This window comes from Quercus lobata, chromosome 10, assembly GCF_001633185.2.
Source record: "Quercus lobata isolate SW786 chromosome 10, ValleyOak3.0 Primary Assembly, whole genome shotgun sequence".
In the NCBI taxonomy this organism is placed as follows: domain Eukaryota; kingdom Viridiplantae; phylum Streptophyta; class Magnoliopsida; order Fagales; family Fagaceae; genus Quercus; species Quercus lobata.
Genome location: NC_044913.1, coordinates 36,744,561 through 36,816,649, shown reverse-complemented (window position 1 = coordinate 36,816,649; position 72,089 = coordinate 36,744,561). Strand labels below are relative to the sequence as shown.

Here is a 72,089-nt window from a genome sequence, read left to right as displayed (position 1 = left end):
GGTTGATAGTGGTGTACAAAGGCTGGTTTATTATGTGAGCAAGTCACTACAAAAGGTCAAGGTCTATTACTTACCACTGTAGATGGCCATTCTAGCAGTGGTACATGCTACACGTAAGTTGCCCCACTATTTCCAATCACACAAAGTTGTTGTCCTGATCTAACTCCCACTCAAATCTCTACTTCGAAGTGCTGATTACATAGGGAAAATTGCAAAGTGGAGCATAATTCTAGGGGCTTTTGATATCAAGTACATGCCTCGTACCTCTGTTAAATGTCAGGTCCTAGCCAACCTGGTAGTTGAATTTACCGAAACCCCGTTAGAAGAGAGGGTAAAGGAGTAGAACATGAATGGAAAATCGGTTGGAGCAATCTCCGTACAAGAGCCTTTGTCTTGGAGGATTTATGTTGATGGTGCAGCGAACCACAAGGGATCTAGAGTGGGGCTAATCTTGATATCTCCAGAGAAGATCACGATTGAGAAATCCTTAAGATTGGGCTTCTCAGCCACAAACAATAAAGCTAAATACGAAGCTCTACTAGTAGGGATGATCATGGTTTAGAAAATGGGTGGAAAAGCTGTGGAAGTATTCTCTGGTTCAAGACTGGTGGTGGGCCAAGTCCAAAGAGAGTTGGAGGTCAAAGATCCCAGAATGCAAGAATACTTGAGCCAGGTTAGACATCTACAGTCTGGTTTTGAGTCTTTTAATTTATCACAAGTTCTTAGAAATAGAATTACCCATGCAGACTCTCTTACCACACTGGCAACATTCTCGGCACAAGGTTTACCTCAGGTGATCCTGGTAGAGGACTTATGTAAACCCACTAAGTTAAGAGGAAATGTGACTCATGTTCATCAAATAAGAGTGGGCCCTAACTGGATGGACTCTATTGTACTATAACTTAAGGAAGATGTCTTACCCGAGAATAAGTCCAAGGTTGACAAGGTATGAAGAAAGGCTCCTCAGTTTTGGCTGTTCAAGGACCAAAAGTTGTACAAGAGGTCTTTTTCCGGCCCCTATCTGCTATGCATACACCCTGAAGCAGTTGAGCTACTTCTAGAAGAATTACATGAAGGAATTTGTGGAAGCCACACTGGGGGCAGATCTTTGTCTCACAGAGCCTTCACACAAGGCTATTGTTGGCCAAATATGCAGAAAGAAGCACAAGACTATGTGAAGAAATGTGACCAATGCCAAATATTTGCACCAAACATTCATTAACCAGGAGGATTCCTCAATCCTCTATCCAGCCCTTGGCCTTTTGCTCAATGGGGGTTGGATATTATAGGCCCTTTCCCTAAGGCAACAGGGAATAAGAGGTATTTGTTGGTTGGCACAGACTACTTCACCAAATGAGTTGAAGCTAAACCACTAGAAAATATCAAGGACGTGGATGCCAAAAGATTTGTCTGGAAAAATATTTTCACACGATTTGGAATCCCCCATACCCGCATCTCAGATAATGGACTTCAATTTGATAGTAAAGCCTTCAGGAGATACTGTTGCGATCTAGGAAAAAAGAATAAGTATTCTACTCCAGCTTATCCACAAGGGAATGGATAGACCAAGGCTGTCAATAAGGTCATAGTGAGTGGACTTAAAAAGAGATTGGACGACGCAAAGGGAAAGTGGGTGGAAGAATTGCCACATGTCCTTTGGACATACCGGACTACTCCTCATAGATCCACTAGGGAGACGCCTTTTTCAATGACTTATGGAGCTGAGGCCGTTATTCCTCTAGAAACTAGATTCCCCACACTAAGAACAAGTTCTTTCACGCCAAACAGCAATGATGTGCTATTGGAGAAGAGCTTGGACTTAATTGAAGAACGAAGGGAAATTGCCATGATCCAATTGGCCTACTATCAGCACAAGCTCAAGCAGGGGTATGATGCCAATGTAAAGCTAAGGCCACTGACGGTTGGAGACTTGGTCTTAAGACTTAGTAGGTTTAGTAGCAAATGTGGTGGCAGGTGCAGTGGGTTGAGGCATGGCTACCTGAATAGGAGGGTAAGCTAGAGTTTGAGCTTTGACATGAGCAATAGTGTTAACAGTGTTTTGAGTAGCAGCAGGTAATTCCTGGGTAACATTATCAATAGCATCTTGGGTGTAGGAGAACTTGTCTCACCATTTAACAAACCATTGCCAAGTAAGAACATCGTCTTCCTTGACATACTGTCATTTCAAGATCCAGGGGACCTTGTATTTTTTATCAAAGTGTAGGGTCGTAGGAAACTTAGCACCATGTGCATCTGTCTTATAAACACTTGTAAAATACTTGAAGGAGTCAGTCGGAAGTCCTGGAAAAATATCAATAACAGGGCCAAATTGCGTCCTCCAACGGATGAACCAAAGAGGGAGTTGAGAACTAAATTTTTTATCAAAATTAACAAACCAGGAATGGGTCATAGTTGCATCTTGGTGTAGCATGAACTTGAACCAAGCATGGATGTAATGATGGTAAAAATAAGGAATAGTTAAACCAGGTAAAGGCTTAGTAGAAGCAGGATGAAGTCCCCATTTTTCTTTAGTAACAATGTTGAGGATGAAAACACTATGATAAACAATTTTGAATTTATCAATCTTATCAGGTATGGGTTTTGATAAAGATTGATTTTTCATGAAATAGGATAGTAGAATAATATTTTAAATCTTTACCATTGTGTTCAGGTATCCGGTGGAAAGTCAGGGGAAAATATTTTGTAGCAAGTTTAAGGGGGTCTTTGATCATAGTCCTGTTGGGCTTGATAGAAAACAAGTTTTGGCACTATTGTTTTTTAACATGACTATCAGCATTGGGATTTCTAGGAAAAATGGTTTGAACAGGATGGTTAGCAATGACAATGGCATATGGATCATAGGAGGATGCTAGGACAGTGGAATAATTAGGTTTAGGAATGGTACCGAGGGTAGTTTAGCAATTAGCAATTTTAGCTGGTGAAGCAGGTTCATGTTCAACCAGCTGTTCTAGTGTCTACAGCAGGCTGTTTATCTTTTGATCTCATGCTTGCCATTATGGCACTGTAGAAATTCACAGGTGAGAAAGTTAGGGATAGAATTATGGGAACCTTTAATTTATTCAATATCAAAATAAAAAAACACTTAAAATAGCTTGCCATCTGGCAAAAATATGTTTTGAAGCAATGTTTTCAACATCTTTTTCTATAACACACTTAGCACTTTTGCAATCAATACATAGTAAAAACTTTTGATTTAGTAAATCACTTTGAAATTTAGAAATACATAATACTACAGATAAAATTTCTTTTTTAATAGTACTATAATTAATTTGTGTAGAGTTCTAGACTCTAGAATGGAAGCAAACTATTTGTTTAGATGAGTCTGGGGAAACAAGTTGTTTCAGAATTCCTTCATAACCAATGTCAGAGGCATCAGTTTCAACAATTTTAAAGGCATTAATAGTAGGAATACCAAGACAAGGAAAAGTTTTAACATGAGACTTGATTTTTTTAACAAGAGAAGTATGAATATTAGACCAAGGAGGAGGATTATTCTATAACCGATCAAAGAGTGGTTTACATTGTTCCCTCAAATCCTTATAAAACTCAACAATGTAGTTCAGAGACCCAAAGAATCTTTGTAACTGTGTTTTATCAGTAATGACAACAGGGAATTTGTTAGCAAATTGAATGGCTTTGTCAATGGGACAAATTTGTCCTTCAGAAATGTCATAGCCAAGGAAATGAACCTTTGCTTGAAATAGTTTGATTTTCTTAGTAGAGACAACAAGACCATTACGTTTGATGATATCAAGAAATGAATACAAATGTTTCCTATGTTCATCAATGAATTTGGAATAAACAAGGACATCATCAATATAAACAATGGTGAAATGACTAAAGGAATTGAAGATATGTTCTGGAATTCACTAGGGGCATTCTTAAGACCAAAGGGCATAACATTCCACTCATAATGTCTGAAGGGAATGGTGAAAGTAGTCTTGTACTTATCGGTTTCACTGATTTGGACTTGCCAAAACCCAAATTTCATATATAATTTAGAAAATACGATAGCATCACTTAACCTATGTACTAGGTCATTCTTATTAGGGATAGGATACCTAATCCATTCTAATACTTTATTCAAAGGTTTGTAATTAATAACTAAGCAAGGAGTCCCTCTTTCAATTTCAGCATTTTTTTTAACATAGAAAGCAGCACATGACCAAGGAGACTTACTTTTCCTAATCAGCTTCTTATTAAGCAAATCATGAATTTCTTTTTTGCAGAATTCAACAGTTTCACTATTCATTTGAATAGGACGAGCCTTAATAGGAATGTTCTTTCATTAAAATCCTTAACATAGGGTAGTTGAACAATATGCTTTTTTCTATGCCAAAAAGCCTTGGGAAGATCTAAACAAACATTGTTATTCATTTTTTTATAATAATTACCAATTTTTTATAGTGACAATTTATCAGAAAGTTGTTCAACAATTCTTTTATATTTGACTTCTTGTTTAAATAATTTAAAAGTTTATTCTTTTCATGAATCAAGTTTAAATAGTCATCAATGTCAATTTTGAATCTGGAAGCAAACTTAAATTTTACCTTCTATCCAAAGGGGTCAGTAATGATACCATCATGTTCAAAAAAGAAAGGATATAAAGAATATATGAAAGGGATTCCAAGAATCACTTTATCAATCATGTTTTTAACAAGAACAGAAGGGACTTTGAAACATACATTATCATGGTAGACATGAGCATTATTCAATTCATATTTAATCTTCATTTGAGTTCCATTAGCATAAAACAGTTTCTTAGTGGAGTTTTCATAGTATTTACTACGGATTATTCCTTCTTGAATGCAATTCATAATAGCTTCTGAGTCAATCATGGCAATAACATTGAATTCGTACTCATGGTTGTAGACACTCAATTTTGTACCCATAATTTAACATTGGTAGGTGACCAAAATAATCATTCTAAGTACCTAAAAATCATGATTGCATTTCATGCATTAAATTATTCATCACATAACATAAAAATGATCTTGAGATTCTAACAATTACGACAATATGTCCGATTTCCAAATTGGACCATCAGATTGAAAGATATCACAAGATCAAGTTTTCATGGTCTATATACATCCATTTAGGTGGAACTGAACAGATGTGATTAATTGAAATTAATTTTAATTATTGAATAATTAAAATTAATTAAATAAATTTTTGTGATTGGTTGTTGATTTGATGAAAAATAAGTTTGCTTGTAGGAGAATAAAATGAATATTTTGATAATGTTGAAATAGGATTGATAATTAAGTTTTTAAGATAATTATCTCTGAGATAATTATTTTTAAAGATTGAATTATCAAGTTAATGTGGCTTTTATTGTGAATACAAGTCCAAAATACGTCCAAATACAATTCCCAATTCAAAAAAATGCCCAAAAAAGAGTCTAAAATGTGCAAGAAGATGAAACTAGGCAAAGCACTGAATAGTGTCAATCGACACTCCAATAATGCCAATTGGCACTTATGGAGTGTCAATCGGCACTTCCACAGTGCCGATTGGCATAAATTTCAAATTGGGACTAGATATGTTTGGTTCAGGTCTAGATCTATCAGATTCAATTTTTTAGGGATAAAACCTGACCCAACTCGTGTCTGCTGATTTTCTAAGCAACCCTATCTTAATTTTTAAGCACACCTCTATAAATAGAGGAGAAAACCCAAAATTCAGCACCCCTCTCTCCCCTTACGTTAAAGAAATTCTGGAAGCTCAACTTTAGGAATTTATTTTCTGTTAAGTGACCTTATTATAGATCTCTAAGAGATTCATTCTCTTTGATTTCTAAAATAATCCCCTCTTGTATAATTTATTCATGCAGGTATGTTCTTACTTTACTTTCCATAAACATGATTTTGTTATTACTTTACTTCCCATAAACATGCTTTTGTTTATGCTTTATCTTCTGTGAATATGTCTTGGTTTCTTTTATTGTTTACATAGCCATGTTTTTAATACGTTATTGCATGCTCTCTCTCAACTTTTGAAAAATTTACATGTTTAGTTTAGCTTTTAATGTGTTGATTGATTAACACCATAGATCTAGGGTTAAATTTCCTTTTAAGATTTTAGATCTACAAAAAACCGTCATGAAAGTTTCATTCTTTTCTACCTACAAAACCAGATCTGTATTTTTCATTAAAATTAGATCTATATTTTTTTTTTTTCTTAACAAAACCAGATCTGTATTTTTCATTAAAATTAGATCTGTATTTTTTTATTAAAATTACATTTGTATTTTTTCTAACAACACCAAATCTGTATTTTTCATTAAAATCTGATATGTATTTTTTTTCTAACAAAACCAAATTTGAATTTTTCATAAAAATCTTATCTATATTTTTCTTAACAAAATCAAATCTGTATTTTTCATAAAAAATTTACACTTTCATAAAAAAAACTGTTTTCTCTTACATTTATAAAAATAAAACTAGATTTGAATTTTTATTAAAAGTTCATTCTTTTTCATCATGGAAACTCAGATCTAAACTTTTCATCAAGCAATCTCATCAAACTTTTTTCATACAAAATAAGATTGCAGATCTAGGATTCTTAAACAGTATTTTAACCCTAGATCTAGAAGTTGACATGGCATTTGTTGCATATCATTTAACATTTTGAATATGGGTACTTAATGATCATTTAGGGTCTAGAAGACGGGACTCTGTCCAGGTAGAATGGGTGCCTAACACCTTCCCATTCTATAACCTAGCTCCCAAACCATAGATCTTAGGTTCATAGAGATAGTGCATTATTTTCTTTTGATAGATTGTAACTAAAAAATAAAGCTTCGGAACCTTTTTTTTCCTACTAGATTACAACTAGGAAACAAAGCTATGTATAGTTCTTTTTATCAAGTTGTATTTATTCAAATTAATGAGAATGTGTACTATTTAGATATTTTGTATTCTTTTATATAGTTTTCTTATTTTTCTTCTAAAATAAGTGGCAACTCCACAAAACCCCAACAAAGAGGTGTCGATACCTATCTCTTTTTGAGAGCTGGTCTCTCTCATAATGGCAAACAACAATTTTAACTTTTGAAAACCATTTTGGAGGAATAAGCCTGTTAATCAGACTAAGTCTATTAGCATCAGTAGGAATAGTATAAGAAAGAGTAGGTTATTGATTGTGGTTGTTTTCATCCTTATGCACATTGTAAGGGCATGTTTAGCTTCCCAAGCCCAAAGATGAAAAGGACAAAAGCCGAAAGAGCCCAATACAATGAATTTGTAGAGAGTGAGCTAAAAACTGGACTTCAATGAGTTAGACAATAATCACAGTAGGTTAAATGATGCTTGAAGATAAGAATAAACTGTTTTAGGCAAGGAAAATCCTCTTCGGCAAAGTCCAAGGAAAGTAGTTCTTATATATTTCCCTTGGATTTAAGGACAATTACAGTTCTTGAGTGTATAGTGTTTTCTCTTTTCTTTTTTTTCTTTTTTTCTTTTTTTTTTTTCTTCAGATTCTCCGATCCCCTTGTAATGTGGTTTTTTTTTCTTTATATTTCCCTTCTTTCCTTCATCTCAGCTCTCCACGTGTAAATCAAATTGCTGGTTTTGATCCTTATCCCATCAGCCCCTTCCTGAAGTCTTTGTGGGTAGCTGTAAGGCTGAATGTTACTGTTTAGGTATCACCTCTACATTAATGCGGCCAGAGAGTTAGCTATAGAGCATTCAATGCGGTGGTAGCAGCTTTCTCCTAAATATCTCCCAGCTTTCCTTTATCTTATTCCCTTCTGATGTTTATCCTTATCGATATGATCGTCTGGTGCGTTGTTCTTGATGAAAGGTCGGACCCTTGACCTCTGCTCTGCCTAGTCGATGAGGTATTTCTCCTCGGATTATAATCCCAAACCCTCATCACCAGACCCTTTCCATGGAACATTGACTTGTACACCCCCACTAGCGCTCACCTGTCCTCAGATGTTTTAATGTCCTCGAACACGGCCCATGGCCCAATACCCATTTTTGGGCCCCTTATCCCTACACTCATCATCATGCTCACTATTAGAATGTTCATTATCAAGATGTTTATCGATTTTTAAAAGTAGAACTTCTTGTTTAAAATCAAGGTTATCATTTTTTATATTTTTCAAGTCATTTTTTAGTTCGATGATTTCTTTCTTAATATTAGCAATTTCATGTTGTAAATCAGTAATAGTTATTTCCTTGGATTTCTTTTCATTAAATCTTTCCAAAGTTTCATCAAGGCTTATCTTTGTTTTTATTATTTTATCATTTTATTCTTTAACCAAGGTCTTCTTTTAGCTTTTTAAGATACTCTTCTTTTAGTTCAAGGTTATCAATTTGGCTTATCAAATTTGTTAGCAAGTTTTCTTATTCTTCTCCTTTGGTTAAAACAATTATTGTTTTGCGATCTTTTGTTAAAACATTTATCATTTTACAACAAGAACCTTGACAACCAATTTTAATATTAGGAGAATCAGAAGATTATCTATCATAATGATAGTTAGAATCAGTTGAGGTTAAAACATCATTATCAGATGAATTAGAAGATCGTGATTCAAGGATTCGAATCAAATCTTCTTTATCACTGTCATCAATTTTTGAAATATTAAGTTTATTTTTCAATTTACCTTGTTTTTGTTTGAATTTTTTTACTAAAGTGACCATATTTTCCACAATTGAAGTATTTTCCAGATTTTTGTTTATCATGTTTTTTGTAAACATTTTTCTTCTTAGCATAAAAATCATCAGGTTTAGTGTACCTTTGTTTTTTTTGTTTGTTTTTTTTTTTTTTTTTAAATATCTTTTGTATTTGTAGTCTTTATAGATTTTATCATGTTTCTTTTTCCCTTTTTGCCTAGAAGGGGCAATAGGGAGTAAACCGAATTGTTCACAAAAATTACCATTTAGTTTTTTTTTTTTTTTTTTTTTTTTTTACTATTTTTTAATTGTTGTCTTAACATCTTTTGATCATTACATATGTTAATACCAAGTTTTTTAATAGTGCTAAAAATATCTCCATAGATTAAGTTATCATAATTAATTGTACCAGATTTATCAGTTAATTCTTCTTTTACCTTATGAGCAAAAGGATGAGGTAGACTAGTAGTAAACTTCTCTTTCCAATAAGGTTTTAGACAGTCTTTACAAAGCATTACCCTAGAAACAAAAATATATTGGTACCATCTATAATTAGACATAGTAGGGTATCATAAATTATTCAAATAATCACTAATACGAGAAGTAATGTTGGAAGGGGTACCAATAAGATGTTTAATAATAGTATAAATCAAAGTATTAACTCCATCAAGAATGCCTCGGCCAATTCTTTCATAAAAAATAGGCATTCCATCATCATCCTTTTTTACAGAATTTTTGATAGATTCTCTAGAATCTTCAATCAAGTATTTATCCCACCAATGACGAAGAGTTCCAGAAAAACCAATAGTGAGAATATCAACAATTTCACCATGATCAAGGTTATGATTGGTAACATAAGCATTAGCAACCATAGACATATGATTCATTTTGTTAAGAACTTCTTGTTTAGATAAACCATCAATATTCCACTCATAGAATTTATCAGCAAAAACAGAAAATTGGGTTTGAAAAAATCTTTCTTCAAATTGCATATTAGGAGGAGTAGTTTTTGAATACCAATTTTTTGTAAAGGTTATGGGATTAGGTTTACCAACAAACCTTTTTACTTCAGGCATGTCAAGAAAAAGTTAGCTAACACTTTTAGATTTTTCAAAATCAATGAGATATATATATATATCCCACTGAAGCATTGCATTTATTACGTTCCTGTAGAGCCATGATAGTGGCCACATCATCCGCTTATTTTCTACCTCTTCTTTTCTCACTTTTATTCTCCCTATTCTAAAAATTAAAAATAAATAAAAACTCTTCTTCTCCCTATCCGTCCACATTTATTGTTACTCTTCCTCCAACATTTTCCCTTCCTTACTCCTTCATCATTTTCTCTTTCTTATATGATTCTTCTTCTCCCCATTTTATTTTCTATAAATTCGATACCATTTCTCCCATTTTATTTTCTTCTTCTCCCCATCTATGATTCCTATCCGTCCATATTCTCTCTCTCTCTCTCTCTCTCGATAGATTTCTGTTTTTTCTTATAACTAATTAAGGGTGATGGTTTTTTTTTTTTTTTAAATAGTATTTGTTTGATATTGTGTTTTTTAAATTTCCCATCACAAAGTCTTCTCTTTCTCTTTTATTGCTTTGGATAAATTTTGGTTTGAATTAATACTTTGTTTTTTTTTTAAATAGGAATTTGAGTTTATATCAAAACACAATCTACATGGCTATGAATTTGAATATGCCTACCAATTGTTTGTTTAATAAATTATTATAAAGTCTATATTTTATTCCTTTGGTTTTATTTTAATTTTGGTTAAGATGACATTGTAATTTTGTGATGATTTTTTATTATTACGATAATCTCATTTTTCCTTAAGAAGTGAGAAATTTGAATAATAAATTTGAAACTTATAAATTTTAGTTGTATATTAGACAAATATAACACACTACAACAAAAGTTAGAAGAATATGGTTCACCTTAAAAAAATATTAATCAAATAATATGATATATTTATAGAGATAAAAGATAAAAAATACTTATAGAAATCTTTTTTTTTTTTGAATAGATAATAGTCGAAGTAATTGTTACTTTTTATATACTACACCCCATTACATAATATTTATATATTTTCATGCATCACGTGAGTCTACGTCTAGTAAATTATAATTATTGGTTACTAAAAACACAAAAATCCAACAGCTAAATTATCCATTATTGTCCAACCTCTATTTTTCTCATAATTGCTCAATGGTTATTTTATCCTTTATTGCCCAATATAAATTCCCAAGGTTAGAAAATAAAGATAATAAAAGTATTTGAAACACACCCCAGAACAAGAGATAGAGAACTTGAAGAAAAAGGCTTTAAGGCTTCTTTTTGTTGTTAAAATGCTGTTTTTTACTTCCACTGCAACCATGCAGACTTCCCAAAATTGTAATAAAGAATCTAAGGCCTTGTTTGGATGCTTTTTTTTATCACTCAATTTCCATCACTCATCACTTAAAATACCCTACCTGTTTGGCACCATCACTCACTTGTCATCACTCAATATTTTTCACACTATTTGTGGGCCCCATACCTGTCACTCAGTGCGTTTTTTTTTTCAGTACCCAAACTCAATGAACCTAGTGAAAAAAAAAAAAAAAAAATGCACGCAATGAAGGAAAAAGAAGAAGCCACCTAGTGTGAAAGGGAAAAAAAAAAAAAAATGAAGAAACGCATGCACCGAATCCAATGAAAAAAAAAAAGAGAAATGGTCAAAAGTTGCGACTGAGTCTGACAATGGCTCCCTCCATGTAGTGTTATTTACGGAAATGCCATTGAAAACAGAGTTATGGAAACTGAAAACAGCTAAAATGTGTTTTTAGTTTCCATAACTCATAACTCAAAAATCAAAGAATTGAGTGATGGAAACAAAGTTATGGTGGTGCCAAACGAACTTCTAGCTATAGGTCCCACCATTTTTGAGTTATGAGTTATGGAAACAGAGATATGAGTTATGGAAATTGATGAACCAAACAGCCTCTAAGTGTTTAAATTTTAAAAAAAAAAAAAAAAAAAAAAAAAATTGCAAGTATAGAATCATGGAAGATTGCAAAAGAAAAGAAAGTCAATAAGAGTTATCACAAAAATCATTGCTGGCATATCTCAGCTTAAACCGAAATATTGTAATCAAACTACATGTTCCATTAGTTCCAAAACTTAGAAATTAACCTTGTAGCAAAGGTAAAATTACCACTCTCTTGATGGGATAGGAGGGAGTCCTAGAACACTCCTAGAAACAAATAATCCACATCACGAAACAAATAAACAAATGAAATAATTCAAAGAACAATTAGAATCCACAAAATAAAAATAAAATCATAAACAAAACCCCCATTCAACCAAGAAACTAAAATAGTAGAAGACCTTTGGCATGATTTTTCAACTGGCAGTATATGCTTGATTGGGAAAAGAAAAAATTACAAACATATTACTTGACATATATGTAATGTATTTCATGATATTGCAGTTTGCATTCATCAGTTATCATTCTGATACAATTGCAATATGCATACTATGCTAATTATCCACATCTTAAATTCTTAACCAAACGTACATCTTTAAAAAGCATAGGCATGTCCTTACTAGTAGGAGAGAAGCGAATGATATTTACAGCAAAACCTTGGTAAGAAAGGCTATTTTGAGAAAGGCTACTTTGATGGAAGCTGCTAGGCCTTCCTTCTGTGAGTGGGAGAAACCGAAGAGGAAGGCGTAGGGAGTTGGAACAATTTGCAACACTGGTAAATGGTAACCACCATGTGAGTTTGTAATTCAAATAGCGATACTAATGTTTAGCAACTTCCTCTAATATCTACATACAAGTTAGACAGTAATTTGAGTTCAAGTAGAACAGTCTTATTTGAATTTTAAACAAAACAAAAAGAAATGTGAGGGAGTTTTTTTTTTTTTTAATAGCCTGGAGATAGATCTTATTTTGTAGGCAATGTTTTACTAGGAACTATAAATGCATTTTTACCGGATTGTCTTGTTTTGAGTATTTTTGAACCACCAAAATGTCCATCACAAATAGAGGAAGCATCTTAAATAGTACTTTAGATATAGATATATAAATATAAATATAGATAGATAAATTATCTATTTCAATAACAATTAGATTCAATAGAATTTTATTTGAATTTAATTCAAGAACCTAATGTATTGTACCATAAAATTGCACCTAATTTTGACCCGTTCCACAAATGAGTTCTACCTGTTTGAATTTTGTCCGACTCAAATGTTCACCTCACTACAAAAACACAAATTGGCATACTTCAAAAGCGATTTTCGCCAAGATCTGCATTGTGAGTATCAAGTTGCCCTTTGCTTAGCCATTTGGGAGCTCAGCTCTATAAAATGGAGTGTGAAATTTTGCATGTGACTGTACACTGTTTATTCCTTGTGTATACACTATCTTCTAGAAAACAGAGTGTTAATTCATCTAGCAATTTTGCGATTGTACTGCCTTTGTTTCTTGATTCTTCCCTCCCCTTGTGCTCGTAGGTCAAAGATGTAGCTAAAAAGGGGCCAAGGAGATTGAGTCCCAATCTTTCTAAGAAGAGGTATGAGGTCCTATGATCCTTTGAAATGTGGCCTTTGGTCAACGGAGGGGCAGAGTTGCTATGGTTGTTCTTGCCCTGGAAGTGGAGCTGGGAACTTTTATTTACATCCCTAGCAGTAGCAGAGTAAGGAGTAGGACAATAATGCTCATTCTTCTTACTTGGTAGAAAGAGAGATGTTCATCGTATTACTCTCCTTAAAGATCAGGGGCACCCAGTCCAAGACAGATTTCATATTTTTAAGGTATACTCCGACCACACAATGATTAGGAGACTTTTAAACCTTTGGCTCCCTTAAATGTCCTAAGGGTACTGCCTATCTCAACCTTCAGAGATTCCTGAGGATTGAGATATCATGGTGGTTGTAGCATTCATCCTTTCCCTTTTGGGCACCACTCTCTGTTACTACACTCAGATGATGTATATTCTTTGGCTAGCATTTCTTGAGGATTGGGCTGAGCTGCATTGGAGGTGCCATACGAGAACAAGGATGCGTTTGTATTGTAACATGTAGCATTCCATATACTACTGACAACTTCTCGCTTGGTTTGTAAGACAATATGGCAAAAACAATACAAACATTAAATAAGAGTTACTTTTATCATCATCTTAATACAACTTTATTGGTTCTAGTCTTTCTACTTTACCCTCCCCTAAGGGCCTCCAGAGAGGCCTGAGAGGGTATTCTCATGATACACCCATTCTCCCACACCTGTGAGACCTACATTTGTTGTTAGAGAAAGATCTCATGAGACCATCTCATAAGATTCATTTTTCTGCTCATAGACTTCTATGGCCCCATTTTAAGGAGAGGTCGCATTTGCTACCCAACAAGACATACCCAAAAATATGTACCTAGCCACTAGCAAATTCCAATAATATATGTTTTTTATTAAAAATAAAATAAAAATCAGCCGTTACAAGTAGCGGAGAGAGGTTCAAATTCTGGTTCTCCTCATAAAGGAGATCAAGTAATGCTATTGAGATACAAGGCACTTGGCAAATTCCAACAATAATATATGTAAATGGTTGGTATTAATGGACAAGTTCATGAGCAAAATTCAGACAATTCATTCTCTTCCGTTTAACAATTGTGAAAGATAAAACCAACTGCCACAAAGCAACAGAATCAGATGCCTGTTGTTGGATGATTACATGCACTTTTTCAAATGCAATTGATCTAGTACTATCCAACACAAGCAGCTAGGATTACCATGTTACATCAACTTAAAGGTGGCTGAGAAATACAGACCATAAATGGCTTGTCGTTTGCTGATAATAGATGAACATTTATGCACATCCTGATTATTTCCTGTACTCAGCTATTTTTCTTGATCAGCGTCTATTAAATGGAAGCTTAATGAAGTTCCCATTTATTATTTAAAAAGATATTAAAAGAAAGTGAATGAAAAGAAAAGAAGGAAAAAAAATTAATTAGATTATTTCAAAATAGTGAATTTATTTGTTTATTTGGTAAAAGATAAGACAAAAAGTGAATTTATGCAAAAAGCTAGAGACAAAAAGAGACTGCCAAAAGGACCTAAAATGGTTATGCAACAATACAAGAAACTTTGTTTTGGTATATAGTGCAGGTCTCAATGATCTATAAGATTGAAGGTCATTTTTTGAGAGGAATAACTCTGAACGTATATTCATATTTCACGTCAAAGATCTATTCCTTACAAAGTAAAGCCATATATGCTTATGTAATATTTCTCTACTATATTCCTATTTTATTCTGCATTACAATAGGACCTAATCAGTAGTTGAAACATCTGCAGGATCCATATACAACAATCCTAGTCCTGCAAGCAAGAATCATAGATGGAACTTCTATATTCAAGGGATGTTAGAAACTAATTTCCATCAAAGCAACAAATACCTGATACCTGACATTCATCCATTGAACAATGGTATTTGCTGCCAATTCCATAAGTTACAAGGAGCAGTCTCTCCTTGATCTGGTTATTTCATGGTCCTCGCATCTTCTCAACAATGTGCCTGCCCTTTTCTTCAATGTGACGCCTCTTTTCCTCAAATTTCTCACCCACCTTCTTCCCTAAATCAAACATCCTTGCTCTTCTCCCCATTCTCCTTGGCTTCAAATCATCATCATCAGTAGTACTGTCCTGTTTCTCAAATAAAATCATAGAGCTAGATGGCGATTCCTCTGCCTGCTTGCAACTTTCTTGTGGTTCATCATTCCCCAGCAAAGGGGTGCTCAATTCTTGAAGGGTTCTGCTATGTGATAACAAATTAGTGGAACTTGTCGAAATTGCTAATCCATCAGAGGATTCACTGGTGGATGTAGGACTCTTGGGTTTTTGATGCTTACTTTCGGGATCACTAGAGGTTCCCTTGCTAGCTTCAGTCTTGGTTTTTCCTTCACTGGGGTGGGAGCTGATTGATTCACGCACGGTGGTGGGGCCATTATTCACTTCTTGGTTAAGCCATAAGAATGGAGCAACCTTCCTTGGTACCCAGTCATCCTTTTCTGATATCATCCAGGGCATGCATACACTTTCACTGTTTGGAAGCACTAGGCTTTCCTTAATTGCTGCCTGCATGAGAAGCAAATTAGCATTATTCGTTCATTCTGCCTGATTTTGTTATTTCAGCAAAACTAAACTTTAATCAAAAGTGAAGGGGCTTTATGCATTTTTCCTAATTGCTTTTTGGCTTCCACCCTAAACTCTTTGAACTTTCAAAGCCTTCAGACTTCCAATGCATTAGGTATACATAATCAAATATATCATATGTGAAGGTGATGAAATACTCATAACCTCCTCTTGCTTGGACGATCACAGGACCACATACATTTGTGTACTAGTTCTAGCAATTTCATCAAGTCCAAGTTAGTCTTTTTTTAGATTTTTAGTTTACTAGTCAAACTAGCAGTCCTAATTCTACTAGTACAAGAAATAGTCTTTATATATACTAGCCAATGTCCCCCATGATGTGCAGTAGTACAATTTGAAATACTTTATAAATAATTACTTTTTAAGGATTTAATTCCAAGTGTCAGCAGATCTGGAAAGGCATGATTGTCACATGGCATAAAGATCATTCTTTCATTAATCTAGTTAGCACCAAGGGGCTTCTATTACTGTGTAAGTTGCCATTAAGGTCCATACACAGTTATGGTTTCCCCTGTGAACTCATCCATTTTTTCCATAATAACTCCAAGCCACTATCCTCATGTCATTCCCTTTGTAAGCCAAACCTAACCATAGGGAAGAGGTGTCTTGATTCTTGTTCAAGGTCAGGCTAGCATGCATATCTTTGCTAGGATCTGGTCCCCTGCCATCCAGTGTGCAGGAAATGGGACTCAGTGATCATTGTAAGCTCATTCATAGAAGAACCAAGCATGTTCTTGATGATGTTGGACTCTGCATTCCGTCATATACCGCTCAGGGTCATTCGTTTGGATGTGGCCATTATACTTTATGCTGAATGTATGCCCATTATAATTTATGCTGAATGTACCCAACGTTGCTAGTCTCCAAATAATGACATGTTAGTAGGTTACGCCAGACAATCTCAAACATTTAGCCCTTTGCACATGGACATCTAGTTCAGCAGTTTGTGTGCATTCACACAATACCTCAAAAACTGTGACTAGACACTTGGTGGGACACAGGCCACCATAATGGCTGGAGGTTCATTTTCCTAAAACTATCATCAACAAGGTAATGATGACCTTCATTAAATGCGAGTCTCTTCGTGTTCCGGTTCCCTCCACCAAAAAAAAAAAAAACTTATAATTTCATTCAAACTTCAAAATGTCGTAACTCCATTCAATTGCAACCTAATTCTCCCACCATTCACTCCCATTTTCCATTATCTCTCCCAATTCTCAAACTCCTGTCAATGGCTCCTATGCCGGCAAGTTTTGTCTTAATTACTCAAACCTTTATATCGTTTTGGCTAACTAAATTGTTTTTAATCCAATCTGCATAAATCAATAGAAAAGGCAAGTTGGCTACAAAATATGCTTTTTACACAATAAAGAAGAGTGAGCAGAGTGCCTTTGGGTAATCATCCAAAAAGACCAGCTAAACATCATTGGCTTGGTCAGCCTTTACCTGACCAACTACCTAATACCATGTGGCTCATCAAACAGCACTTTTAAGCTTTCTTCAGTATTTGGCCTGAACAGTTCAGCAGACTGGACCTGATGCAGACTGATCTTTTTCTAATCTACTCCTTTCCTTTGTCTCACAATGCCCTCTTAGCATTGTAACATTGAAATCATTGTACTGTCGTCATTCGAAAAAGGTAGCATCATGATATCTTCTTTGACGATGTGAGTAGACTACCATCACTTTTCATTGAGCAAAGAGAGTTTGGTAGTCGGACCAGTAACTAACTGTTAAAAAGGAAGTCGTAACAAGGTATTAGTAGGGGAACTTGTGGCTGAATTGAATCCTTCGCGATGGTCATCTGGTCAATGATACACACTTCTATTTTCATAAGTTAAGTATTCCATTTCCTGTGATCAATATTTCATACATATTAAAATAGAAAGGTTAAATTAATTGGTTGAAAAACTCAAAGTACATAAAAGGCCCCTTACGTTTAGATAGGCTAAGGCACCATTACTATGATTAAAATATTAAGGTGCTTCTTGCTTTAGAAAGATTGCAAGGGCGCGTTAGCGCCCTTCCTTCAGCTGGCTTCTCCCTATCTAAGTATTCCCCCATAACTATAGATCAGACTCACCAGACGAGAAACTCAATTCTGCACTGCTGCTGAGTCCTCGGACTTATCCACCACCTAAGATGCTAAGAATCAAAGACTTTTAGGACTCATTCATCCAATTACTACAGCGATGAACCCAATCCGGAATATGAACCATAAAAGAAAATACCAATTAAACCAATCACAAAAATACCAGTTGCAGTGCAAGCAAGTGAATGCGATCCCACCCTCCATTAGCCGGTGTGTATGGGTTTCACTCCTTATAGCTCTACACCTCCACCGAACACTATTGCTCATCTACCATATTTGTTGAATGATTGATCGATTTGGATGCAATGGAATTTTGTCAAATTACTCCAAAAAAAGTCATCCCGTTCCCACAACCACTTTGGTACTGTGCTTATATAGCATTTTTAGGTTATGCAATAGAACCCCGGCTTTGCTCTAGATCCCCCCCTGCTTGCAGAACCCGGTGGCCTACCAATTGTAGAAGTAGGATCTTTGGCAAGGGTGATTTGAAAGGGGTATATCTTTTTTGCAATGCCTTTCATTCCACTGCAAAACATATATATATATATATATATATTTGTACTTTTTTATTTATTTATAAACCAGGTCAACTAACACCAGCATCACCACTATGAAAACTCAATTTCCTTAGTCCTTTTTCTGTGAAACAAAGCCAAGCCCCTTTCCACCTTCGATGGCAACTTATGCAAGCATAATTGAGTTCATTCACTCAAAAGGTGAGCAGAGAAAGTTCAAAATGTGAGCAGTGGTCTTCCTGCATATTATTGCCCCACCAGGTTAGATATGCGTTCATAGAATTAGAGGAACTCTTACTCTTGGACGAAATGGAATCAATTGTAATGGAATGATTAATCTATTTCTTCGTCTCTTTGACAATAAATAATCATCTTCGTAGAGAATAGCGGGAATGGTTGCTACAGATGATGCAATATTCTTACTTACACCAATGAACATCTGGAACCTGGATATATAAAATGTTAAGAGTCCATCCTTTGCCATAACAACCTCAGGGGAACTACCATCCTCCCCCATCTAATTCATATCTTGCACACGGCTGAGCGACGGCTGGTGCCCTGATGTAGATATATTTTCTCAATTTCAGAGTATTCCCAAATCTTGATTGCCACTAGCTGCCCGGCATTGATGTAGCCATCAATTCTTCTTCCAATACCATGCCCAAAAGTGATATCAATGGCCTCTCCTTTCTAGTTGGCTATTGGAACCCAAAAACCCTTTTTTTTTTTACACAGCAGGGCAAGTTCAACATCCTCTTGGAAGGTGTCAATGAGTTAACCCAATTTCCTGTCTTTGGATCCCTAAACATGCTGAATATAGAGATAACGCAAGACGAGCAAGATGAATTGAACTTCCTTCGTGAGGCTACAAGTAGCACAAGGGAGAGCAGGGAATTCATGGATGTGGTGGGGGTTTTCTGTGTCCAACCTACACAATACAGATTAAATTCTGGACATGGATCCACTATTTCTTTGGGGAGTCATCTAAGAATCAGCCTAAAAGGCCATGTTTCAATTCCCCCATCACTTGTTTGCCTTAATAGCCACTATGCTTTCACTCTCTGCATTTCCCAGTCATCCAAAGAATTGCCTATGCTCTCCCACCTCTTCCATTTGGAAGTTAAGTTGGCATCATGAGAGGGTTCCCTTGGCACCCTTATATTTGGCTTCTCTCTATACCAACATCTATAGACCAGCTCCATTCCTACGTATTGCAATCTGTAGGTCTCTATTTGCTGGATTTTTATGGTGACTCAGGTTTCCTACAGATGTTCTTTTAGGAACATTGTCCTCACTATGCTCCAGCCAAAGGCCTGCATAGTTCTAACAGTGAGAGAGAAGGTGAGTTCCTCTATGTTCTACTAAGAGCATGAGGCTAGAGTAAAGGGAAGCAACAAGGTCATTTATACAAAGTCATTGACAAAATTGAAGAGTTTGATCCAAGCCCCTAATCCAAAGCCATTGGAGGCTACATTGTCTCCCCTATTCACAGTCTAGCGAAAAGGATAATAGAAGTGGCGACAGAGATGGATGAGCTTTCTGTTTAATGGTTTTCAAAACCAAAGTCACTTGTGAGCATGATAGAGAGGAAGCTGGGAACACAGGTATCTATTTACATTTCAAGTTGTACCTCACTCATAGAGTAGCCTGGCAATTGAGGCATGACCCTACTATGTCAATACCTCTTCGGGTTAGGAACTGTGGGAGTACCATGGAGTGTCTCATTTTTCGCCACAAGGCATTTGTGTGAGATTCTTCCCAACTTTACATTCCCCACCTAGACCTAGAGCTCAAACTTACACCGGGTTAGGCTTAAACCTGGGTTATATGCTAGGAAACGGCCCATTACTTTTGCCTTTATGATGTTGCTACTCCACCAATCTTGGAGGTATACCAAGGAGATCTTTCCTTAAAATTACAAGGTAAGACCTTGGCTAAGAGATCTAGGAAACCGTGACTTCAACCTAGCGAAGGTACTTCTCGGATGGTGGTGGTTGTTGAAGTTAGTAATTAAGACAAGTTTGGTGGGTCAAAAAATATTGATTTGAGGGTAGGCAAGAATTTAGGTGGAGGTGCCAAATCCCGTGCGAATAACGAGAACCCTTTTTCTTCAAGGGTAGGCAAGATTCCAAGCAACCATAAGTTTTGATTCCTAGGTTCTATCATTTTTTGTTTCCTCAAATACCAAGTCCCCTTTTGAGAGGTCATTATTTTACATCAATTTAAGTATACACAACAATATGTCCATGAGTCAACAAAAACGTTCAAGCAACAAGTAGTATGGCCAAATGTTTATTTGTCTTTCTTTGTAAGATCAACCATACAAGTAATGGAAAGAAAATGATTTAATATGCATATAAATTTTGTACCAAAAATGTGGATATTTATAAATGACAAGAGCAAACTCCATACCTTTAGCCGATTGACCAAGAATAAAGCAATATGGCCATTTGTTATCTTGTGTTCTCCTACAGAAGACTCCAGGTTAAAATCTATATTAGGCATACATGTAAAAGCATACCATAGCTGATCAGAAGGAGGTGGCTTTATATGTAACCGCAGCGTTCCTCGTAGGGATGTTACCCTTATGGCCAAAGAGAGAGGCACCTTCAATGATAAATAATAAGTTAAGACTAATATAAACAAAATCTTCTTGAGTGTTTGCTTGTACATGTGCCTGTGAAGTGTGGCGTTTAGGAAGAGAATGGAATGCAAGTCAAGAAAACACATAAGATAACCCTCAGAAAAACTTATAGTCAGTATTTTATTTAGGCCAACCTATTTTTAATAATCAAAACCAATGAGAAAATGCTAACTCGCCCAAATTTACAAAATCTTGATATAATTTTTAGCATGTTTGAGTTCTTCATAAATACTAAATGATGTTGAGATAATGTCCCAGTACCAATAAAGAGAGACCAATTGATGGAGTCATGGACGATTAAAGCTATCACTTTGCAAATTCACCTATTCAAGAATTATTTTATTGGGTCCTTGTGTGAAGTCCAATTGAAGTGAAAGTCGTGCCCTATTAATGGTCTAAGTATAAGTCTTTTAGGGTTAAAACAGTTTTTAATTCGGGTTTTTATTTTATAAGTTATGGTCAGTTTTATATTGAGGGGCAAATCTGTAATTCCTGCAAATTAAGGGTATTTTGGTAATTTAGTTGAGTCTAGAATCTTCTAGGGTTTTAAGTATCTTAGGGTTTATTTACTTTGGGTCCAAGTTAGTATTTATTAGGTATTATTAGTAGTCCTAATAGTAGTAGGAACCCTATTACTAGTAGTACAAGAGTCTTTTATATATATATGGTGCTCAATGTATTCAAGGAGTAGAATGAGTTGATTAATAAAATTGAGCGTTTTGAGCTATAGGCATAGGCATGTTGGCCTTTGCTGTTTCTCTCTCCTTCTCTATAATTCTTCTTCTTTCCTAACCCTAAACCCACCGCAACTAAACAAAAAATCCCTAATTTTTCCTACATTACCTATATTGAGAAGGGAAAAAGATATACTAATTATTGAACTTTAAAACCTGGATGATTAACTCCATGATAAGATGTCTACAAACCTGTGAAACCTGTCTAGCAATAGCACTCAGAATAGACTTCCACCTGGAACCTTGAGTTGATGCTGGTACAGTGCTCTTGCCGCTTTTTAATCCATCTGCCAAAAAATAAAAACATAAAATTTGAATTAGCATTGTTTATCATAAAGATGTCTTGAACCAGTTTACTGTTAAATGATTGCTACTTGTCTCTCAATTTATGATGAGAACTGCATATTATCTTTTTTTTTTTTTTTTTTCTGAAGTGTAAGAGTACATTTAGTACACTGAATGAGAATTACGATAGGAATTGTAATCTTTATTACTAGGAATAAAATGTGTTGTAATGTAATAACTAAACTTATTCATTAATTTGGTTGTGAGTTATAACATTAGAATGAAACTTAACATTTATTTTAGGAAATTTCTTATTCATACAATTATATCTCCTTAAAAATTGTTATTTTTAAATTTAAGAGAGATATGCGTTATTTTTCATGATTTTTTATTTTTATAATTGTTAGAGGTATATGGAAAGTTTGTTTATTTGGAAATATATTAAGTTTTGAAATTATTGCTCTTACTAAGGAATAGCTAATACAATCTTTTAAAGATGAATAGTTATTCCTCATTTTGAAGAATAACTATTCATAAGAAATTATTATTCCTTGTAACAAAAACATAACCAAACTAAAGAATAACTAAACCATAGGAATAATTTTTTTTTTTTTTTTGATAAGTAATAAGATATATTGATAAAAAAGGAACACCCTAGTGCACAGGGAGTGAACAAGGGAAAAGAAATCAAATACAAAAATTGCAAGAGTCTAGGAAATCAATAAAAGAAGGGAAAGATTTATTTTGCAAAGCAAACAACCAATCCCTTAAAGTTCTAAAAAAGAGAAGCTTAAGGTTCGGAATAGATCTCTCAGTATCTTCAAAACATCTACTATTCCTCTCCCTCCAAAGACACCACAATAAGCAATGAGAAATGATAAACCAAACATAACCATTTCGATGACGACCAAAGCTGCCTTGCCAACACCATAACAACCCCAAAACAGTGTGCGGCATAACCCAAGTTACTCCAAAAAGACCCAAAACCATAGAACATAGATCCGTAGCAAAAGGACAATGAAGGAATAGATGGTCAACCGATTCACCATTTCTCTTACACATGTAGCACCAATCCAAAATCCACACCTTCCTTTTACGTAAATTATCAATCGTCAAGTATTTTCCTAAGGCAACAATCCAAACAAAGAAAGCTACTCTAGAGGGAATCTTCTGCTTCCAAATAATTTTCCAAGGAAACCCATAGAAAGTGGTGCCAGCTAAAATTCTATAATAATCACTAACCAAGAAACCCTTAACTTTGCTAGGAATCCAACACATTTTATCCTCACCTAGCCCCCTTATAGGAGAACCATAAATGGTTTCCATGAAGTCAAACATAGCCTCTAGATCCCGAGCATGCACACCCCTAACGAATCTCACATCCAAAAGAGGACACCATTGGTGGACATCATAAGCTCAGCCACACTGGCATCCTTATTCCTGCAAAATCTGAACAAGTCCAGATATCTAACAGCAAGAGATGTCTCTCCACACCACAGGTCTTGCCAAAACTTCACTCTATTCCTAAACCATAGGAATAATTATTACATTACAGCACCTATTACAGTCTACCAAACATGTCCTAAGTTGTGACACAAGCACTGCATAAAACTATGGATGAAAGCTTGAAACTTATCTAATGGTTAAAAATGATGCTGAGTATAAGTATCAAATACAAGACAAGATAGGATAGATGTGACTCAAAGGGAGGAGATATTAAGTTTTTCATGAAAGCCCAAATAAACATAACAGCATACTCTTCTTTTTCTCAAGTCCTTTATCTGCAACCAACTTAAAACGTTGAAAATAATGCTACAGCCTACAAACCTTGAGAACTTACATTTAAAAATAAACAGGCAAAATTCCCACTTATAAGCTTTGCTACAACAATACAATACACTAACATAATGATGCAATTAAGATAGACAAGTTTACATCAATAAAACCACATTCTACCCAAGAGGTGCAACTCATGGATACAACTAATTACTTCATAAATAATGTATTATAAAACTTATATTGCTAGAACCATTCAATCTCTCCAAATTTCAAACTTAAGGCAACATTATGTGCATTGAAATTCCAAAAGAATAGGAGAATAGAAAATACTAATAGTCCAATATTTAACCAGAACTAGGATCACCTTCCTCCTTTCGCTCATCTACTGTTCCTTCAGAAAGATTCAACTGCTTTCCAAAATACTCGAAACCTTCAAGAAGATCTGATGACACATCCCCAACAGAGCCTGATCCTGTATCTGAATCCACTACGCCCTTCTGTAAATCTAATTCATGAACTTCAAGTCTTGTTTCAATGTCTAATACTGCGCCACCAGAGTATTCAATGTCAACTTCTAACATCCATACCTCATTCATGTCCATTGGAAGAATCCTCATGCCATGAATATGAGGTGGGAGATTCCCAAGATCGATGTCAGTGCAGATGACATCACCTATGTAACTGGGGGTTCTCATATTGGAAAGTGTTCTCTATCATATCAAATAGCAAAAAACCAATTCAGCAAAAAAAAAAAATTATAGCAAAAACCACAACAAACACTAGTAAAATGCACCCTTTTTTTTTTCTTTTTAAAGATTAAATCATATGATATGGAAAGCAAATAAATTTCCACAATTACATGTATACAATAATATTATCAACTCTTTAGCCTTATTATTTTCTATCTTTCATCACACTTCCAAAATCAGGAGGAATAGATGTGGTTCAATCTGGTGAGTCTAGTTAAATCCAACTGAGAGCCCGGGTCCATGAAACTAAGAGTAATTTGTAGTTCAATCTTTAAAGAAAATTAAAATATATCACATGTCACAACGAAGCCTCAAATCATTTTTTTCCTTTTCTGATTCCTGAAATTTTAGGTATGTTTATCCCTTATTAAAAAATAAATAAAAAATAAAAAATAAAAAATAAAATCTTAGAGAACTAATTTACAAAAGTTTCTGCAGATTGAGGATAAGAAGGGCAATGAAACAAAACCATGTCTACCTACCCCAATACACAGTATATGTTCTTCATGATGACCACAAACAAATAAAATGAAAAAATACATAGTAAAGGAATAGAATAGACCTGAACCCGTGATTGTATGGATTTTTTCATCTCTGAATTGCTTTTCAAATCAAAAAAGAACCGTGAAATTAACAAATTCCAACAGAGTGTGCCCTCATCATTACAAAACTTGTCATCAGAATCTACGTCAGAGATGACAGAAATATGACTTTGGCTTCCAGAATCTGAAATTGTTGATAATGATGATGATTCAACCATATTTTCTTCACTATTAGATCCCTTTACTGATGGAGCACCATTCACCAAGCCAGTGGCTGATACTGTCTCTTGGAACGGACGAATTTTCTCACTTTCCCTTCTCTCTACATGGCCTGATAATGAAGACAAAGTTGGCTTATTTTCTTGACCAACCCGAGTCTTCTTTGCAATTTTCTTCAAAAATAGCCTAACCTTTGAGGAAGTTCCATCAGGCCTATTTGTCCGATCTACTGTCTCAGAAGAGAACCCTATCGAGGGTTTCATAAATGAAGGATATTCTGCATTTATGTTTGTTAAGTAATTATGAAACTCCTTCTGCAACTTGGAAAACCAATCAAGTCTTTCTTTCTTGTCACATGAAGCTAGACGGAGGGCCTTACACCATGATTCCTTCTCCCAAGAAGTCTCAAGATAAAAGTACAAAGTTTTACTTCCATTGTAAATTACCGAGCTCTTGCTTTCCAATTTTATGGGAAACCTTTTGGCCCTGTAATACCCATAAGAAAATGATAAGAAAAGGAGGATTTCTCTTTTTCCATACCATAAACAAGATCCATGACAATTTATGTTTACACAACTATTTTGTATTGCAATGCCATTATAAGTAAAATGACAAGTCACAACTTTTTATGTTCCAAATATACGAAGGAAAATTAATTTCCAAAATGACATCCCTGAAACCAGAGAGTTCCTACAGACCAAACAAGGGTCATGTAAATCAGCAAGGCGCAACCATCTTTCATGTCTCATGCATACAGACATTATACATTCCAAAACAATTACAATGAGCCTCTCTAGTATGACCTAAAAAAAGTTGACTCAAGGCATAAGGGCACCAACAATTAATTTATTAAATTTGTCTTGAGTGATCTAATATTCATTATTAATCTGAAAAGGGTAGAATTATGAAACATGATCATAAGCATTTCCAAAGAAAAATTCATATTCAAATAGGCACAGAAACAACTCCATTTATCCAACCTTGATGATGAAATCAAGAAATTGTATTCTTAGTTGTCATATAAATACGTCTGCAGCACAAATCATAAGATTTGTACAAAAAAATTAAATAGGGATAAGGTACCGGTTTCAAGATTATAAAACGTTCTCATTTAATCATGGGTTCCAATTAGTTCCACAAGTAAAGTCTCTTATTGTTGTATAAGGGACTTTAGATCAAATCCCTACTACACTAAAAAGAAACTCATCAGTGTCTTTAGCTTAATGGTATAGAGCAATCAGCAATCATCGTGGAATGAATGCTAGGTTTAAATTCTATCATATTTATCAAAAGAATGTTCTCATTTAATCCTTGACCATGTAGCATAACTAGAAATTTTAAGGGTTTTAAAATAGATGATCTCTGCCTATATCCTAAAAACTAAGTAGTGCTTCTTGAAATCACAAAGAAAAATATGGGTTTTATGCAACAGAGTGATGAGATAGTTGTTAACAACTAGAGATATATTTCTTAATCAGTACAAGCAAAAGTAACTGCAAAGAACCAGAATATAAGAAATATTTAACAAGCTGGATCCATGATGCTTGAAAGCAATAGGTTATAGATATCAATTAATTACAGAACTTTAAAACTTGATGAGAAAACTTCAAACAAAAAAGAAAAATAATTATTTCTATAAATTTTATCATCAACAGCATTAATCTAAGTAATTTGTTGAATCAGTGTCAAAATTTCCATCAAATAATATTAATATCCCTACTCGGCTACTCCATTGGATCATCTTTTACAAGGAAGAAAAATCCGCATACTTAGAACTAGGAACGCTCTAACGTTCACATAATTCTTAGAAAAATTGTGGCAAGTCACATCTCTAGAAAAACAGGTATATTTACTATGGCTGATAGAAAAACGGTTTACAAGGAGAGAGTGCCCAAGAGCTTATATACACATAGTTAAGCTTGCACTTAAGCCATGTGGGACACTTGGATCATAAAAGTAGCCTATTAACAGATATCAATTGTGCGTAGGAGGTGAAACTTACAATCCAATCACATCTTGGATAAAGGGGCATGTTATGCAATAACCCTATGCCAACCTTCCAAAAGACAATGATTGAAAAAGCATGTTGTGCATGATATTGCGATTTAGCAGCTGGCATGGATTCTCATTTTACTTTTAGAACTTTGAAAAAGCATGAATAATTAGCAGAAATCACAGAAATCAAAATCAAACTTAATGAGGGTACAAGCGAGGAGTCCTTGCCACCCCTTCCTCTTTTGAAAGAAACAGAAGGTTCAAACTTTTTTTTTTTATGCGTGGAACCTTACCCAGGCCCTTTGGATGCACCCCTAGGGAGCATACCATGGATACACGACCCAACCCACCAGAACCGTGTATCGGGTAAAACAGAAGGTTGAACTTCACCCAAAGAATTGAAAGCATTTCCCATCAACAGATACTAACAAATGTTAACCTATGCCAAGAAAATCATGCATATCACCCAAAAGAGGAGATCTGGAAAAGGCCATACTACCATTTTCTTGAAGATAAGCTTGTTGCTGAAACAGCTTCAACTATGCATCCCTTAAGCTCAATAGCAATTTGGGAACCATCCGATTCAACCAGAATAAGTTTTCGGTCCTTGATTTTTGCGTACTTTTTAACAGGGGAAACCTCCAAGAAATCTTTCTTTCTCTTTTGCTCCTTTGGTCCTTTGTCCAGCAAATTTTTTGAAACCTTTTCTGATTCCAGAACCCATACTGCTCCCTACAGACAAACACCAGCTTCAAAAATATAAATAACACACAAACGTAGGGTACAAAGAATCATACTTGATAAACAATTGCACTTTCAAAACCACAGTCAGATTTTCTTTTTCTTTTTTTGATAATTCGATAGTACAATTAACCATCAGTTATATCAGCATATTAGTATTCAATGGTACCACATGATAGTACTATCAACCTGTTATAATGGTTTTGTTAAAAGCGAAGCCTTAACCATTACTTTTAGCTTAAACTAATAAAAAAAAAAAAAAAAACATTAGGCAGAAAATAGTTCCCAAATTATAGTTTAGTAGAGTAAAGGGTTTGTTTATTTCGTACTAATTTTTTCATATATGTTCTTTACTTGACATCAAAGCATAGATAGCATAACAAAAGAAATGAAAGGGTCACCCACCAATTCTGACCAGAAAATACATTTATATGTATAAAGAAAGAAAGAAAGAAAGAAAGATGTACCAACCTTTTTGTTAGAAGCAAAATGGAGAGATTGGAGGAGATCAAGGTCGCGGGATGAGTGTTGTGATATCTGAGCTTGTTTTTTAAGGTTCTTCTTATTCAAACGGTTTATGAAGACATACACTCCAACTGCTTCTGCGCCCAAAATGGTCAGCGCCCCAACCGCAAACCCAACAACGAACACCATCAACCATAGAAACAGCACCATCATTTTCAACAAATTTGGTTGCCCACTGCCACTTCCACTTCCACTTTTTGATCAACAATTTTTTTGAAAAAAAAAAAAAAAAAGAATTTATTCTGGATGAGAAGAGAATTGAGAGGATAAGATAATAAAGGTGAAATCAATAAATAATAATTAATCAACGATTTAATGGGGGTATTAAATTTTTCTAATTAGGAATCAGGTGCTGATGCTTCTGCAAACTGCAATAGATTTTTATTCTATTCTTCTTCCTCTTCTTCTTCTTCTTCTTCTTCTTCTATGGAGAGAGAGACAGACAGACAGACAGACAGACAGACACGCAGAGAGAGAAAAGAAAACGCGTCTGGGAAAGGACTTTTTTTTTTTTTGAGAAACCGTCTGGGAAAGGACTTGACTGTCGGTGTTGGAAGTTCAAAAGTTTTTTGATGAGAGGAATCCTAATCTTATTATTAACTCGTAATAAGACCAACCATCGTTTTATTGTCAGTATTGGATCAAGTACCGGCGGTCCTCCAAAATTATATATTAAGGACAAGCTAGAGCCTACATGTTTCTTTGCTTCATCTAAACTACACAATTACAATATAAACTTAGATTTTGGTTTATTTTTATTTATTGCATTATTAATATTAAGTTACTAACGTGAGTTCCAGTTAGCTCAACTGGTAAAGTCTCTGCTGGTTATATAAGAGATCTAATAAAGAGCAATCATCAGGAGCGGACGTCATATGTTGAAATTCTCTCTCAAAAAATATTAAGTTACTAACCGATTCAAATTTATTTTGCCAACATATATTCAAAATTTGACCTATAGCCCAAAAAATAATAATAATAATAATAATATTCAAACTTTGTTATAATTGAGTTTTAGTGAATAACAATAACGGCATATATTGTATTGGATACATGTACTTCCGACTGTGAGATGGATTCAAATTCTAGTTCTTCTTGTAAAAAGGGACTAGTTAATGTCATTGAGTTACAAAATTTTTCATAATTGCATGTATTATAAAACTCAAAAATAATAATCAATTTTTTTAAACCATTTTTTTGTAAATAAAAAAAGCATGATAGATAAACACATTTTTAACTATGATTTCACTGTTTTGCAAATTTTTACATTACAACATGACTTACTTGAGTCTGTGTAAATTTTTTTTTTTTTTTTTTTTTGGTAAAAACTAAAAAGAGTCTAGAGAGAACCACCATGGTTGTCAAGATCGGGACTCAAATCGCATGATCATATAATCTTACGATCCTACTAGGCCAAAACAACTTAGATCATAATAGGATTGTATATTTTTCAAGATTCTATGTAAAATTAGTTGGATCATGTGGGGTCAGTAGGATTGAACCGATCCTGAACAATCCTACTAAAAACCTAAATTGCTTTGAGTTGGCTTTAAAAAATAAATAAATAAATCCAATCAACCCAATGGATAGAAACGACCCAATATGTCCAATACTATAAAATAAATTAAAATTTTTATTAAAAAAAAAAAAAAACCCTCGTTTTAAATTAAAAACTTATTACCCAAGCCACTAAAATCAACTTAATGGCACTCTCACTCACTCCCTCCTCTCTAACCAAATTTCGCTTTTGGATTTTATATTATAGTTAGGTTCTTAGTTTTTTTTTTAGAAACAGTTATCTACTTAGTTAGTTGTCATGTGCAAACTTATTTTGGATTTTGAACTTGAAACTTAGAACATGGAAAATATTTTCCAAATGTGTTGATGATAGTTTTGGCACTTGGTGGCTAATTAAACATTTGGTAATTTTTTTGGATACGTTTTGTTAACTTTGCTATTTTATTTCCCCAAAAAATTGGAACTTAAGATTCACAATCCTGCCAACCTTCCACGATCTTACGTAGGATCCGACTTTTACAAACTTAGAGCTAACCTACCTCCATCTGTTCTTTGAGGAAGATCCACCAAAAGAAGCTCAGGGTGAATTTGGTTCAGCTTTTTAAAACTAGGCTTTTTGAAAAAATGGAGTTTTCAAAAAGTGCAGTACAAAAAAGTGTTTTTTATAAAAGCTGAGTGTTTGGTAAAAACTGTTAAAAAGTGCTTTTTGAAAAAACTGAGTGTTTAGCTAGCACTTATAAAAGTGGCGGTTTAAGTGATAAATTACCAAAAATAACAATGTATATATAAAGGAGTTTATTTCATACTTTAAATCAACTACTTCATAATACTTACTCAAAAAAAAAAATTACTTAATAATAATAACAATAATAAAAATGAAATAAAATAAAAAAAATATTATTGGTATTATTTTAATATTATTATTTTGCAAGGAAGCTTCAAGGAAGCTTACTTTTTCACTCTTTAACCCCCCCCCCTACCACAAATATCTGACCACATCTTGAAGCTTCCTTTTTCACTCTTCAACTTCCCACCACATATATCTCATCATTGTCTTTTCTCTTCATCTTTATCTTCGTTTTTTTTTTTAATCTTTCCCTTGCCGTGCTCCTAGAGCCCTCAAGTTCTTGTTTCTCCCTTGTCATCTTCAGATCTTCTTCATCATTTGTTTCATTCACCTCCTCAGTTTATCAATTTTCACAGAGGAGAGGAACCTGGGGCTGCACCGTTGATCAAGCTTGGTTGTGAATTTGTGATCTGCTCTGGTTCTCTGGGGTTGCTGCTGCAATCCTTGATTTGTGTTGCTCACTTTCACCGTGTAAAATTGTGTTATAAGTGTTAGGGTACTTTTTTTTTTTTTACACCTAATTTTATTTGGGTACCACCTATTTATTTTCAAACACCACTAATAAGTTATTGGGTTTTCCCAAATATTTTTTGCTCTGTTATTATGTTAATTACAAATGTTTCATGTCTCATTATCTAAATTGGGTTATGATATAAAATATCACAAAAAAAGCCCGAAAACTCATATTTTATCCAATTTTATTATCATATTCTTTTTAAAACCCAAGAATACTTATGCTTGGCAATATCTAAGAAGCCCATGATTCAAGTCCATGGAAAAATAATTTTATCAATGAAATTCAAATCCATGATCAAAACCCATGATTTAAACCTATGGCAATTTATTTATCCAAAGCCTAATTTTCATTGGTAATATCAAAGCCTAATTTTCATTGACAACATCAAAACCCAATTCTCATTGGCAATATCAAAAGCCCAACTTACGTTGGCACTATTTAAAGCCTAATTTTCATTAGCAACATCAAAGTCCAATTCTCATTGGCAACATTAAAACTCAATTCTCATTGGCAACATCAAAAACCCAACTTACGTTGGCACTATTTAAAACCTAATTTTCATTGGCAACATCAAAGTCCAATTCTCATTGGCAATATCAAAAGCCCAACTTGCGTTGGCACTATTAAAAACCCAAGCTAACTACTTGGCACTATTCTATCAAAAGCCCAAGGTTATTAATATTTGGCAAAATACTATATCATAATTATTTCACTTGAAAGTCCGATAATGAACAATACTTTAAATTCTTAAACATATTATTATAATATTACAAGCTCATGGAATTTATGAATTATCTATTCTCAAAACCCATGGCAATCATCGTGTAAAAGCCCATGGAAAGTTATGATTGTTAAACCCATGACATATATATTTCATGTTATAAACCCATGAAATACATGGACATCATTTGCATTGCGACATCCATAATATACGCCTTCGACACTCATGGTAAACATTCAAACCCACAAGATCATCATTTAAGTTATGATGCGATCATCAGAAACCATGAACATTATTGCAACATGGAATTCATCAAAGTAAATATTATTTACAAAAGTATTTTGAAACTTGTTCTATTGTTTCAAACATTACAACTAATTGCCCATTGCAAGTATTTATGAACAACCCCAAAATATTTACTAATAAAAGTCCATGAAGAATAAAAGCCCATGGCACCATGTGCACACAACCCAGCCCATGTGAGCAAGCCCAAGCAAAAAACACCAGCAGGAGGCAAAGGAGAGTGGGCAAACAGCCCTTTCATTCCTAACCAAAAAGAGCAACTAGGTACTCATACAAGGGAACCAAACCTTTGAGAATGGACTAAGGGCTGTCCCATCAGTTTTCTGCCACCCTCTGCCTGACGTGAACAATGCCCAAGGGCTATCATATCAGCTGAAGTCAAAAAGATGAAAGGACTTCATCATCTTCCTCAAGACTGCACCTCCAGCGGAAGGGGAGCTGAAACCAAACTTCAACAAATTGTTGCTATAAATGTTAAAAACATTCAAGACGTGATTCATGTACTAAGCCCATGAATCCTAAAGGGGAAAAATTGGGAACATGTGGTTTGGAGGGCATAAATGGATCTCCAGCGGAACCCCCTGAAGTAGACTAAAGCTTGACACTTGGCCTGGGGGTGTTAAATCTTACTTCTCAGGGGTCTGAATCTCAATTGCAGCATTAGGATTCGCTCTTGATACATACCTCAATCACAATAATTAAGCTCAGACCCGAATCCTGGTATTTATTACAAAAACACTCTAAATCCCATTATTACCTAAAGAAGCAAGGTAGCCCCTAAAATGGATTTTCCTACTTTTGATAAAAAAAAAAAAAAAAAAAAAAAAAAAAGGCCTGACCTTAATTCAGCACCTCTAAGTAGTCATACGTTTTTTGGATTCTTGTCAATTAATGCTTCCCTCAAGCTTCATTATAAAAACATACACACCTCAGCTCACAAGAGGGAGGAGGCCTCTCTAAAAGTTTTTTTCATTGACTACACTCTGTAGAAATTCAATCCCTATTTAATTTCTTTAAGCTTCCCAAGCTCTCTTGAGCTCACTCATAACCTTTCTCAACCTATAGTCACCATAACACCAACATTCACCACCTTGCTTACACCTTCCTACTCCATAAACGTCCCATAACTGACCAAGATAGCCACTTCCTCTGAAATCCTTGGTTTGTTTACTACTTTGCTCGTGGTTTAGCTTTCCTCAAGCTCACCACTTATCATCTTTAGCCCACACTCATCTAATCTCAGATACTCTTTTCCCCTTTCACACAATCACAACCCATAAATGTCTCTCAACTAGTCACAAACAGACCACTACTCACAAAAACCCTTAACCTCAGAGTTAATCTCATCCCACTCACTCAAAACAGCCCATATTGTCTCATTCATGCCTTATGAACACACACTCACCAAAATTTTAGTCTAATACTTGCTGCACTGAGCTAGAGATCTTTCTCTCCCTTTATTCCATCTTTTTTTTTTTTCCTCTTTTATTTGTAACTATGGAGTCTTTAATCTTTGTTTAGTATTATTATGATGAAGGCCATAATGTTCTGGAAACTATCTCTTCCCATGAAACCTTTAACTTTTACTTTTTATGGTTGAAGGATATAATGTATATGTAACAATTGAACTTTTCCCTCATATTGATGTAATAATGGCTGAAAGTATAATAAACTCCCTTGACCGAAACATGCAAGGACCCCCCAAGAGTTAACACATTCCTAAACTTATTTAATCATTGACCATTGGACTATTTGAATCTGTTTTTTCTGGACTAAATGTAATTTTACCCTTACCACTAGAGGATTGATTTGAACTAAGATGTTGTAAAAGGACTAATAATATAACAAACTAACAACACTAACGTGTTTATTATGCTTTATTGATGTCTTCTTGTTAGGGTGTAGCCTCTATCTCTTGCTTGGGCGGACTTATACTACATCGATAGTCTTTGGGCTTTATTTCAAGGGCCCATCGTCGAGTTTCGGCTTGGCTACCCCATGTTCTATTTGGGAATATCAAAATTTTCCCCTCAACAATAAGCAAAGGGATAAATTTGGGTTTTTAAGAATAACTAGTGGGCAATATGGGAAATATGCGCAACCTCCAACGGTAACCTGAAAAGCACTTCAGCGCTTTTGTGCAATGGTGCTATTTGCTGCTTTCCCGATTTGTGCTTTTTCTTCACAAATGAAAACGCAACTTTTTGTTAAAAAGCAACTTTGAAATCCTTACCAAACGCACATAATTTTTTTTTTTTTTTTTAATTTCAAAATGTGCGTTTCAGCTTCTAAAAGTTGAAACAAACGGGCACTCATATGTCCCACATTGTGGCTCACGCTTTCCCAAGGGAAAGGGCCCATAAAATTAATTTTAGGCCTAGCCCTCCAAAAGGCAAGGATATGTTTAATCAGAACATTTACCTCTCCTTCACAAGGTAGAATTCAATTGAACTATGGGTCTCCACGCCGAGCGTCTTTCATAACAAGTCATCGAAACAACTTTTTAATTGAACCAACAAAAGAAGTTCTCGTACCGAATAAAATTTCTCTTCGGCCAGACTATAAGGAGCACTAGCATCTAGGTTTGTTAAGAATCATCTATTTTGCATCCTCAAAACTTACTTTGGCTGTGTTTGTTTTGGCTTCAAAGGATTTCCGGAAATGCTTTTACACCCGCATGTGTGTTTGGTAGGTACTGAAAATTGGGTCAAACGGAATTGGTATTCCGCGTTAACCGTAAAATAAGGCATTTCGGGTGTAAAACCATTTCAGGTTATATTTTACCTTCAAATGAATTACACTTCTCTCACACACGCACCAACCTCATTTCAGCTCTAGCCTACGCACCAACCTCAACTCCACACACAGTTCGACGCCAAGCTCCAGCCGCCCAGCCAAGCCAAGGCCAGCCCAGATCGTGCCGCCCCCACCGCCGCCCCCTCCGCCCAGATCACGCAACACCACCAAGATTGCACCAAGATCGCACTGAGATCTCACCCACTCAACCTCACTATTGCATGTCTCCGATCCACCACCACCATCACCACCCCTGCCATCATCCAAGCTACCCTCCTCCATGAGCTTCGATTCACATCCAAGCTACTCATCTACCCACATAACCTAATCCCCATTTCGGTAAACCCACACCCACCTTGCCCAATCCACACCCTCCCGATCTAGCTACCGCCGTCTTCCGTTGGTACCGATCTCTCTCTTTCCCGATCTAGCTGCCGCCGTCCTTCGTTGATACCGATCTCTCTCTTTCCCGATCTATCTCTCACTCTTTCTTCCTCTTCTCACCGAGTATATTATGGATATATTGTGAATAAATGATTTTATTTTAATTTTTGGTTGTGTTAAGTGTATATTTTGAAATTTTCTGTTATAAAATTTGTTTGGAGGTTGAGAAAATGGCTGAGAAAATGTGAAGCATTTGTAGGAAAATAGCATTTTCAGAATGTTACCAAACATCAAAAATCATTTTCCGGACTATTTTCCATTGCAAAACCAAACACCCGGATTTCATTTTCCTTACGGGAATTCATTTTCCCCTGCATTCATTTTACACTCGGAATTCGATTTACATTGAACCAAACGTAGCCTTTATCTATTTTATCATCTCAATTTATAACTCACCCAACAACTCAGTTTTTATTTTTATATACAACTCATTAAAATAATATAGACTACCCTATCAAATAATATAAAAAATTATGTTTCTCTCTCCTCTTTTTCATCAATCTTTCCTCTCTTCCTCTTTCTCTCTCTCCAGAAAACCCACAACCACCTTCCACCAAAACTTAGTCACAAATCCCAATTTGTCACCACCAAAATTACCCCAAAAAAAAAAAAAAAATTGCCACCACCACTGAAAAACCAAACCACAACAATCAAAACCAAGTAACCAACCATCCCAAGATCAAACCCATACCCAAAAAAAAAAAAAACCACAACAGCCACCAACCCCACAACCCCCCACCACCACTTGGAATCCATCACCACCACCATCAACAACCACCAAAATCACATATCCATACCCACAAACCCACAAAAATATATATATATATATATATATATATATATATCAAAACCCAGATCAAACAGCTACCCACCACCATCCACCACAAACATCAAAACCCAGGAAAAACCCTCCACCGCCCACCACCACCAGTCACCAAACCTAGAAAAAACCCATACCCAAACCGGCAAGTAACCCACCACCGCCGAGCATCCCACACACACCACTCACCACCAAATTGCCGATTCAAAGTTACAAACTAAAACTCAAACCCAAAACCCCAAAACCTCATTTTAAATTAAAAACTTATTACGCAAGCCACTAAAATCAACTTAATGACACTCTTACTCACTCCCTACTCTCCAACCAAATTTCGCTTTTGGATTTTATATTATAGTTAGATTCTTAGTTTTTCTTTTTTAGAAACAGTTATCTACTTAGTTAGTTGTGATTTGCAAACTTATTTTGGATTTTGAACTTGAAACTTATAACATGGAAAATATTTTCCAAAAGTGTTGATGATAGTTTTGACACTTGGTGGCTAATTAAACATTTGGTAATTTTTTTGGATACGTTTTATTAACTTTGCTATTTTTTTGCCCAAATAAATTGAAACTTACGATTCATAATCCCGCCAACCTTCCACAATTTTATGTAGGATCTAACTTTTACAAACTTAGAGCTAACCTACCTCCATTTGTTCTTTGAGGAAGACCCACCAAAAGAAGGCTCATATGTCCCACATTGCGGCTCACGCTTTCCCAAGGGAAGGGGCCCATAAAATTAATTTTAGGCCTAGCCCTCCAAAAGGCAAGGATATGTTTAATTAGAACATTTACCCCTCCTTCACAAGGTAGAATTCAACTGAACTATGGGTCTTCACGCCGAGCGTCTTTCATAACAAGTCATCGAAACAACTTTTTAATTGAACCAGCAAAAGAAGTTCTCGTACTGAATAAAATTTCTCTTCGGCCAAACCATTAAGAGCACTAGCATCTAGGTTTGTTAAGAATCATCTATTTTAGATTCTCAAAACTTCTTTTATCTATTTTATCATCTTAATTTATAACTCACCCAACATCTAAATTCTATTTTTATATACAACTCATTAATTAAAATAATATAGACTACACTATCAAATAATATAAAAAATTATGTTTCTCTCTCCTCTTTTTCATTAATCTTTCCTCTCTTCCTCTTTCTCTCTCTCCAGAAAACCCACAACCACCTTCTACCAAAACTTAGCCACAAACCCCAATTTGTCACCACCAAAATTACCCAAAAAACAAATTGCCACCACCACTGAAAAACCAAACCACAACAATCAAAACCAAGTAACCAACCATCCCAAAATCAAACCCATAGCAAAAAAACAAAAGGAAAAAAAAAAAATCAACCACAACAGCCACCAACCCCACAACCCACCACCACCACCTATAATCCATCACCACCACCATCAACAGCCACCAAAATCACATATCCATACCCACAAACCCAAAAAAAAAAATATAAAAAAATAAATAAAAACCCAGATCAGATCGCTACCCACCACCATTCACCACAAACATCAAAACCCATAAAAAACCCTCCACCGCCCACCACCGCCGCCGAGCATCCCGCACACACCACTCACCACCAAATTTTCGATTCAAAGTTACAAAGTAAAACTCAAACCCAAAACCCCAAAACCCATACAACCCACCACCATACTCAAACCCAAACCCCAAAAAATTAGTCGCTGCCGCGAATAAAACCCAAAACCCCCATCAACTCGACGCCCATAACACTGAACCAACATTGTTTCAAACCCTCAAAGCATGATTTTGGTCCAATCAGAGAGAAAAGAAGCAACAGAGAGAGATGAGAGAGATAGATTTGCGAAAGAGAGAAGATAGAGCACTGATTTGAAGGAGGGAACCTCTGATTTTGTTGAGAGATGCTCAGATGTAGATGGAGACATGAGAGATGAGAGATAGCGTATTTTATTTTTAATTGGGAAAGGTGAAAATAAAATAATATTAAAACCTATACATCTTGAGCTACAATGGGTTGTATATATAAAAATCCACTGTTCATGGTTGCTAAATTTTTTTAGCAATAGCAACCCAGCTGGAACCAAGTTTTGACCATGTGAGGATGTAAAATAACAACTGTGGGAAAGGGGAGGGGGAGGGGGAGGGGGAGGAGGGTGTCTACACCCCAATGCTAATGCTTTAAGTGAGTTTACTTGAACATCTGGCTCATGATGCTTCCCAAGACCTCAGCTAGCTTCCTTGAGAAGTTAACTATTACCTTCACATTTTTTTTTAAAGAAAAAGGAAAGTAAAATATTATTATTGAATAAAGTCGTTTTGAAAGATGTCTATCACCTTCACATTTAATGTAGAACCTACTGACAGCCACCTTGCATTGAATGCAAAATAATTGCCCCTGAGTAGTTATGGCATCAAGGTTAACCTTAACCAATCACTTCAATTTGACAGATGAAATGGGGATTCAATTGGAGCCTCCCTTCTTTCTATTTGGGGAAAATGACCCAATGATCAAAGACCACGGAAAATCAAATGATATTTATTTGCAATCAAAGAAATGAAAGAAAGAGAAAGGTTGTATGCCTATTTTCTATTGGCCCTTTCCCCTTCCCCTTACACTCCACAAGTACTTATACTTGTGAAGTGACCATCGCACCAAGGATGTGTGGTAATCACCTCTCCTTTGGTTTGCAATAATACACTCACTTCACCTAAAATTCAAACTATTTACATTGACTTCCCATGAATGATTGAAAGGGGACTACTAAGTCTCAGGAAAAAAAATTGCTATAAAAAACCACAAATTTCCCTTGAGTTTAAGTTACACTTGGCGTGCATTTGCCCAGCAATTAAGTTGCGTTTTTGTTGGGGTCCCACGGCAATGTTCATGGACCACCAAACCCATGAAAAACGCAGCAATCACTCACTGCTACAGTGTTTTGTTTTAAAAATTATTTTGTTATAGTGTTTTCAGCAATAAGTTTTCAGTTTTCAACAAAATAAGCGGTATCCAAATAGACTCTTGGTGTAACTTTAAACAATGTTACATTATTCAATATTTTTTAATTGGATGTAAATTTTGATAAATCCACTATTGGATTACATTATCTTCATATATTTTTCATACTTGCAAAATTGCAAGAAGATCAAAACTCAATAATTACGTCAATAATCAATTGTTTAAATTTAAGTTTTTGTAATTTAAAATGATGGATAAAAGATGAGTTGATGGATCAAATGGTAAATAACATCCGATTGACATGAAAATTGGCATGCATGTTAAGAACATATAAAACATATGATCCAACGGTGAGATTTTTAAAATATGAATTTAATAACAAGTTATTGGGAAATGTAACATTGCTTAGAGGTACACCATATATAACTTGAACCCTATATATAACTAAAAAGAAAAAAAGCAAAATGACAATTAGTTGGGAAAGAAATACTGCCTAATTTTGATGTTAAACAATCATTTTCCAAGACAAAAGTGAGGGAAGGACAATTATTAAGAAAAAAAAACCAAAGAGTGAACACTCCTTGAAAAGAAACGAAGGAAGCAACAATAATGGACCATTTCCTTTTAAGAGTAAGTAAGAAACATCATCCATCTATACTTTCCTTGTTTTATTTTTGTTTCTTTCCCCCTTTTTTTTAAGCAATAGAGGAAAATATATGATTTAATATGAAACTAATTCAAATTCAAAATTTACTCCATCATAAGAGTCATTACCCCTTAAAGAACTAATTTTGAAAAGTTCTAAATAGACCATTCACGTCAGCTCAAGCAAAAATGTATGTCTATTTTAGTTTAAGAACTTACTTTTTTTATTTTAGTGAATGACCTGAAACTGATTGGAATTGGACCCGAGGTGGAATGGATGGTATTACTGTTTCGGATTACATTCCGATACGAGATATTCTTGCCATTCTGGTTGGAATTGAATGGATTTAATAACATTAATTTTAATTACTCATTTTTCAAAACATCACATATTAGATTATCTATTTTGCGCTACATTTCATTAAAATATCAATTTTTCTATTTTTAATTGTTTCTCTTTCTTTACATACAACAATCATCATCCACTCTCTTCATTCTCAAAATACATAAAGAAATAATAAAAAATTAAATGTAAAATGAATAGTACTAGTGTAAATTTATACGGTTATTGTAGCATCTATATATTTTTACACAATTTTACATAGCATGATGTGGGTGAGTCTTGGGCTTAGTTGACTAAAATGTGATATTTTCCTATCATACAAGTATTGCTGCGAGTGCTCTAAGAGCAACAAACACTCCTCCTATGTAATTATTCATTTTACATATCAATATATTTTACAAAAATCATATTGGATTAGATTAGAAAATGATGTTGATTGGGGATGGTCTATTGGGATAGAGTGCCACTCTTGGGGAAACTAGGCATATTGAATGACTTAAAGTTCATTTGGTTGGATTGAAAACAAGAGGGATGGAAAATGAGGGAGAGAAAATATTGAGTGACTTATTGTGCATTTGGATTGCGTTTCGTCTACTGCGTTTGCATTTTCCTTTTTCTTTTTCTTTTTTGATGCATGCGTTTCAACCTTTCAAGAGATAATATGTACTGTTCAGTGGGTCTCGTGCATTGTTCACGGGACCCACAAACCTCTTTTTTAACAAAAATTTCATTAAAAATGGGTCTCACGACACTATTCATACATTTAAAAATTATTTTGCTATAGTGTTTTCAATTTTCAGCAAAATAAGCGTTATCCAAACACACCCTAGTGTTTGTTTGGCAAAATTATTTTTGTCAACTTATTTTACTATTCAGCTTATTTTTGTACTATTCATGGATCCTACTGCACTTTTTGGTACTATTCATGAGTCCTACTATATTATTTCAGCTAACTTTTACCTTTATCTACAGTACTTTCAGCAAAAAGTTTTTAGTTTTAGTAAAATAAGTAGATCCTAAACAAACCCTTAGGCCTTAGTGTGTGTTTTTGGTTGCAGGGATGGAAGATGGGGGGAGAAAACAATTTTCTCCTCGGGCCCACATTTTGTGAAGAGTGAGTTTTCTCCCCAAATTGAGGAGAAAATAAGGGAGGAAGTGGGCTTAAGATAGCAAATTACCATTTGCCCCGTCTTCCCTTCAATGTTGGTTTTCTTTTTTCTTTTTCTTTTTTTCCTTTTTAACGTCTAGTTTTTTAATTTATTTTGTAAACATATTTTTTTTTTCTTATAAATTATTAAAATTTTTAATATAATAGGGGCATAAGAATAAATTTATACAAACACCATTTTCTATCTTCTCATTTTTTTTTTCTCAACCAAATAACAGAGTTTTTCATTCTTACATTTTCCCACTCCCCAAACACACATGGGAAAAAATTAAAATTTTTTCTATCTACTCACTTTTCCATCTCCACAATTTTCTATTCTTCTACTTTTCCATTATCCAACCAAGCGAACCCTTATTCGACACTTTGGCCCTGAACTAATGGTGTGTTTCATTGGGGGTGAAAAGTGGATGGATAGAAAAAGGGAAGAGAAAAAGTGGAGAGAAGATACTAGATTTTATTGTTTGGTAACAAGAAAAAAGGGAGGGGAAAATTGGTGGTCTCAGGCTACTTTTCCACTTGAACCAACAAAAAATAAGGGCCCGTTTGATAGAGAAGTTTGAGTAATGTTGTTTGTAGTTTTTTGAAATATGTGTGGGTAAAAAAGTGTGTAATATTGTTTAAAAACTGAAAATGAGTTGTTTAACAACTCTGCCAAACGGGGCCTAAATCACCCCAAATCAATAAAAAAGCGAAAATGGGTGCATATTCTCTTAGTTGTAAAAAGTCAATTTTGCCCAAGTATTTCATTTTGTCGTAAATCGCGTTAACCATTAAGGCATTAACCAAAGCATCTTTCTTTAAAAATTTTTTCTTTTCTTTTTTCTTTCTGTCTTGAAAATGGTCAATACCATGAAGGCAAAAATCATCTTTTTCTTTTTTTCGTCTTAAACTTTAGTACCAGAACCACCAAAAAATAGCCACCAACAGCTTATTTTGTGTGGGTTTTTATTTTTATTTTTATAATAATTTGAATTATTAAAAAATTAGTGATTAATATAATATAAAAAAATTAGAATGACATTTAAAAAAATTATAATGTTTTATATATCAAGGATATAAGATTTTTTTTTTTTTTTTGGAAAAATAAACACACACACATAAGAGAGAGGAAAATGAGTTCTAATACAAGAGCATATAATAAACTCCACTCAAAAGTCATGGTAACTTTTAAGGGAGAGTGGTAAGTTATATTACACACAACACACTCTCTTAAGCAATGTAGAACAATTACTCATTCTTTTATTTTAGAAACAAACACACACACACACAAGGGAGAAGGAAATGAGTTCTAACACAAAGGTCTACCACAAATTTCACTCAAAAGTCATGATAACTTTTAAGAAAGGGAGGGGTAAGTTATACTACATATAATACACTCTGTAAATTTATATAAACTACTTCTTCCATTTTCTCACCTTTTTCCTCAACCAAATAAAGAAGTTTTCTATCCCTCCACTTTTTCATCTATCCAACCAAACATACATGAGGGAAAACTAAAATATTTTCTATCCCCTACTTTCCATCCTTCCAACCAAACAAAACCTAAAAGGTCAAAACCTGAACAATGCTTTGTACCTAATTTTCATATTCTTGTGATTTTCCATCTCCCCCCACCCCCCCTCCCGCGGAAATTTTCTACCTTTTCTGGAAAATGATATCAAGTTTTTTTTTTTTTTTTTAATATCAAAATGAATTTCATCTTAGAATCTTCATCATCAGAAGACTCATTAGTATCACTGCTTTTGACCTTCAGTGTCATGCTCTTGCTCTTGCTTGATTTCCCGATCGTTGTCAAACCCAACTTATAATTTTGCAGATTGCCAACCAGCTCTGTCAAAGGAATTTTGTCAATATCCTTTGATTCCTTAATCGCGGTGATCTTGGCATGAAATCTCTCGGGTAGAGATCTGAGCACTTTTCTAAAAATCTTGGGTTCGGGAATGGTTTCCCCAAGATTAAAGGCTAAGTTCACTATGTCCTTGAGTTTGGCATAGAACTCATTGAATGACTCATCCTCCCCCATCTTAATCTCTTCGAAGCTTGTAGTATGCCTCTGAAGTTTTGAATCCTTGACAGTCTTAGTTCCTTCATAGGTTGTCTAGAGGATGGTTCATACTTCCTTTGCAGTTTTAGTAGAGGATTCTTCTTGAATTCCTCATTCATGACCGCACTGAATAACACATTCAATGCCCTGCTATTGAAATTTGCTGCCTTGATCTTATCATCAGCCCAATCGACCGACACTTCCTTAGGCTTGGTCCATCCTATCTCCACATCTTGTCACACTTTTTCATCTAATGACTGCAAAAAAGCTCTCATGCATACTTTCCAGTATGCACAGTTAGTGTCATCAAATAAAGAAGGTATAATAAGAGGCTGTCCTCTATCCATGACAAGTAGGGGTCAATAGATCACACAACAAAGATTAAAACCTAATCAGAGTGTGTATGCTCTGATACCACTTAATAGGCCAAGAATGTGTTGACCCCTTGTGATGAATTAACCAATTAATTAGCCAAGTTAATTAATTAATTCAATTAGCATGCAATAAGCGTGGTAGCCCAAACAAATCACCAATTAAGTTAATATGCAGTGGAAAATAAAGTTGATACGGTGATTTGTTTTCGAATAGAAAAAACCTATACGGCCAAAACTCCATCGGGGGTGATTTTAAGGTTACCACTCTTGAGAATCCACTATTATCACAACAAGAGGTTACAAGTAAAGGAATCCCAGTACCTTATACCAACCTACTGTTGAACCCTTCCTCTAGGGGTGGCAAAATAAGCCTAAACCCATTTACCCGTCTAAACCCACCCACTCTAATTGAACCCAAACCCACCCAATTATTATTTGGGTTAAATGGGAATCAACCCAATTAGACCCAATAATTATTGGGTTTTAACTAAAAACCCATTTAACCCCATTTAACCCAAAAACAATTAACCCAAATTCAACCCATCCCTTTCCATCCAAAATAAAAATAAAAAACTCAGCCCTACCCCTCTTTCAGCCTCTCTTCTCTTCTTCCATTTTCTAGGGTTTCCAAGTTTGAAAAAAAAAATCCCATTTTCCCGAGAAACAAACAGAGAACAAAGGGACAAAGTAAGGAAAAAAAACCGGTACAACCACCACTACATGGCGGCTCCAGCTCCGCCAGGCCCGCCTCACCACCACCACAGAGGCGAGTCGAATCGAGCCGCGAAGCCCCAGCTGGACCCGTCGCTGAGCATGACGACATCGTTCCGGATTTTGTGCCACGACATGAAGGCCGAAGGGGTGATCGGGAAGTCCAGGAGCATCATCAAGTCGATTCGGCAGCACATCGACGCGTGGATCAACGTGCACGAGCTGATCCCCAGGGATGAGGAGCGAATCACCGAGATCTCTGACACGCACCGGCGCATGGATTACTATGAGAAGGGTTTTGGTGTAGAATGGGGAGAGGAGTGTAGAGATTTTTGGGTGGGAGGTTGAGTCTAGCAGTATACTTTCACTTTCACTTCTATTTCTTGGGGAGTGTTTGATTGCTGAGAAAATTGGAGTTTGAGATTTGATGAAGATTAGAGTTTGGGATTACTATGATTTTTTTTTTTTTTTTTTTTGAGATTTGATGAAATTTTCCAACCTCACTTTTTGAACTAGAGAAGGTCATTAGGCTAGGTGGAGCAGTGAGATTTAAGTTTTTCACTTTAAGGGCATTTTGGTAATTTTGATAATTGGGTAAGGTTTATCCATAATAATTTGGTTGGGTTGGGTTTGGGTTAGAAGCAAATTAGTTAAATGGGTTTTAATGAGTAAATGAGTTTTATATACCCAACTCAATTATGCCTACCCCAAACCCACCCATTTGACACCCCTACCTTCCTCCAATACTCAATTGGACTTGTTTGTAGTGACAATCTCTCCTTTTAATACACGGTTCTCAGTACGTGACTAACCACTTCGATGTGCGGATCCCAGTACGCGGCTTACACACTAACTTGAGAAAAATGTTAGCTGCAAAGTTCTTAAATTCATTAACACGATGAAGATCATAAAACTCCTTGGTTACAAAACCCGACGGCATACAAATGCAGAAACTTCTTCAAGAGAAAGATGAACTAGGGCATTTAGATGCATCAACTGTGAACTAGGGCATTTAGGTGCATTCCAGTTCACAATAAGCTTGTGAAAAACTTTTGCATTTAGGTGCATCAGATGTGATGACCCTTAAAACAATCTTTATATATGTTTAGGGTTATGAGAAAACAAAGCCCAAACATGTATACACGGATTGGAGTAAAATCCGATCTAAAAATTTGATTTTGTTAAATCTCGATAGATAAGGTATCTATTGAGTAGCTGTCGAACATCAGGCTAAATTGCCTTTTTAACCTTAATAGATGCTATCTGTCGAGCCAGCTATCGAGTTTTAAAATCTAACACTTTTTTACTTGTTTCTTGGACAGACTTGCATGACTTTAACACTTGTATTTGAAACATTATTCCTTGAAGCATTAAACACATCCTAGATCCAATTACAAGTAAAGTGCATTTTGTCAAAGGATTAACCAATTCTATATTGACATATGTTTCTAACATGATTTATATATGTTCTAACATTTTTATATATTTTTCAAAAAATATAAATTCAAACTGTACGTATATATCTTGTGGCTATTTTTTGTTTCTAGGTGAGCTAATAGTGTTTTTTCTTGAGCAATTATTCAGTATCCTAGAGCTAGAAGTAAACTATCTCTCTCTCTCTCTCATATAAACTGTACACATAATATATATATTTAAATAATTAGGATCCCATTAATTAATTCACGGTAAAACAATCATTCACATGAAACATGGGAGCATTGCTCATAGTCTCTAATCTATAGATCATAGCCTCATAGGTGAATAGCATTTCTTCATTTTCATAAAATTCAAAATTTATACATCAAGATGATCTCCCACCCCCAAAAAATAATAAAAACAATAACAATCAAGAAACAACCAACAAGCGATCAACAGATGCCTCAATTTACCGCCAAAGAGATGGACATAATTATATTCTTCCTTCGGCCAAATCAGTTGATATATACATTTAACATCATGCAAAAAGAAAAACATGTCCCAATGCTGAAAGAAAGTTTAATGAGTTGATCCACGTTATACACATTTTATCTGCATATCTCCGCCTCCACTAAAGAGAGAAATAGAATGACAGAAAGAGCAGATTAAAAAAGAAAGAAAAAAAAAAAAGGCACCTTGCCTCAAAACTCAACTCTGCTCTGATCTATAAGTCCCTCAAAAGCATAACTAAAAAACAACACAGTCCAACAACCCCCCTCTCTGACAGAACTTCCTAGGGCATTTCCTTGCTTTAAAAGGTACTACTTGCAGTCTGCAAATATTTTCAGTACTGCAGCAGGGGGAACATTTCGAAGGGCAGTTGCTAGAGCACTTAATATAAACCAAGCAAAAACAAAGAGACCTAGAAAGATTCGGCCCTCAAAACCAAACACAACCAATTTACATGGTCGAGTGGAAAGTAAAGAAGTTGAAGTCATGGTGGTGGACGCCAAGCTGCTTCAACCAGGATTCTGAAGCACTGTAAAGATGGATCATCCTTTCATAATCAGATGTATGTGGCTTTATCCAAACATCTCCTTGCAACTTGTAAGTAGCAAGCCCAAAGGGAGGAAGGGAAATTCCATCTTTGCTTTCTTCCTTGCATTCCTCTTCTACAATTCTCAAGGATTCAGGATGGCACGTACCATTTCCAATGTTGGTGTTAGTATTCTCCACTGCGTTGTCTGCAAGAGAATGCCAGAAACAAAGAAGAAACTCTTCTGAACAGTGAAATCTTGCAAAAACAAACACTTCAGGACTTATCTATGAGTTCATTACTACTATGGGCTCATATATGTCAACTCTTGATTAAAAAGAGCATTTATAGCCCCAGGGCCTCATGAGGTGGAGGTCACTAGTTTGAATCTCCCTCACTCCCTCCTCTTGAGAGTTGGGACTAGCTCTTTAGAGAGAGAGAGAGAGATAGCATGTACAAAACAACAGCCATCAAGATCTCAGTTGGGCCCCTAAAAATAATTTGTTAAACCAAAACAGTAAGATCAAACTTGGTTCAATACAAGTGAAACTCTTGGCAAATTCACAGTCCTTTTCAAGTTGAGCTCATCTACAAAACTGAAACAAGTTGGAAAATACAATATGCTACAACTAAGTCCAAGAAGAAAACGATTTAGCATCATATAGAAGAAGAAAATACCAGAACTTTTAATATGAAAATGATACACGATCAAATAAGCTACATGGTGAACCCAACCAATGTTTTGTTATAAAATGATGTCCTTTGTTGGCAAGAAGGAAAAGAGAGGAAAATTTAAGAGTAGAATCAAAATTTCTGTTAAATTGGACAGAAATTTTAGAAACTAAACTTCAATTGCCTTCATCCTAGAAATAGAATGTATTGCAGTTGAATTTGTTACTTCAGTTGAGAGAACCACCCCTCTTCCCAATTCTTTTCTCCTTTCAGAAAATGTAAAATACATATTCTCACAAAAGGTCCTGAATTAACCAAAATGATGCTCTATAAGCACAATAAAATAAAATGATAATACTCAACACAATATGCAGCCGAATGCCAAATGGCATTTCAAGCCAACCACTCATCACTCAAATGTGTCAACTTCAGCATACTTAGAAAAGTGAGACAGATATAAAACTGTCTAATGATAGGTGTATGGTACTCATCTAATATTGGTGGTATTAGTTGCATCCATCACAGTTCACACTGAAAATAATGTGAAGTTGTAAAATACAAGTTATACAAGGATGTAGAGTACAGGAAGCTAGAGATTGATTTCCAATAAACTACCTAAAAAATGCCATATCAGCATTTTGGCCTGCTGCACAGGTGGTTTTGCAAAAATTTTATCATCAAACAAGAACAACTCCCCCCCCCCCCCCCCCCAAAAAAAAAAAAAAGGATTATCTAAATGATTTTCATGTGTATCCATTTCTAAGTAAAAAGCTACAAATTATTCCTAAATTGAAAAATGGTAGTAAACAGTAACATACCTTGGAAACTTGAGGACAACGTATGGTATGTGAGGAAACATGCCGACAAGTCCTTTACATTTTCCCGATTTGGAATGTGATAAATTGGATACCTGATCAATAATAAAATATTATACAAAGAAGTTATTCTATTCAAGTAAGAAAAGAAAGTAAAGTTGATGCAGGACAAAATCAAAATGGATGCAACAATGAAATTGAAGCATATGGGGAAAAAAATGAAAAAGAGAGCATAGGAATCAGCATCTAAGCTTGCTTGGAATTGGCACCAAGCAAGGAAACAAGACCTACGGTTGGCTGAAATCAACACCATAACATTGAGAAAATTTCAATGGCAAATTTATTAATCAAGCAAGCTATAAACTGTCTCCATTGGAGTTAGACTACTAGGCTAAACCCTAATTCTAATTGACTTGAGAAAGACCAATTATGGAAAACAAAATTGTTTTTATGCTGAGCACACCAACTATAGCAATAAAACTAATTGGATGCATGAACAAGATGGAAATTCTATTGCTATCCTGGTCATGGAAATTGAAGTAAATTGCGTAATTCATTTACACCAGCCACAAAATTGACTAATCCTGATAGACGTGTTAAAAGGACAACTAATCAAACCTACCAAGCAACAGCCATCCAACTCGCTGGGGAAAGATCCACACTCTTGAGTGTCATTAGTGCCGTATAATTCTGAGCCAATTCAGTTATCTGAAAGAAATACTAAATCATAGATGCATTTTCTCAGCACTATAAAGGAAGATATACTAACACAGATGTCACTCTTAGACAGAAGCAAAGACACAGATTAACAGTGCTGAATACATAAAGTAAATACCAAAAGAGAAGTACCTTGTCCATGAGTGGCACCCTCCAGTAAGGAGAAGCCATCTCAAAATACTGTAAGTAAAGGCAGCCAAGCCTATCCCTCATTGGCCATGAACCCTCCTGGTCGAAGCTTGAATCCTCCGAAATAGCATCCCAAGTCCTGCTAGAGTTGTTGCTTAGCGACCTCGATAGGTTATCACTCCCGCTATCATCACTCCAAGAATCGCTTTCAAATTCTGCCACATCACTATCCTCTTTACGAGTCCTATAGGAGGAAAAGATGGCTAGCTCAGTATTATTGCCATGTATCATAACAAGCAAACAACTGATAAAATAGATTTGGTTGACAAAGCATGAAGTGAAATTGTTCCAATACCTGGAAGTGCCAGCTGATTTGTTAGTGTATATCTGAATGGCAGATAGATAAGGAACATAGTATTGCATAACACTTTCACTGCCATTCAACAGTACTGGGGTGCCAGCACCATATGCACTCCATTCATCATAGCAGTCCCAGAGATCTCCTAATGTGAAATATTCAATTCTCTCTTTGCCAGGTGGTTGCCAGAGGCTATTTAGATCATTAAAGCAGCTCTGGAAAAAATATGACAAGACATAAAAATCAGTGAATACAATAACTACCAAGCCTTAGTTTCAAAATTTTGGGGTAGACTATAGATCCTCAACAGACTAATGATAGTTGATCACAGGTATTAGGAGATGCCCCATCATATATTTGCAGTCGATTCATTCATAACTAAATTTTATTCTGGCAATCCTCTTCGTTTTACTGGACTTAAGAACGGCTATGAACAAAATACATAATAACACTAAACACAGAAACAATCAAGGAATACATTCAATATTCTTAAACTCATAAAATGGGATTGTATGGTAAATAAAAGTAAAATGTATAAACAGATCCATTCTTTTTTTTTTTTGAAACTAGATCAATTCTTTACTAATACTAATTATAATCTTCAAATTGAATTCAAAAGCTATTAGCGGTTACTGTCTTTATTGTTTTTTGCACTAGGTAAGTAGGGGAAGGGAGGCTGGTCAGTTTGAACTCCAGTGCCCACACCACAAGAGGTGTTGGAACCATCCCTCGATCCCCTGTTAGAGGTAGTTTACTCTTATGATGCATGTGCCACCAAAGGTATATCTTCCTCAATTTGACCTCGAAATTGGAATGAACATGTAACTTCTTCATTTTATTTTTTCCAAGAATATCAATAAGTTGCACAAGCACCCAATGGATCTTGAACTCAAAACCCATACTCCATCACACTTCAACAAGGAGATAATGTGCCATTCGAGCTAGAACTCATTACTCCTACCTTTTCTTTTTATAGGGTACATGAAATCTTGATCCATACCATCATTAAGATTTTTATCCTTTGGAACATACAACTTTCAAACAGTCTCACTCTTATAATCTTATCGCCAGGGAAATGAGTTAAGATGATTGCAAAAATAACTCCAGAAACTCCCTACGCAGCAACAGTCTCACTCTTTAAAATTTTCAGTCTTTAAAAGCAAAAAAGTTATGATAATTCCATAGTTACCATAGGGGAGGGGAGATTTGAACCCTATATATCTCTATTGGAAATATCAGGAAATGCTAGTTGAGATATATGACTCTTCTCAAAAAGTTATAAGATAGAAATCAATGTGAACTTGCACATTTTCATTTTGAGGATCACTCAGCTTTAAATACACAAAGAAGATCTTCAATAAGAGTTCAGCAGGCAACATTGATCAACACGATCAATGGATAATGAAGCCGTCATTAATTTCTTAAATTGGAACCATAATTAGTCTCTTGTACAAATATTTGGTTGAATTATCAACCTTATAAATGTAAATACAGTTAGTGGACTGACAAGAGTTTATGCTTCTTACCTATTTGTTGAAAAAACTAACAGATCTTTATAAATATCTAATTAATTATAAACAATAAACAAATAAAGATTTGACATTTTTGCATCCCAAACCCACATGGTGATGGCTATCTCCTTTCATTGCAGATGTTAACCAAGTGTGGACCATTTTTAGATATTGATATTATATGCTATTGACACATACCTTTGATAGAGCTCACATTAAAAATTGACCGCATATTTTAGAAAAGGTCAAAATACACTATTAGCCTTAAACTTTAGTCCATGATTTATTTTAGCCCCTAAAACTTAAGTGGTTACTTTTAATTCCTAACAAACTTAAAATGATTGTTTTTATATAATCCCTAATGTATTTAATGGAGTAATAACGTATTAGATTTTAGTCATTTAAGAGACTTAAACAATGGACTTAATTATTCATTTATTTTTATATAAGAAAAACCATGGACTTTTAAGCTTGACTAAAACCCCTCATGGGTTAAAATTTGGGGACCAAATAATATATAATTTACGGAAAAACAAATGTAAGTGAGTAATACTACAAGGAGCATGGTCCATTGTTCCATATGACTGATCCAATATTATTGATGCTATAAAAATAGAATGAGATTGAAAAACACCTAGAAGAATATTCGAAGGAATAATACCAAAGAAAGGGGCTGCTGCCCTTTGTCTCTTGTCGCAAGACTATCAACAGACTCATCACCATAATTGGCACTTGGATTAGATATTTGAAGAGGAAAAACAAACAAAAGCACACACACTAACACACACCCAAAAAATAAAAAGATAATAATAATAAGAAATTACATTTTTTTTTTCTTTTTCTTCTGAAAAACTAAAAAACTTAAAAAGTATTAATATAAAATTCGTAAATAAATGCATTTCATGTTTTTTTTTTAATATATATATATAAAATCACCTCTCTGAATTCCCTTTCGCGCCGAAATGATAAAATAATAATTCACGTATATCACACGTTTTTTTTTTTTTGGTTCCCATTATATATTTTCAAAACTTTCAACAAGAAATTAATCACTATTCACTTTACTAATCCTACATTAAAAAAAAAAAAAAATGATACGAAAGAAAAAAAAACAAAAGAAACGAAAAGATTGTCAGTCAGAAAACAGAGCCAAAACTATTAATAAATTGCACTTCTCGTTAATAACCAATATATATATATATATATATATATATTATATGAAAGAACCAATATATCCACACACACATAGAGAGATAAATAAAACAAATAAATAAAATTATAAAAGCCATTCTATATAGCCAATCATATTCATAGGGAAGAAAAGGAAAAATACTAAGAAAAAGAAAAAGAAAAGTACCTGAGGAAGGAGTCGAGAAGAAACAGTGGGAGTCACACATTGAAGAAAACGCTCCAGATTTGAAGACATTGATATCGATATGGGTTCTTTCAAATTTGAAAATACTCTCTCAAAAGGTAACAATAGATAATTAAAAAGAAGAAGAAGGGTGAATGAAATCAAATCCAAAACCTTGAATTATGGGAAATACCCTTTTAAGCTAGCTCTCTCTCAATCTTGTTTGTTGGCATTCCTTGTTTGCCACTTAACCCAAAAGTAGTAACCAAAATCTAAACATGGAACCCACGCATGAACAAGATATTCACTTTCCTTTTATGACTAAAACCACGTACACCACATTGTGCTCATCCAAAACCAGGCCTCGAAAAACAAACAGACTCTTTCCCTCTCTCTCTCTCTCTCTCTCTCTCTCTCTGTTTATTAATTGAAGAAGAAGTTGGGGAAGTGAAACGCTTGCTCTATTATATAATTCGTACTTAAAAGTAACTCAAAGCAGTGTGAACTGTGAGACTTTAACACTATCATTTAAAAAAACCTTTCATTCATTAAGTAAACCCATTATGAAACTGATAAGTGAGAGTGACTTTTTGAATGAGAGAGAGAGATAAGAGTGACAGTGACTTTTTGGATGAGAGAGAGAGAAGTAGAAGGTGTCGACGATGTGAACTTTCGCTTCGCCGCGTGTTTTCTGTCTCACTGTGATGCGTTTTTTCTTTGCTTTTTTGTTTCTCATTTTTCATGTCTTTGGCTTTTTCCCATTTTTATTTTTTGGTTTGTGCCTGTGGATGTGGGTTACAATTCAAATACACGTGTTCGTTTAAGTTTCATTTCCTTGCTAACAACTCATAAGTCTTGTGTCCTTTTTTGTGAAAAAAAAATTTTGGATTGATTTTCACTCACCTTTTTTTTCTTTTTTTATTATTATCTTATATATGAGCTTTTCTTTTCTGTTTGAGAAAGCCTTTGGTCGCAAATGTTGGCCATATGATGATATTCAATTAATATTCTGAAGTTCTGACTTCCGGTCAAACATTTTAACAAGGCCAACTTGCCACACCTTAGCTAAGTTGGCAACTTATTCTCGTACACAATATTTACCCTTATCCATACATCAGCATACCAATAATAATTTATCTATTTTTGACGTAATATTTAACATTACATATTTACACTTTATATTTTATCTTTTATTTTTCCATACAACATATTAAAATAATATTAACTCAAAAAACAATCCCAAAAAAAAAGGGAAAAAAAAACAACACAGCGGCCCATCTGCAAGGTAAGATCAACCTTGCTGCCACTAACCCCTACCACCACATCCTCCATAACCCAAAACAAACTCCACAAATCCTGCCATATACCCATGAGGCCATAACAAGCCCACCAAACCACAGCCACCAACGAGATAAACTGCCAACAATCACAACCATAGGTCCACAATTGCTGATATACGCTAACAAATTACAAATAAATAAAATCCCAAATCTTCCAACCACCAACAATTTTCAACCCCACTGCCACAAACAGCACCGATCCTAACCACAAAATTTATAATTTAAAAAAAAAAAAAAAAAAAAAAAAAAAAAAAAAAAACCACAACTTGGGAAGAGAAGAGATGGACCAGCAACGGTGGCATTGTGGCTGTGAGGCAAACACTGTTGGAGTAATTATTGAGTACTCCCGAAATACCATAAATATGTACTTCTCTCTCTCACATAATTGTGGGTTCCACTAATTAAATCTATGGTGAAATCCACAATTCATGTAAGAGGGGAGAGTACGCATTAATGGTACTCCCGGAATAACCATTGGGCAATAAATAATAAAATAGACATTAGACAATTATTAGAAAAATAGTTGTTGAGCAATAATGGGTAAACTAGCCGTTGGAGCTTTATGGGTTATTAGTAACCAATAACTATAGACCATTGGCACTATGATCATTCCACAAGTATAAGTGTTTGTGGTGGTGTAAGGGATAATGGTTGGGGTTCAAGTCTCCAGGAGGGAGTTTCACACATGTTAGGACATATGTGTTTCACATGTTAAGAACATATGTCATGATTTTATTTAATTGGCTTATCCTTTGATAAAACGCACTTTACTTGTAATTGGGTAGATTTAGAATGTGTTTAAATACTTCAAGAAACCATATTTTAAGATCAAGTGTTGAAACTTTCAAGTCTGTCCAAGAAAACAAGTTGAAAGTGCAGAGTTACTAAAGCTCGACAACTAGCATGTGTCGAAGTTTAAGGAAGCTATTCAGCTGGTGTGCTCGACACCTGCTCGATAGCTTCTCGATACCTCTTATTTGTCGAGATTTAAGAATTTTAGAATTCTGATTCGATTTTCTTGTGATCTGTGAATGTGTCTTTGGGTCTTCTTTTTTTCTAACCCTAGACATATAAAAAGTTTGTTTTAAGGGCCGTCAAATAGTTCACAAGTTGCATAAACATTGAACAAACTCTGTTCAAGCAAATTGTGACCGTAGACGAAATTCTTGCCCTAGTTCATCTCTTTCACTTGAAGAAGTTGTGTATGTGCACCGTAGCTTCTCAATACCTCTTATCTGTTGAGATTTAAGAATTTCAGAATTCTGATTCGATTTTCTTGTGATCCGTGAATGTGTCTTTGGGCCTTCTTTTCTTCTAACCCTAGACATATAAAAGGTTTGTTTTAAGGGCCGTCAAACAGTTCACAAGTTGCATAAGCATTGAACAAACTTTGTTCAAGCAAATTGTGACCGTAGACGAAATTCTTGCCCTAGTTCATCTCTTTCACTTGAAGAAGTTGTGTATGTGCACCGTAGGGTTTTGTAACCAAGTATCTTCTTGATCTTCATCATGTGGATGAATTGAAGAACTTTGTAGCCAATAACTTTCTTAGTTGGTGATCGAAGTCGCGTATTGGGATCCGCACAATTGGTTAGTCGCGTACTTAGGAGTCGTGCATCGAAAGGGGAACTATCATTACAGAACAAGTCCAATTGAGTATTGGGGTAAGGGTTCAACTGTAGGTTGGTAAGGTACTTGGGATTCCTTTACTTGTAACTGCTTGTTGTGATAATAGTGAAGTTTTGGGAGTGGTGACCTGAAAATCACCTGGTGGGGTTTTTGCCGTAAGGTTTTCCCCATTCGTAAACAAATCACTGTGTTATTTATTTTCCACTGCATACTTTAGTTATTGGTGATTTGTTTGTGCTACCACGCGTTTGCATGTTAATTAACTTAATTAATTCACTTGGCTAAATTAATTGGTTAATTTATCACAAGGGTTAATTTGTTTTTGGCCTATCTAGTGGTATCAAAGCAGGCACACTCTGATTAGGGTTAATATTTGCTGTGTTTGATCCGTTGACCCCTGTTTGTCATAGATAGAGGACAGTCATTAATTATACCTCATTTATTTGATGGCACTAACCATGCATACTGGAAAGTACGCATGAGAGCTTTCTTGCAGTTTTTAGATGAGAATGTGTGGCAAGCTGTCAAGATTGGATGGACTAAGCCAAAGGAAGTGCCGGCCGATTGTGATGAAGCCAAGATCAAAGCGGCAAACTTCAATAGCAGGGCATTGAATGCTTTATTTAGTGCGGTCACCAATGAGGAGTTCAAGAAGATATCTTCTACTGAAACTGCTAAGGAAGCATGGACCATCTTCTAGACAACCTATGAGGGTACAAAGGCTGTTAAGGATTCAAAACTTCAAAGGCTCACTACAAACTTTGAAGAGGTAAAGATGGAGGAGGATGAGTCATTCGATGAGTTCTATGCCAAGCTAAAGGACATAGTGAACTTAGCCTTCAATCTTGGGGAAACCATTCCTGAACCCAAAATTGTAAGGAAGGTGCTCAGATCTCTTCCCGAGAGATTCCATGCCAAGATCACGGCAATAGAGGAATCAAAGGATATTAACAAGATTCCTTTGACTGAGCTGGTTGGAAACTTGCAGACCTACGAGCTAGGATTAACAAGAATAGGCAAGTCGGGTAAAGGCAAGAGTATGGCTTTGAAGGCCAAGAGCATTGACACAGATGAGTCTTCCAACAATGAAGATTCCAAGATGAAGTCCTACATCACCAGGCAGTTCAAGAAGTTTATGAAGAATGCTAATGGAAGGGGCTTCGACAAGGACCGTAGGCAATCTAGCTCTTTTCAATTCAAGAGTTAAGACAAAAGGAAGAAGGATGATAGGGATGGTGGTCAGTACACTGTTCCCACAGGACTTAAGTGCTTTGGGTGTCAAGGCTTCGGTCACATGAAACATGAGTGTCCTACATATCTCAAAAGCATTGGAAAGAGTAAGGCACTTGCTGCTACTTTGAGCGACACCGATGTTGAGGATGATTCTGACAATGAGGATAACGGAATCTTGAATGCCTTCACTGCCACTGTTAATCCTACTAATGGGATTGTTGAAGAAGAGGAATTGGTGGAATCCAAGTTCGAAAAGATGGATGATCAAGATGACATCCATACAGCCTATGAGAAACTGTATAAGCTAACCACCAAGAAGCTCAGTGATGTGGAACTTGACCGTAAGGAGCTTTCCACAAAGTTTGATGAGGCTAATCAGACTATTAGAGTACTGAGGTTCGAGAACAATTTCTTGGCTGAGAAGACCAAGAAGCTTGAAGTGGAGCTGTTTCAAGTCAGAGCTCAATTAGAGAGGACTTCAAGCGCAAAAACTTGATGAGATGCTCAGTCTTCAGAAATCTGCTTCTGATAGAACAAGTTTAGGGTATGGTTTCTCTTCCTCTAATACTGCTTCTACTAGTACTACTGTTTTTTGTTCCTCTTAGCAATAATGTTGAAATTAAGAACAATGATGTTAAAACTGATTTAGCTAGTGAGAACTTAGACAAAGGTAAATCTATCTCAGGAGCACCCCCTAAGCAAGATAAGAAGGAAGCTAAGAACCCTAGGGCCAAAAAGGCTAACTCTCAAAAGTCTAAACAGAAGAAGCAGCATCTCTGTCATCATTGTGGAGTTGCCAATCATATTCGACCAAATTGCTATAAGTGGCTAGCCACTCAACAGAGCAACGACATGATAGCATCTGGGAACCAGAATTAGCTTCAATCATCTCTTGCCCCTCTTGGAGATATTCTCAAAGCCCTCATGTTCCTTTCGAACTTGAACGATTTTAATTCTTTCCCTTCACCGTCGGTTCAAGGGTTTGCTAGACGAAAAGGTTCTTCCAAGGTGTGGAAGGAAAAGGGCTCCAAGTGATTCTATCAGTTATCTCTTTCTCTCTTCTTGTTTTTGTGTGTACATTACTTGTGTGTTTTGCTTTCAAGTTTTGAGTTAGTCTAGTTTTTATACTTTGCTTTGTTTAACATGTTTTTTTTTTGTTATTTTTCAGTTTTTTTTTTTTTTAATTTTGTTTTTCATATAAAAATAAAATAAATAAAAATTGAAAAATCAGAAAAATACAAAAACAGTGTATGTTATGTGTACATTGGTACTTGTGTACCTTGGATGACCATTGAAATAAAGTTTTCTAAATTTTGTATCTTTTGTAGCTTAGATGAGCATCTCTATACACAACTAAGCAAGTGAGCTTTGTGGCTCTTGTTTGTGATGAGTAAGATTAAGTTATCTTTTGTACTTAACACTCGTATCACTCTTTTTGACGGGAATGACTAGAAAATCCTAAGAGAAATGCATAAATAACCATCTCACCACTGTTGCCTGCCAATCATAATATGACACTTGTATACTTTGGCATAGCAAAAGTGCAGTGTCAGTGACATTTGTGTGCTTCGGCATAGCAAAATTGGAATGTCAAATTCTTACCATCATTGAGTATTTTCTTTTCTCTCTCTTATATGCCCATGCATGATTTGCTTAAAGAAAAATATGCAAAGAAAATAAAAAGCAAAAAAATCAAAAATACTTTAAATATGATTGCAAGCGTGTATTCTAAGAGATGTGAGAGTTATAGGATGTACCTTGAAGGTGATAGTCCCCATCAAACAGTTATGATTGTGTGTGAGTTAAATTGTTTTTCTCATATCTCAAATCGTCATAACATGTATACACTTATGCAATCTTGCGATGTTTTTCACACACAACACGCAATATTCTTTGCTACTCTTGATACATGTGCAGGTACAATGTGATTTGGCCATCACAAGGTTTTACATGTATTTTTATATGCTCACTAAATTGTCTTGACTTGTTTTTGAAATATAAAATTGGTTAGACTTGTTTAGTGTGTATGTGTGTGGTTTTGAGGATCCATTTGCTTAAAATTATTGTTGAGAGATGATTTTGAGAGCTTAATATGTTGATGGATCATTGGTTGAGTTACATGTTGGATTGCATTCATGTCTGTGTTTTTCACTTCTCGAAAAACTGCTTTTAAAAGCTAGCTCGACTCCTTCTCGACACCTCCTCAATACCTTGCTATCTGTCAAGCTTCTTAAGCTTTTTCTTATCGCAATCTCGTCAGCTTCTCGACACCTGATGGATCGATCGAGATAGTTCCTACCTCCTTGATAGCTGATGGATCGATCGAGCTTCTGTTCTTGTATCTGATGGTTGTTCCTCGACACCTCCTCGATACCTATATCTGTCGAATACCAATTTCTCGACACCTTCCTCGACAGATGGCTTAACACCTCTTGACACCTCATCTGTCGAGATTTACTGAGGGTTTATTTATACTTCCTCGTGCGATCCGACCCTCATTTCTTTCAATCTCTCTCTCGATAGCTCTTTCTTTTCTCTCCCATACTACCTCATCTCACTCCAATCTTGATCCTTAAGGTTTCTTCAAGCTTTTTCAATATTTTCTTTACTTGGTAAGCTTATTATCTCTCATTCTTCATGCATTTCATGTTTTGAAACCTAGGTTTTGAGGTTTTTGAAAAATTTTGGGGTTTTTCAAAATTGATGAGTTATTGTTCAAATTTTGGGATGGATTTTCACTTAAATGAGTTTAAAATCTCATGCATTGCATCATATTTGCATTATAATAGTATTGTCATGCATTTAGATGTGTGCAAACTGTTTGTGTGCTGATAGGTTTGGATTGGGCTGAGCCCATGATGCAATTTCTTTTGCATATCACATGTTCATGTATTTCCCATTCATACGTACTCTCTTTTCAATATACTTGTTATATTTGGATTGCTTGAAACTTTTCTGATTGTCTTTCTTTCTCTCCCTCTCTTTCTGTTTACGTTAGTCATGTCTATGGCACCTAAGCGTAAATCTACTCCGGCTCGGAACCCTCTTCGTTCTGGAGCTTCTTCATCTTCTAATTCGACTCCTCTCTCTCTTCGGTTTCGTGATGATGATGCCCGCAAGGCATTCTCGGAGAACTTTTCTAGACGAGGTGTTCATTCAAAATGCCAAGTCATTTTGGTGAACTTCACCGACACTGACCTTCCCACTGTCATTCACAGTCGGGAATGGGAGTCACTGTGTGACGTCCCGGTCACTTGTCCTCTCGTGCTTATCCAGGAGTTTTACTCCAACATGCAAGAGATTGATCGTTCAATACCTCTTTTCTTCACTCACGTTTGAGGTATGTGTATTCCTGTCACACCACAACTTGTTACGGATGTGCTTTGGGTTCCTAGAATATAGTTTCCTGACTATCCCAGTTGTGAGTGTCTGTGGACTGTGTCCAAGGATGAGCTCATGGCTGCTTTCTGCAAGCGCCCTTCTGATTGGGGTGATCGTCAGTTCACACCATGTAGGCCTTTTGCTAAAGGTCCTAGATTCATAAATATGGTGATGACTTTTGTACTCCATCCGCTTTCTCACTACAACTCGATTATAAAGCCTCGTGCTTGGTTTTTGTTGCCTCTTCTTGAGCATTTTACTATAGACTTCCCTTCTCATTTCATTCTTTCTTTTATAAATGTTCATCTAGATTCGGCGTCCCGTGATAAGCTCATCTTTCCTTCCGCTATCATGAGGATCTTACGCAATTTTTCTATTCCTTTTCTCTCTTCCGACCATTTTTCTGTCATGTGTGCCATAGACTACGCTACCGTTAAATGTAGCGAGGCGCAGTTTCAGTCGAGGCAGTTGGATTCAATAGCTCCTCCCTCCTGTTCAGTTCCATCCTGTTTAGCTCCATCCACATCAGTTCCCTCCTCTTCTTCGGGCAATGTGACTCTAGGAGACATCATAGTGCAGCTTCAGCGTATGGATGCTCGTCTAGATACACTCTCTACAGAGATGTATCAGATGAACGTCCGTGTTGGCCGTATTGCTCGACGGCAGGCGACTATGGGCGGATTTGCTCCCGAGGCTACTCTTTCACCACCTTTTGTTGATTCTGATTCTGATGATGATGATGGTGATGATGATGATGCTTCTGAGGTTGATGATGATGGAGATGCTAGCTCTACCGATGAAATGTCTACTTGACACTCTTACTCTTTGTCACTTGTGACAAAAAGGGGGAGTAGTTTTGGATATGAGAGCAGTCATTCTTAGGGGAAGAGTTAGTATAGGACCATTTTGTTAGGGAGAGTGTTGATATGTTTTGAGGGATGTTGTAAGGATATTATGTATCTTTTCTTTTCTTTTTTTTTATAAATACATTGTTCTTGTACATTAGGTCTTGTGACTATTTTTACACATACATTGTACTTATTCTCTTTATATGTGGATGTATGTTTCTTTCATCTACCCCTTACATGTGTTGTTTCTTTTCTCTTTTTATGCACATGTTTCTTATACGTGTATGCAATCTATTATTTTTGTTTCACACAAAGATGCCTTGATGAGTTTTATTTAAAGTGTTTCAGAAATACAGGTTGTCAAAGTCTACTTGCCATAAACTCTCCTCTTGCAAAATTTTTCAAGAGTTTGTGTTAGGATAGATTTTATTGTATTCAACAAGTGAATATGAGTTGAGTGATTTATGACTTCTCTCATATGTTAATTTGTTTGTTGTGATTTTGTCACGGATTGCCAAAGAGGGAGATTGTTAGGACATATGTGTTTCACATATTAAGAACATATGTCATGATTTTATGTAATTGACTTATCCTTTGACAAAACGCACTTTACTTATAATTGGGTAGATTTAGGATGTATTTAAATACTTCAAGAAATCATGTTTCAAGATCAAGTGTTGAAACCCTCAAGTCTGTCCAAGAAAACAAGCTGAAAGTGCAGAGTTACTAAAACTCGACAACTAGCATATGTCAAGGTTTAAGGAAGCTGTTCAGCCCGTGTGCTCGACACCTGCTCGACAGCTTCTCGACACCGCCTATCTGTCGAGATTTAAAAATTTTAGAATTTTGATATGATTTTTTGGGATCCGTAAATGTGTCTTTGGACCTTCTTTTCTCCTAACCCTAGACATATAAAAGGATTGTCTTAAGCGCCGTCAAATGGTTTACAAGTTGCATAAGCATTGAGCAAACTCTATTCAAGCAAATGGTGACTGGAGACGAAGTTCTTGTCCTAGTTCATCTCTTTCACTCGAAGAAGTTGCTGTGTATGTGCACTGTAGGGTTTTGTAACCAAACATCTTCTTGATCTTCATCGTGTGGATGAACTGAAAAATTTTGTAGCCAACAACCTTCTTAGTTGGTGATTGAAGTCACGTACTGGGATCCGCGCAATTGGTTAGTCACGTACTTAGGAGCCATGTATCGAAAGGGGAACTGTCACTATAGAACAAGTCTAATTGGGTATTGGGGAAAGGGTTCAATTGTAAGTTGGTAAGGTACTTGGGATTCCTTTACTTGTAACCGCTTGTTATGATAATAGTAGAGTTTCGGGAGTGGTGACCTGAAAATCACCCGGTGGGGTTTTTGTCGTAAGGTTTTCCCCATTTGTAAACAAATCACCGTATTATTTATTTTCCGCTGCATACTTTAGTTATTGGTGATTAGTTTGTGCTACCACGTGTTTACATGTTAATTAACTTAATTAATTCACTTTGCTAAATTAATTGTTTAATTTATCACAAGGGGTTAATTCGTTTTTGGCCTATCAACACACATATTCACTTAGATTAAACTAGAGTAGATTTTCTATCTTATATATAAAATAATAATAATAATAATAATAAGACTATTATTATCATGAATAGTCTATATATTATCATCACAACACCCTTTCCTATAACTTGTATTTTTACTCTATATTTCAAAATATACAATTCTATTATCTTTCTCTTCCACATATTTTTCTATAGTTTTATTTGTTTCAAGGAAATGCAATATTAGAAGGTTGTTCTTAAACCTCCATAAGTGGAAGTGCACTTATTACGAAGGTTAACGCTATAGTCTAATCCTAGGGGATTGTTTGGCTAAGAGAATTAATCACACTGATTTTTACTCCAAGTGGCACGAACAATCTTGAAGGACAACGCTTTCTCATCTTGATTCTATAGCATTGTGAGATCATTCTAAACTTCTTTTTATTTTATGTTTTTGCAAATTATTCAAATTATTATTTGTTGTATCAAAACTTGTTTATTCACTAAAATATTTCCAAAAATGAAAAGATAGAATGATGGGAGGTAGAGAGAAGAGAGAGTGCGAGGGGTAGATACGAAGATAGAAGGGAGAGAGTGATTTTTTATTTATTTTTAATTATTCAAAGAGGAGAGAGAGTTTAATTAAAAGTGACTAATCCTCAAAGGCCAAGAGGACAAGGAAATGGGAAGGGGAACCACAAAGCAATCAAAAGGTTGAGAAGTCGATCTCGGTATTGGTGATGTGATGAAAATGATAGACACCATCACTTGTTGTTTGGAAAACTTCACCCTAAGGTTTGAGAATTGCAACTCAGGTACCCAATCCTATAAGGATATCACCCCAAACGCACGTATCATGTGGGTGAAGAAGGGTACTCATGCATAAGCATTAGAATATGTCCATGCATCAATTCTTTCAATATGTTGAGACTTTGTTTGGTTGTTTTCTTTATGTTTTTACAGTTTTTGTTTATTTTTTCAAAAGCTTTGAATGTTTGTTCTTTTTGATCAATCTTTACTTATTTTGTGTCAAAAATCAAAAAACACATAAAAAGTAGAAAATCCAAAAAGTTTGATTGGCATTATTGTGCTTTGTCACACGCATATTTGGCCTTGTACCTCCATACAAATGGCTTTGTGCATTTACAAGCTTAGCTTGTTCTCTATGCACTTGTATCATTGTGGGAAAAATCTTGACATCTATTTGATTGTTGTAAATAGATCTTCAAACTTTTCATGAATGATTAGCCAATAGTTTTGTTGATCTTGAGACATGTATAGATTTGTGCCTATATATCTTCCCACTCCTTTATGTTTTTGCTTATAGCTCAACAAATGTCAAATCTCAAAAAGAGATGAGCTGCAAAAATTGCCACACATACTAGTATTTGACTAGGAAAAAGGGAAAGCGATTTGTAATGAAAATGCATGGTTCCCAAAAAGCCAAAGGCTTACTCTCAAAATTGAAATATCAAAAATTCAGGCATTGATCTCAAAATGAGATTTTTTGTTCTTAAATGATCAAATGTTATGTAAGAAGCCAAAAGATATGCTTCAATGTTATGTAATCAAGTTTTGTGGGAGGTCATATATATGCATATTTCTATAATTGAGATTGGTCACTCTACTTAGTACTAATTGTGTATGTCATGGTTGAATTGATCATTGAAGTTTCACATTAGACTAAGGATTATCTCACATTTGGTACCCACACATGTCTATGTTCGATGAATGCCTTATTCATTTGTGTGATTGTACTTGATTAAATGTGTTGTATATAATCACATGTTGATCAAACACAAAAATATTTTTGAGTATTTTTAGTTGTTTTTGGAAAGTGTTTTATTTTGAAAAATTCCAAAAAATCCAAAATTTTTACAACTCTGTTTTTGGCAACTCAGTCGCAGGTCATGCCAGTCACGAGCTTACTCAAAAGCTCTCGTGACTCCCTAGCGAATGAGTCCCCCAATCGCGAAAAACACTTGGTCACAAGTGGTCATTTTCACAACTTGGTCACGGGTGGAAGCTTCAGTCGCGAGCTTACACAGAAGGTTTCGCGACTCTCTCGCAAGTGGATCTACTAGTCACGAAAAAGACTTAGACAAAATTTTGAAAATTTTGTTCACGAGATTTTGGCGACTCATTTTGGCGACTTGCTAATGTGTCAGTTAAGTCGCAAAAATCGAGTGTTTTGCACAAATAGGGTTAAATCTCAGATAGATTTTAAATACTTTTTAGTTTTCCCTCGCATCACGTGCACACACCTTGTTTTGTTCGCCTTTCCCTCTCCCAAAACCTCCATTGTCACTCACAAAAACTCCATTTTCTTCATTAATCTTTCATCAATCTTCAAGAAAAGGTATGGATTTTCTCTTATTTTCAATGTATTTCAAGTTTCTAGCCCTAGTTTTCTTGGATTTTGTGTATATGTTGAGATATGGAAATATGGTTTTGTTGATGTTTTGATGAGTATGATATATGGGTTTAGTTGGTTTTGTTGGTATAATGCTTATTCTACATGTTTAGCATGTATTTCTTCATTCTTATGCATTGTTCTATGCTTTGTGTTGTGTGTGCATACCATATGATAAAATGTCTCTTAGATGTTTTTGTGTGTCTTTTTGGATTCCATTGAGTACAAAGATTGTAGGGATAATCATGTTTCCTTGATTTTGATACATCAAATGATTATGTTTTTTTTTTTTTTTTTTAACACTTTGCCCTAGTTTGCACACTTTTGCATATGATGCACACACACACATTCTTTGACATGTTGAGTGAATAATGCCATGATTTTATCATGTTTTGATGATTTAAATCTTCACATGTCATTTCTTTTTGAATTACTCTTTAAATTCCAATTTTTAGGGTTTTAATTCAAAGTTTATGTTTTGGGTACTAACTTGTTACTAATCAAATTTATTACCAGATTTTGTGCTTTGTTTTGTGGTATTTGCTACTCTGTTTTGTAGATGGCCAGAGGAAAAACCACTGCTTAACATGGTGACAAGAGGAAACACATGGATGAGACTCGGTTTTGCTCCACCCAACACTTTGAGCGATACAACCAGCACTTTGAGAGGTTTTCCAGAGAGAATTTTGAGAGAGAAACCCTAGAGAACAGCAAGATTGATTCATCCACAATCTTATATCTTTGATTCTCAAATTCCTCTACTCTTACCCTTTTTATTGACATATCCTTGAGAGGTTCATTAGCCAAATCCTTATCTTACCATACCCATATCCTTGAGAGGTTATTTAGTGCTTGGGAAGTAGTTTAGAGATGACCAATTCATTTGGTTGATGCAATGAGCTTATTGCGGGATCTGGAAAGCTAAAGAAGACAGGGTTAGGCTTAACCTTGTTGGAGCAAAAAACTTGGAGGGATTAGGTACATTGGGTAGATTAGGCTTGGAGGGTTTATTGCTATTCATGTATTCCAACTTTATTCTTTAGTAGATCATTTTACCGCTTGGAGAGCGGCGAAGAGGTTTTTTACCAAGTTCTTCGGTTTCCTCTTCGATAACACGTGCTGTTGTTATCTTTGTGTTTACATCTCTCTAACCCTTACTTTTTACCTTTAATTGCTGCTGTGTTGTGATTAATTATGGTTTAGAGTAGTTTGTTTATTTGGGTATTGCTTGTACTTATCATTCCGCACATATATTGTTTGAATATAAGCTTGTGTTGGTTATTTTGAAATTGGAGGTCTAAACATTCACTAGTGTTTTATACACCAAGTGAACTTTCAGAATCTAATTGGATTAGGACTCTTTGATTTTTACACTCAATAATTCACTTGGCTTAAAATTAAAAATTAAAAATTAAATGAGACACATGACGCAAAGTTGAGAATCTGATTAAAATCTAATTAAAATTTCTCTGAGCTTTTGCTATTAATATATATATAAATTGAAATTTGATTAAAAATTTCTTTCAGCTTTAATTATTCATTTTTTTTAAAGTTTTTTATACCAATTTTTTTAGTAACATTTAAAAAATATATATATATTTATAGTTATAAGATATTATTGTGTGTGTGTGTGTTTTTTTTTTAAACAAAAAATATTTTTAAATTACTCGGGTTAAACAAACAATGTCTTAGGCAGTCCATGCATAATCCTACTAATATTTCGTCTTTCTAGATAAAATTTTATAAATTTGGTTATCGTTACGTTTATATTATTTCACATTTTATATACTACAATATGTGCACACAAGGTTAATATAAAAAAAATAAAATAAAGATGTTTATCCCACATTGATTATGTGTGTTTAGTGTCTGCTGTTTATAACCCCAGTCTATAACTACAAAGGTTAAGCCCTTTGTAGTTGTACTCTGATTATGTAATGTATTATAAATTTGGTTTAAAACATTAATATTACTATTTTCGTGTATATTCTAATAAGTATTACTGTTTACTAAAAAAAAAGAAAAGAAAAGAAGAAGGTTAATATATATCTCACAACAATCAGTTTGTCTTTTATTCTTTGATCAAAGTATTAGACTAGCGAAAAATTGATTGTAAAATTCAAGAATTTATACATTATTTTATTTTATTTTTGAGTATTTTTATTTGTTTGTTCTATTATTTTGAAGAGTAATGCTATGAAGTATGAACGCGGCAAAAATTCATAATAACTTCATAATATTTTCAAATTAGCATACCAAAAAATTTAAAATGGAGATTGTAATAGACTAATGGATGAGTTGGCATGCTAATTTAGAAATGTTATGAAATTATTGTGACATATTATTGTATCCTTGACGTTATTCTATTTTGAAAGGACAAAGAGTTAATGTTCTAGTTTTTTTTTTTTTTTTTTTTTTTTTTATTAATTTTTTTATATACAACAAAACATGGGTCAAGTCCTTCTTAAAAAGTTACGATGACTTCTTAGTAGAATTTTGTGTAACTTTATGTTAGAACCTCATTCTGACTCTTTGTGTGAGTTTTTTTTTTTTTTTTTTTTTTTTTTTTTTTTTAAAGAGCATTAGCATCATATGTACTAAATGCTAAATTTTTAGCATTAGTACACCAAACACAAAAAAAAAAAAAAAAAAAAAATCCTTCTACATTAGATTTGCCAAATGTCAAAAAATTTAGCATGGATCTATAGTACCATTCCACTAAGAACACTAGCATTAGCTGTGCTATGCTAAATGCTATTTTGACATGCTAAAACCTACTTTTTATTTATTTATTTATTTTGCCATACAATACGCTTTACATCACATGTTCTATTTTAAAATTTTAAACACATTAAAATCATCTTAAAAACACTCCTCTAAATAAAAACGGAAAAAAGTACAAATAAGCTTTTTTTGAAAGAGAATAGTGGCGTGAGGAAGAGAAGAAAGATGTCTCATAAAGGAGATGTGACACAAGGAGAGAGAAAAAACCATTAAAAAATTTATAGCATTTTGACCAAACCATGCCATTTATAAAATATCACTGTAGCTCCATGCCATTTCTTTTGGCATTTGGCACATCTCATAAAGCAAGGATTTTGGTGTTTGGTATGCCAAATGCTAAAAATTTAGCATTTGGCACACTTGATGGCTGATGCCAATGCTCTTAGGAAAGGTATGGTATAAATGCTAAAAATATTTCCTCTTATTTTATTTTACTTTTTACTCTCCTCTAATACATCTCTCTCTCTCTCTTTCTCTCTCTCTGAGCCACATTGCCAACCTTGCCGCGTCGTCTACCATGCCATACTGTTGACCTCCTACGTAATCTAGATCTCTATAATTTAGACCTTCAGATCTCTCTCTCAATCAGGCAGTTGTGGGTGTATATGGGTTTCTAAGCTTGTTTGATTTTGGGATGGGTTTTGAGAGTTATGAATGTGGTGGGTTGTGGGGGTAGTGTGTGAATTGGTGGGTTTCGATGTGAATGTGGTGGTTTGGGTTAGTTTTAAGCAACAATGGTTATTACAATAGTTGTGGTGGTGGGTTTTTTTTATTTTGGATTATTGATGTGAGTTGTTTTGTTTTGTTTTTTGTTTTTGTTTTTTTGTTTTTGGTTTTTTTTTTTTTTTTTTGGTGGTTGTGGGTTGAATTTAATGAGTTGTGGTGGGTTGCAGAATTGTGGGCTAATTTTGGTGGATATGCTTATGGCTACTAGTGGTAGGTGGGTTGATTTTGGGTTTTGGATACGATAGTCGGTGGTGGTTGGTTGGTTGATTTTGGGTGGTGGTGGGATGGGTGGTGGTGGTGGTGGTGGGTGGTATTGTGAGTTATGTATTTTTTTATTTGATATTGTAGTTAAATTATTTTAATATGTTACATGAAAAATAAAATATGTGATGTAGAATATATTATGTTAAAATAGATAAAATAATTTTTTCATTGTATTAAAATAAGTTTTTTTTAATATATTTTTATTTTAGAATAATTGATGTTGCCGCTTAAAAATTAAAAAAAAAAAAGAGAAAAAACAAAAAAGAAAAGAAAAGAAAAGGCTATATCTTGTAGATTAAAAAAAAAAAAAAATCGTGGTTTTTAAGTATGATTAATTTGATCTGATCCTATTTCATCTGTAGACTATACTCGTCTGATATGACCCAAAGGTCTAGCGAGTAGCTATGTGACTGGCATGGCGTGGCCACCCTGTTCAGGGACGGAGCTAGGATTTAGAGTTAAGGGGGGCGGCTTTGCTTCTAACCATAGTGGCTTTGGCCTTTGGCTCTGCGATTGCTTAGTCATTGAAGTTTTTTGTTTTTTTTTTTTTTTTTTTAATAATAATTTTTGGTGTCTTTAATACATTTAGAGTAAGGACAAAATTATTTTGTTTAAAATTTTATAAAGGGTCAGGTTGTTTGTTTTATGTAAAATTGGTTGATTGGGTTTAATGTCTTTTAAATTTGCTACTTGTAATTTTTGTTGGGTTGTTTGTTTTATAAATTACTAATGTAATGAGCAGTTATTGGTAAGTGAAAAAAATGATGTAACTGATGGGCTTAGATGTAAACCAGTAAGAATTTACTAACTCAATAGTTTGTAAAACTGTTATAAAAAAGTTTGTCAATGTAGCATTACTCTTAAAAGAATCAATGATATTTTTAAGAGGACAAAATGTAATTTTATTAAATAAAATTACTAAAATTAGTATCTATATATATACTAATATTTTTTATTAAAAAAATAAGGGGGGATTGCCCCCCAAAGTCCAATAATACCTCCGTCCATGACCCGTCCATTTTATTCATCTACTAACTATTAACTACTTGTATTGATTGAGCAGATAGCTTACAGTTGGGCTCTATCTAGGACACGCTAGTATTATCTCTCTATCTCTCTCTCTCTCTCTTCATAAAAAGTAGTTCCTATATTCTGTTCCGTTTTATCTTTTCCATGTAGATGTGGCGATATGCTCTGTACAATATACAAAAAAACCAAACGACTCTATTTTTAGTTAATTGGTATTACTATCTCATACTATTTTACAAATTATTTTTCACAATTTGATATAATAAATTTAAGTGGTTGTCTATCATTTATATATGTATTAACTATTTTTTTTCTCAATTATTTATATTTTGTTACATCACAGTTCTTGAACAATTATAATAAAAAGCTATGAAATAATTTATAATTCTAAATTTTTTAATGCATTATTATTGTTCTTTTTAAAATGTTATATCTCTAACAATCTCACACTATTTTATATCATACGTAAAGTGTCAATATTTTTGAAAAATGTAGAGCCCTCAATTTAAAAGTTATAAATATTGAATGGTATGAAGTGGTGTATATCATTGATAATGAAACGATAATTTTAAAAAATGAAAAAAAGAAAGATGTCTGATTTGCTTTTTATATTATCATTATTATTATTATATAAAAGTATGTCAAATCAATGCCAATGTAAGGGAGGGAACCAAATTGGCGAATGTTAATACGGGTCGGTTCTGGTATTAAATGCCTCTACCAACATCCACCAATGTTCATTAATTGTGACAATAAAAATATGACAAATCATTTTCCCACTATTCCATCAAAAAAAAAAAAAAAAAAATATTCATCTTCCAACTAAATCTATCTCTATCTTCCTTTCTTTCAAATTAATTTGCTTCTGTCACTGCTTTGAGGATCTAAAGGGCTAAGGCAATGAGGAATGGGGATTATAAATTTATAATTTTCTACTCATTCTGAGGAAAAAAAAGAAAATATTAGCTAGAGCTTCCTCTCGTCAGTTTGTCACACAAAAAAGCAAGCTTTTCTTATGGCCGTTTTTGCATGGGTTACCTCTCTTGTCTCTTCCTGATTGGTTTTTTTTTCTTCCTTCAGTCAAATTCACAAATTACAACCCTCCCTCATTCAATTCCCATTTCTTCCTCCTTTACAACTTCACAACTTTTTGCTCAATAGCACTTCTCTCTCCATATTTCTTTCTTTCTTATATAGTCTTTCTTTATAGATAACCAGCTGTGCTTTGCCATAAATACTTGACATCCATTTAGAGCTTTCTATATTGTGTTGTAAAAACCTTTCTGGCGGGCAACTTTTGGTTTTGAAGAGATATATATATACACAACTGATCGAGTGATATAGAGAGAAGATGAGCAACTATGGAGCAAATTATGAGATGAGGGAGATAGAGGCAAACAAACCATCAGTGAATAATGGGATGGTAGCAGGGTTAAGCCCTCTGAGTGAGACTCTTTGGAGGGACAAAGCTAACACAGAGTTTGTAGGAGACGTGTCAGCGAGGCTCACTTGGAAGGATCTGACTGTGATGGTCAGTCTCAGTAATGGAGACACTCAAAAGGTTTTGGAAGGACTCACTGGTTATGCTGAACCTGGAACCCTCACTGCCCTCATGGGTCCTTCTGGTTCTGGCAAATCTACGTTGCTTGATGCTCTTTCTAGTCGTCTTGCTGCCAACGCCTTCCTTTCTGGTACCATACTCCTCAATGGTCGCAAAACAAAGCTCTCTTTCGGGACTGCAGTGAGTTTTTCTTTAGTTTCCAAGAGGAAAAAGTGTGTGTTTTCATTGTTACCTTATTGTGGTTAAAACTTAAAACCTATAGATTTGTCTTGGTTTGGCTGCTTTGTGTGGGTGTGTTTATATCATGCTTGTTATGGTTATTGATAAATTGTGGATTGATTGTTCCAAAAGTTTAAAGTTATACATTATTGATTGTTCTAAAAGATTAAGCCATTAGAGAAGGGCGAATTTAATCTAACGCCTACCAAGCAGGCTATTAATGGTGATGTTATTATGTGATGTAAACTCAGGCCT

General features: G+C 34.9%; 5 protein-coding genes across 7 annotated transcripts in view; 3 read left to right on the top strand and 2 right to left on the bottom strand.

Moving 5' to 3' along the window:
* The first annotated feature begins 565 nt into the window (after positions 1-565).
* On the top strand, positions 566-2,020 carry LOC115964691. Its single transcript, XM_031083953.1, has 2 exons — positions 566-793; positions 1,565-2,020. The coding sequence occupies exons 1-2, from the start codon at positions 566-568 to the stop codon at positions 2,018-2,020; spliced, it is 684 nt and encodes a 227-aa protein (XP_030939813.1).
* A 12,710-nt stretch (positions 2,021-14,730) lies between these two features.
* On the bottom strand, positions 14,731-29,115 carry LOC115965972 (testis-expressed protein 2-like). Of its 2 annotated transcripts, XM_031085302.1 has the most exons (8): positions 28,611-29,115; positions 27,898-28,130; positions 25,205-25,889; positions 24,258-24,603; positions 22,022-22,116; positions 20,864-21,058; positions 15,541-15,766; positions 15,331-15,443 (listed from the first exon to the last, which is right to left on the bottom strand). In XM_031085302.1, the coding sequence occupies exons 1-8, from the start codon at positions 28,815-28,817 to the stop codon at positions 15,427-15,429; spliced, it is 2,004 nt and encodes a 667-aa protein (XP_030941162.1). In that variant the 5' UTR covers positions 28,818-29,115; the 3' UTR covers positions 15,331-15,426. The 2 variants fall into 2 exon arrangements, with proteins under 2 accessions (XP_030941161.1, XP_030941162.1); XM_031085301.1 differs by having other exon boundaries at positions 14,731-15,766.
* Positions 29,116-44,681: 15,566 nt separating this feature from the next.
* LOC115963420 (RNA-binding KH domain-containing protein RCF3-like) lies at positions 44,682-45,286 on the top strand. Its single transcript, XM_031082413.1, has one exon. The coding sequence runs from the start codon at positions 44,874-44,876 to the stop codon at positions 45,210-45,212; it is 339 nt and encodes a 112-aa protein (XP_030938273.1). The 5' UTR covers positions 44,682-44,873; the 3' UTR covers positions 45,213-45,286.
* A 1,475-nt stretch (positions 45,287-46,761) lies between these two features.
* On the bottom strand, positions 46,762-53,519 carry LOC115963004. 2 transcript variants are annotated; one of them, XM_031081889.1, is made up of 6 exons: positions 52,876-53,519; positions 50,005-50,222; positions 49,653-49,893; positions 49,426-49,523; positions 48,807-48,898; positions 46,762-47,524 (listed from the first exon to the last, which is right to left on the bottom strand). In XM_031081889.1, exons 1-6 carry the CDS (start codon positions 52,942-52,944, stop codon positions 47,241-47,243), a joined length of 1,002 nt encoding a protein of 333 aa, XP_030937749.1. In that variant the 5' UTR covers positions 52,945-53,519; the 3' UTR covers positions 46,762-47,240. The 2 variants fall into 2 exon arrangements, with proteins under 2 accessions (XP_030937749.1, XP_030937750.1); XM_031081890.1 differs by having other exon boundaries at positions 49,426-49,511; positions 52,876-53,516.
* A 17,339-nt stretch (positions 53,520-70,858) lies between these two features.
* LOC115964690 (ABC transporter G family member 11-like) overlaps positions 70,859-72,089 on the top strand; it is a 159,726-nt gene continuing 158,495 nt past the window's right edge. The window contains exons 1-2 of the mRNA XM_031083952.1: positions 70,859-71,795; positions 72,086-72,089. The exon at positions 72,086-72,089 is cut by the window's right edge and continues 286 nt beyond it. Coding sequence (XP_030939812.1) covers positions 71,406-71,795; positions 72,086-72,089 — 394 coding nt within the window. The 5' untranslated portion in view covers positions 70,859-71,405. The remainder of the gene's footprint in view (positions 71,796-72,085) is intronic.

What these genes read in the sequence shown, in the direction of transcription:
- LOC115964691 (XM_031083953.1), top strand. Translation starts at nt 566, where the DNA reads ATGGGTGGAAAAGCTGTGGAAGTATTCTCTGGTTCAAGACTGGTGGTG. An exon ending in CGGCACAAGGTTTACCTCAG is followed by an intron (nt 794 to 1,564) that starts GTGATCCTGGTA and finishes GGGAATGGATAG; the next exon opens with ACCAAGGCTGTCAATAAGGT.
- LOC115965972 (XM_031085301.1), bottom strand. Translation starts at nt 28,817, where the DNA reads ATGATGGTGCTGTTTCTATGGTTGATGGTGTTCGTTGTTGGGTTTGCG. An exon ending in CCATACAATCACGGGTTCAG is followed by an intron (nt 24,604 to 25,204) that starts GTCTATTCTATT and finishes TTGATATGATAG; the next exon opens with AGAACACTTTCCAATATGAG. An exon ending in AGATGAGCGAAAGGAGGAAG is followed by an intron (nt 22,117 to 24,257) that starts GTGATCCTAGTT and finishes ATTTTTTGGCAG; the next exon opens with ATGGATTAAAAAGCGGCAAG.
- LOC115963420 (XM_031082413.1), top strand. Translation starts at nt 44,874, where the DNA reads ATGGCGGCTCCAGCTCCGCCAGGCCCGCCTCACCACCACCACAGAGGC.
- LOC115963004 (XM_031081889.1), bottom strand. Translation starts at nt 52,944, where the DNA reads ATGTCTTCAAATCTGGAGCGTTTTCTTCAATGTGTGACTCCCACTGTT. An exon ending in AAATCAGCTGGCACTTCCAG is followed by an intron (nt 49,894 to 50,004) that starts GTATTGGAACAA and finishes TTCCTCCTATAG; the next exon opens with GACTCGTAAAGAGGATAGTG. An exon ending in GGGTGCCACTCATGGACAAG is followed by an intron (nt 49,524 to 49,652) that starts GTACTTCTCTTT and finishes TCTATGATTTAG; the next exon opens with TATTTCTTTCAGATAACTGA.